Below are 72,089 nucleotides of genomic sequence, written 5' to 3'. Positions count from 1 at the left end.
TGATATAAAGTGGAAAACAAAAAAAAATAATTACATTGTAAATGTTCCGTTCATTCATTCGACAGATCTGGAAAATTTATTAAACATATAATTAAAAGATCTAGCGAAATAGACTTCTGAACTTACCTTAACATCTACTAAATCCTCTATTTTCTTTTCCAGCCTGAAGTGTAAATTAGTCTTCTCGCCAAAACATGGATGACTACGTCACGACTGTTACAACACAAACTGCAGACTTAAAATACCGCTTTCTCGGAAAGTCTGATCTTTTTCAAGTATACAGAAGAATTAAATTAAAAACCAACTATAGAAGTAAAAAGTCGTTTTTCACACATTACGTCACGAATCATTTAAAATTTTCAATATAGCAATAACACACAAAATACGTAACTGGCCTGATGGCCACTTGCATTTCGTTCTTCATTTGTTAAGAAGTTGTTTTGAATGCAAAAGAAATGGGCTGATGTGGGAAGAGATTATCTTATTCCAGATCACACATATGAAAACCTTTCTTGCGATTACTCAGATTTAATTCAAGGGTGAGTCATGGAAAATCGGAATCCGCCTTTTCTAAAATATTTTTGACGTTTTGTGGTATCAATGAAATCATAGAATTGGCAAAGAAATAAACGAATGAAAATATTGCTGTACCGTCCTTTCATTTCAAAGATCCTTGTCAAAAGGTTAACAATAAGTATTCTTTACGTTGCAAATATTCTAGATTAATCAATAATAGAGGTATCTATCGCCGGTTGTAATCCTGGAGCAATGCAAATAAGTTTTAGTGTCCCGTTTTTTCATTAGGTTTCTTTAGGAATACACTTCAAAATAATTATTTGATAGGAGACGTCCACGTTTCTGAAATTCGAAAAATGTTATGAACTGTATTCCAATAGAGATGAATGACTTCATGCTAATATTATTCATTTCATTAACCTGAGATAAATTTATTAAAATATATTCGGTTATGATCATGCATATTTATCTAATATACGTGCGTTCGTAGGCGAATATCATTTTGTCATATTCATGAAATCAGTCTCACTTGATTAACTCCTGTAATAGTTATAAACTAATAATTGACATAGGAAAATCTGGGAGGTGGAATATCTTAAGATTATTACGTAGGGCCATTATAATATCTTCATCTTATGGAAATATCTAATCGAACTGCCATAATAACGAACACCTAGCTTTTTTTATACGAAGGTGGGTGGGAATCGTTTCTAAGGAATATATCACAGATGGCAAATCAATAAAATTTCATAAACAGATATTCAACAAATAACGTAATAAATCCTCTGGCCTTAATGTCACCATTCTTTTACATAACAGTGTACGGGACATACAAACGACCTTCTAGCTCACATAAGATTTTTTACACACATAATAATCTAAGCACTGAACACAAACAACTAAACTTACTTTGAAAACTATTAAATCTTCTATAGTCTTTTGCAGCATGATTTGTAATTTACTATTCTCGCTGAAAACATTGATCAACAGTCCACGACTGTTTAAACATAATCTGCACACTTCAAATTCGGCTTCATCGCACATTATCAAAGTTTTAGGCTACTCCGAATGATTTACTTTACAATCTTATCCAAAATAACTCTGCAATATGTCACAGTTAACTTGAAATAGAACTAAAATTTATTAAAACAGCCGAAACCTCAAGGTAAACAACTCAACAGCTGAACACTTGCATACCGTTCTTCATATGTCAAACTGTTTCTAGAATTTCTCTTGAAATTCAATGGAATTGAGTGATATGGAAAAACGGATCTTAATCCGATCAGATATATGTCTGGGTATTTCAATGTAATCTAGTAATTAAGGGGAGGAAAAATAATTCCGTTTTATATGATTTTATTAGTTAGAGAAGAATGACGGGCATTCTTTGGTATTATATACAAATCGAAAAAACTAAAAAGGTCTAATATGTTCCGATCATTTAAATGAAAGACCTGGATCAAAAGATTCAGATACGTTTTGCTAATGATTGCTAAATGTAAGAATAACCCAGTATTTATACAAGCGAAAGTTATTGTGCGTTGTAGACATATAGTGTATGAAAAATATTACAAGTTCAATGTTACCGGCTTTTCTTTCTGTTCCTATCTGAATAAACATCAAAATAATTCTTCGACCCGTGGGAACGGGACTTTGAGGAACTGAATCTTTTTCTGACGATATGAATCGATGTCAAGTTAACATTAAACATAGTTTGTTATGGTTAATCAGATAATTAAGACCAAAAAATAAGCTTCAGTTAATTTTAACTATCAATGTTACGTGATACGTGTAATAATTCCTAAAATATGTTCAACGTTCTGACCCAGATTAAGATCGACTCTTCCCGTATCAATCCATTGTTTACAAGAAATACTTCGGAAATAACAGGAGTAGATGAAGAACGTAACGAAAGTGCCCAACTGGGAAGATATTTTGTTTACTAAGGTTGTTTATATCAATTTTGAACATTAATTCAAGTAAATTGTGAACGATGCTAACATACATTTAGCGTTAGGTTCTTCAGAAAATACCTGTGACACTCCATCCTGCTCAAATATATTTAGAAAAACACTTATTCCGCCTTTTATTCACTCTCTTACTGGATTAGACGTGATTCACCGGGTGGGATTCGTCTACTTGTGTAATGTGCGGAATTGTGATCCACTCCCTCCAAAGAGTCGGTCATTTTTATCGACCCTTTTGCTCTTGCACATGAACTGCTGTGTTGAAGAAAAAATAAGAAGAATGAAATGCCAATCGCAAGTTGTCGTAGCACTTGTGATGTTGTATTGTGTGAATAATCGAACTATTTTACGTAATGTTTGACAGACATCGGTATATTTAACGTTTTATTGTCCGGTCAATCATCCGGCGTAATCTTAAACGTTCAAAATGTGTGATAAAATTGATTTTGTAGTATGCAGATTGTGTTTAAACAGTAGTGGGCTTCTGATAAACATTTTCGATATGAATAATAAATCGGAATTCATGTTGGAAAAGACTATAGAGGATTTGATAAATGCAAAAGTAAGTGAGTTGTATGTGTGATGTCTTTTCTAAAATATGTTTTCAAGATGTTCGGTGTAATTTATAAGCAATTCATAAAATGCGTAAGGTATTGGGGAAAGTATAGTGATAAGTAGACGAGGAGATTAGCAAATTCTGATGTTAATATCTGTTTTTGATATATTTAATTAGGTTGTGGAGGATGCAAATTATCCCTGGTTGGTTTGTTCGACCTGCATGGAGAAGCTTACGGAATTCCGGCTATTTAAGCATCGATGTGCAGAGTGTCTGTTTGTTTTCTACAATCGTATCCAAAAGGGGTTCAATCCTGTGACGGAAGACTGGTTAACAAATCGACAAGAGGTCAGTTGTATCCATTAATTTGAACGATGTGTAACAAAATCATATCTTGCCCAAAAAGAATATATTACGTTGCATCTGTGTTGATTTATATGCTGTACAATTCATTCCCGTATTTCATAACTTTGTTATCAATCATAGGTATCATGCTTTGTGACAAAAATGTGAACTGTTTGAGTATGTTAGCTTGGTAAAGTAATTTTATTTACATTACTGTTCATTTCTTCTTTCCCAAAATGCTTTCAATAATCTTGCGCCTTCAATGACAATGTTTCCGTGCCATACATAACTGCGCTCCACATCAAAGAAAATGCGAGCAGTTTCTAGACATCCTTTCTTTACGTCCGTGTCATATCTATTGATAAATTATTTCAAATCATTCAAGATCTATTCTTATTTGATATTTTCACCCTACTGAACAGTAGGGTTGGATTCCCTTGTGCTTCTTTATGGGGTCCACCTTAATGGGCGAATTTAACATAATGCCATAAAGGACTTAGTATTGGGTATGCTTATGCTACCATCACCTACCAAACTGACTGAGTTTGATTGCTGTTTTTATTGTTTATAAGGAGGTGAGTGATGTCCTGACCCAAGACAATAAGAGTCCTGGAGAGCATATGGTTGATGGTACATCTGACAAAGTGTGGGCATCGAGTATTACCAGTGAATCTGTTGTACATTCGGTGGGAACAGCATCAGTTGAGATGAAGAACCCATATTCACCAGTCCACGGAATGAATTTTATGGCCATTAATGATTGCAATGAAGTGAATATTCAGGTGAGTGAATTGAGCTGTTACCCATTGCAATCATAAGCAATTCTATTTTACAATTAATATTATAGTGTCTTGAAAGTTTAATTTTTTTTTTCTTAAGCATGTGGAAGAAGTGCAATAAGTTTCAATGGCTCTGGCCTTTCAAAAACCTATACTGAAATGTTGAACCATCATTTGATGATGTGTATTCCATTGAATTAATGGTAGATGCATGCAATTTAAGCTCCTGAAGTCATAATCTTTGATTGTTTTGCAAAATAATGGATACCAAAATTGTTTTCAAGCGATAATTACATGACCAAGTTTTGCCAAAAAGATTTTTTGCCCTGAATCACTTATTTTGAAATGGTTATCATATGCATTCATAAAATCATGTTGTTTATTCGCTTTGAATTAGTTTCCTGGTGAAATCAAGAAAGAGATTGAAGATGAGACCATCGCCAGAGATGCTGTCGACGGCAGTGACGTGGATATGCAAGATGACATGATCATTATCAAAGAAGAATTTGACACTACCAGTGGATGCCCTGTTCCTCTGAAAATTGACGCTGACTCATCAATACAGGAAGGTGATAATCATTGGTCGGAAAATGAAGATTCAAGTCATTTGGTGAGTGCATGTATTCATTTCAGGAGCATAATTATCAATCTATACTTTCGATCCAATTTTCTCTTCCGGGTCAAAGTAGTGTTATCATCGACAGATGTAATGAACACTTCAATTTTCTCCTACTGATTGGGCAAAGATCACTTAATATAAACCTTGTCTCCTAGATTTTGTATATGGGGTCAAATTTATGACAATAATGCCCTCGGTCGATAAGACGCAGGATGAGTCTGCTTTAAATGTTCTTCCATATATATACAGGGTGTATTCCAAAAGTGATGCAATCACATTTCCCATGCCACTCCTATTGAAAGGAGTAGAATTGAGTCACTGTTGGTAAGTAGGAGTGACTAAGCTATGCTTCAAACCAGTTTCAGTTCTCTCTAAGTTGTGGAAACAGCAGGATATCAGTTATTGTGCGCCAACCAGCAATCTGGTTCTACTGTAAATTTGCTGTAAAATCTTGCTATTTACTTAACGGTATTAGTGTATTTAAACAAGACTACTGCTTTTTGTTGTATAAGATGATTCCAATGGTCTGCATATGCAACTCTATTCAAATGATAATGACAAAAGCATTGAGTTACTGCTCATGATAAAGGTGGTGTATTCAAATAGGTAAATGTAGTGATTTGTCAGTTTTTTAAGAGGAGATAAGATATGCCCAGGATTCTATTGCAAATTAAAGTGTCAGGATAGATAATGGCTATTATGTAGCATGACATGTATTAGGTTTATGTGAAAATTAGGGCAGGATTTAATTTTCAGAACAGGAAATAGACAGCTTGGGCCAAGTAAGGTTTGTTCAGGTAAGTCAGAATTGTGGTGACTCTGGGTGTTTGCTGGGATGACCTCGTTTTTCCCTTCTTTATTCTTTTTAGCATCTCTACGTACAAATCATATTATTTGTTCTTTCCCTGAAACATGAATTTATTATTTGTAGCCGGGTATTAGATGCATTGGTTAGGCTGAAAGGCCTTTAATGACAGACAAGAGCACTCATATATGTGCGATCCCTCAGATCTATCTGTCTGTTGCTTGACAGTTTTTTAAGGTTTTTAATCACCCTAACATAGAAGTGGTCATCAAAAATTGGTAGTGGGAAGCAGGTTGATTAAGGATGGGATTGATAAAGATCATGATGGTTCTGGTAAAATTGTATTATTTATGTAGAAGAGGGAAAGGGTGATGTTTAATTGACTGACATACTGAGTAGGGAAGAAGTTACAGTAAAGGCTAAGTTAAATATTGTTTAATTTTATGGTATTTGGACAAAGAAGTGATGATAAGGTGAGGGCTTTTCAGGCAGTTTGGTTCAAAGAGAGAAGTGTATTAGGTTAAAGGTTTGAGAATTTTAGTATTCAGCAGTATTTCAGGGTAATCACTTTTTCTGAGACAGTAAAGTAGCTGGTTGGTGTATTTTTATTAAAGAGGAGTGTTCTTGTTGAAACAGAAGCTACAGAATGAGTCAGAAGGAGATGAAGGACTTTGCATGTGAACAGAGGCCACAGTTGAGATAAAGTTATTGTTGATAGTTGGTAAGGTTCATTCAGACTGAGTTGAAATTATTTTTCTACTGGTGAATGTTAATAGCTTTGAAAGTTATATTAGAGTCAGATATAGATGAATTGAAAGATACTGGAAAAGAAGAAGAAAAAGACATGACAGTACGGTTTGAGTGTTTCTTTGATGAGAAAAATTATGTTAAAATTTACCCTCAAATAGATTGGCATATGCATTCACTGCATTTTATAATGACCCTTCAAAAATTGAGGTTTTGCAATATTTTTCTATGCTTAATGGTAATGGTATTACTCTGCAAGAGCTTCCCGGCACTTTTCTTACCCTTTCACAAAGGTCAAGTCACAGTATGTAACATCAGAAGAGATTCCACTGTAAACTTGTGGGTGATTGAGTAAGTTTTGCTAGGGTTAAGGCATCTTTGCATAGCCAAGCAAGTGAGTGATTGGTGGGCCACTGGCGCAGAGGGAAACCTCTTGTAAGCCTCAATAGAGTATGATTGCTTGAGATTAGCAAGGATCAATGGTGCTTAATATATCCAAGCAAGAGAATTTGTAATTATTTGGTTTTTATTATTATATTACTTGTGACTTATGGGCCACTGGTACAGGGAGAACCTTTCGTAAGCCCTGATTGAGTGTGAGTGCTTGAGACAAGCAAGGATCAGTGCAATATAGTACATCTTAGCTAGAGGGGAGGTGATTATTTTTCATTTATTATAATTTTTAATTTTATTTCATTATATGTGAATAGAGAGCCACTGATGAAGAGGGAAATCTCTCGTAAGCCATGATAGAGTGTGAGTACATGCAACAAGCAAGGATCAATGCTGCTGAATGCATTCATTCTATAGAGTTTGTAATTATTTTGTTTTTATTTTTATATTACGTGTGACTGATGGGCCACTAGTGCAGAGGGAATCTCTCATTAGCCCTGATTGAATATGATTGCTGGAGTCTAGCAAGAATCAATGCTATATAGTTTATCTAAGCTAGAGGGTTCATAATTATTTTTCATTTGATGTAATTTTTAATTTTATGTCCCTATGTATAATAAGTGAGCCCATGATGCAGAGAGAAACCTCTAATAAGCCCTGATAGTGCGAGTGTATGTGACAAGCAAGGATCAATGCTGCTGAGTACATCCAAGCTAGACAGTTTGTATTTTTTTTTGTTTTTATTATTTGATTATTTGTTACTTATGGGCCACTGGTGCAGAGAGAACTTCTTGTAAGCCCCGATTGAATGTGATTGCTTTGGAGTAGCAAGGATCAATGCTGTATTGTCCAAGCTAGATACTACATGATTTATTTGCAGTTGCCATTTAATTGTTCTTATCATTTATGGTATCTAATTATTTCAATTATTTTTAATTTTTAAATGTTATTTCTTATTGGTTATATTCATTTATTTATAAATTTTTATAATTTTTAAAGATTTACTGCTTATATCTTCTATAATTTCCCTCATCCATCCTTTGCCCATTTATAAGAGTAAGGCTGGTATTGACTCTTCACATTATATTCAGAGGTTATTGGTGCTCTGAATTATTGGTAGCATATAAAATGAGGGTTCTCAGGATTATGCAAGTATATGATAATTCTTCAGAAGATGGGCCAAATTTGAGTACTATTCAGCAAGGTTAAATCATTATCGAAAAGTAAGAAGGACAGATCTATTCTAACAATCAGAGATAAATTGAGTATAAAAATAGCTGAAATAGAAAAGATCCAAGAGAATTGAAATGAATAATGTGAAAAACTGTCTGTTAAAGAACTTAGGCCAACCTCGTTGCACATTAAGAGAACTTGGGTCAGATAAAGAATGCTAAGACAGAAAATATCCGAGAAACTTGGAAAGAATATAAAAAAAAACTGAATGGTTAAGACCTAAGGTATCCAAGTTTATGCATGAAAAAGTAAGTATACAGGGAGGAAGATAGCTAAGGTCCAGGCATATCCGATGTTGGCATAGAAGGGGCATTAAAGCCAATTAAGTTGATAAGGTGGTAGGGATAGACAATGTTTGCAGAATTACCAAAAGGTTTTGGAAAATATGAGAGAAAGAGTATATAGACTGGTTAATAGTAGCTGTGAGGATGGAATCTGGCCAGAAAAATATGTGATAAGTTTTAGTTCCTTTCCAAATAAGGTCAAGTTCACATTCACATGTGAATGCTACAGAACAATAAGTGTGAAATACTGTACATCTACAGTGGTCTTCTTTGGATTATCAACAAAAGGATAGAATCGAGCAAATAATTACTTAGGGGATTTTTTTCATGAGCTATCAGCTAAAATATGTATTATGTTGCAAACAAGTTAACAATTTTTTTCTTCATTTCAAAAAAAACCATGTGTAACAAAAATATTTTTCATGATATCCTGAAAATCTGTGATATTTTTTCTTTGATCTTGCAGGATCCTTTGGAAAATGCAGAAATAAATATATCCCCTGAAGAAGAAGTTGATATTAAGGATGATTGTGATGCTGACATTCCTCAGATGGAAGTAAGACTGGGAGGGGAGGTGTTGCAGGAACAAGGTAAGGAGAGCTAAGGACTGTGCTGACACTTCACTTTTTCTACTGTCTGGTGTAATATAACCATTGGAGATTAACTCTTGCAGTACTACTAAGGTTTTTTGGAAAACCTGGGTTAATTTTTTAAAATTGTTTTTAAAATAACAGAAAGGCCATTTAAAATAGTTTGATAATTTGCAAAAAAGATGTTTATATTATCATTGCTTTTAGAATGATTTATAAATGTATATTATATTATTTATTTAGCAACTCAGACAAGATCTTTTATTAATCTTGCTCTGTTTTTAAGCTTTTTTCTTTTGTTTTGATAAAAGATTATTATTTTAGATTTTATCAGTAAAGAATGATATCTTAAAAAACCCAAAACAACCATTTCCCCATTTCAATATCTGGTTTTCACCTTTCACCAAATCATTTGTGAGAAATATTAAGCTTATTAAAAAATTGACATGCAAAATTTTTTGATGTATTTGTAATGTCTGCACAATTCTTTTAATGAAAAATTAAGATGGGATTAAGACTCCATCTCGGGATGTCCTCCTATAGGTTTTTTTTTCTGACAACAGTTTTGCCTGTGTTTCAATGAGCATCTTCATGGCAAAGTTACCTGATCTGGTTTACTTAAACCTGAAGTTGCTCATTGAAACACAGGCTAAACTGTTGTCAGAGAAATAACCTGCATGGTGATATCCTGACAATAGGAAGTCTTTCATCTGAATGCCACAAAAATCTATGATCCTAAGATGTGAGTTAGTTTAGTGCCTTCTAGTTCTACCCTAAGGTCCTCATGGGATATTTTGGTATGGCAAAATAGACAATTTGCTTAGATAACTTGATTAAATTTAGCCGAAAGTTGATATTTTTTATTTTAGCCAATAAAAGTATATACAATTCATTCAATGAAATCAAATCAAAAGTAAGGAAAATCGATTTTTTAAATTAATTTAATTTAAGAAGGTCATTACACAGCACTGCCTCACCATTGATCTTGTCAATAAGTTATCAAGATAGGCTAAGACATACAGGATACCTTTAGTGCTGCAAAAATTTAGTGTGAAAATTTGATTAATTAGTTTTTTCATGAATCTAAAAATAATTTTAATGAAATATCTTCTGAAAAATGCATATAGAGTTAATTATAATTCATCATAATAAGTTGCAAAAATAATTTGCCACTAAGTAATTCATTATATTTTAGCCAAGAAAGATACAATTTATGTTCCCAACGCAATCATTAAATAGTTGAAATCATCTAGAAACCCTAAGATATGTACGATAATTAAAACTAATTAATTGCACTATTTAATGTTATCTGCTGCATACTCACATTTTCCTAGTCCTAATCTTATTTTTTTCATAATTATGTCATATCCATTGTTATTGATTTATTTTCTTCATTATATTAAATGCAGCAATATGAAATTTCCCTGATTTTAAAAATTCTTTTCACAGAGAAAATTATATCATTCTTTAAATGATATATTTCCTTTCCTGTGTGCTATCAAATACTTCAGAAATATTTTTCTTGATCTTTCTTGAAGTCCTTGTATAAAAAAAATGGTTTTGGTATCAGGGTAACACTAAGTAAACCCATGTGGAACAGTGATGTGAGACAATTATGACCCCTTTTATTAGCTATTTTCCTTTACTGGTTGTTTATTTGCAATAAAAAACCTGAGTACATTTTACTTCAAGGCCATGCTATATTCCTTTTTTTGCTCAGCAATATCAGTTTAAATCTAATCAATAAAATATTACCAAGCAAAATAACCTAGTTTTTATGTCTCATTTATTGGGGAGATATTGAAGATATTGTGAGTGACTTTTAGTACATACTTTATATACTTACAAAGGATAAGGTGCTTATTGATTAAGCATGATGGATGAAATAAGCAATTGACATAACCACAGAAAAGGTAAAATTTTGCAAATACACAAACGAGGACCCAAAGGTATCAGAAAATTGGATGCAGTAGTCAATAAGAGCTGTTTCAGTGGAACAATTTTTTTTCATTTTGGCAGAAAACATGATGGTGGACCATTCAGAGTAAAATACTGCAGTATAATTTTATTTCCTGTTGGATGAATTACCAGTGCAATCATTAGTAATGCTCAAGACTTGTTATGCCAATCTCTTCTAAGGAAACCCAGCATCTATGAGTGATTTATACTTTTGAGAACCAATTCAATTCAAAAGACCAACCCCATTCAGACTACCCTTCAACATCAGCAGCTGATGAAAATATTGACAAAATCAATGCACTCATTGGTGAAGATCATCACAGAACCATTAATCAACTCTGTAAGATGTCTGGAATTTCCTTGCATTTCTTTTTGGTTGATTTTTGACTGAAGATTTGCATTTGAAAAGAAAGATTTTCATACCTTATTGCAGCCAAATTGGGCTCATACCCTTCTCTTTGTGATGCAATTTTTGAAAAAAAATAGCATGACATCATTTCTCCACTCCCCCAACTCTGAGAAAAACAAATTGACTCTGACGAAGGTAAAAAAAATGTGCTAGAAAGCATAATTCAGAATGATCTAAGGCTTTCTTGGCAAATACTGTGGATGAAGGCTTCTCGGGTTTTGCACCAGGTCAGGTTGGGCAGCACCAATGTTTCGACAGCTAACTTTGCCATCGTCTTCAGGGTGAATTGGCATTGCCAGGAATGTGCCCGGGATTTTTGTTTGCTCTTGAGTCTGCCGACTCGTGATTACTAATCTTGAATCCGTTGTCTCAATTTACCTGGTTCTTGTTCAATCTTATGTGGACTCCTTCATTGACAATCCGGTCCCAGTATCCATTGGCTGGACAAAGGACCTTTGTCTTAGAGAATTCTATTCTATGTTCCTTTTCGATGCAATTTTCTGCCACCGCCAATTTCTTGGTGTAGCAGAGTTGGATGCATCTCTTGTTTTCAATGAGTTGCTTTTTCACTGTTCTCCCCGTTTCCCCAATGTATGATCTCCCACACTCGCAGGGTATTTGGTAAACCCCAGCTCTTTTTAGATTCTGGTCGTCCTTCAAGGTGGATAAGAAGGATTTCAACTTGCTCTGAGGTTTATGTATTGTCTCCACCTTGTTTCTTAAGAATCCTGCCAATCTTTTTCAATATGGTGGACAAAAACAGGATGTAGGCTCTGGCAATCAGAAAACAGCTGACTCCAAGCCAAACATATAAATACTGGGCACAATCCCGGCAATGTCACTTCACCCTGAAGACAATGGTGGAATTATCTGTCGAAATGTTGGTGCTACCCAACCTGACCTGGTGCGAAACCAGAGAAGCCCTTATCCCCAGGCATAATTCAGGTCAGCTTTAGTTAATGACAGATGCTTTCTTCCTGGGATTTCAGCACAGCTGAACTTGCTAACATACATACATACATTGACAAATGACTTTTTACAGGAAAAGATGTGTACATGCATACCTATAATAATTTATTTAAAATAATACGTTTATCCAAACTGGTTTAAACAATTTTTTTCATTGCAGGAATATATTATTAAATGAATATCAACCTTACCTTATCCTTCAAATGTTTCAGATGATTACCAAAAACAAGATAATGCAGGAGAAAATGCTTTAGCCACTCAACTGAATGTGAATAAAATTTGCAACAAGGTATTTGAACAAAGGGACCTTCTCAAAGATGATGTAATTCATGTGCATCTTAACAAGGTGATGCAATTCAAATGTGATGTTTGTTCGGAGGTATTTAAGAGAAAAAAACACCTTGAAAGTCATATCAAATGGGTGCATGCTCTTAACAAGGAGCACCAATGTGAATTCTGCTCCAAAAACTTTCTAAATTTAAGTAAACTCAAAAGGCACATGTCAACACATACTGCGGAAAGGCCATTTCAATGTGCATTATGTTTAAAAGGTTTCGCTAAAAATATAAATTTACAGAGGCATATGTTAACACACACTGGAGAAAGGCCACACAGGTGTGAAATATGTAGCAAAGGATTTGCTCTTAGTAGTAGCTTAAAGAGGCACGTCTTGACACATACTGATGGAAAGAGGTACAAATGTGATGTGTGTTTAAAAGCATTTCCTTATAAATGTTTTCTAAAGGATCACATGTTGACACATACTGGTCAAAGGCCACACAAGTGCAACATCTGTTCAAAAGCATTCGCTCAGAGAAGTCATCTGAAGTCACACATGATTACACACACTGGTGAAACACCACACAAGTGTCATATTTGTTCTAAACCATTTGCAACAAAAGCTTCTTTAATAGGCCACATTACGACACACACTGGTGAAAAACCGCACAAGTGTGACATTTGTGCAAAGGCATTTGCTTTGAGAAGTCATTTAAAGACACACATAATGACCCACACTGGCGAAAGGCCACACAAGTGCAACATCTGCCCAAAAGCTTTTATCCAGAGCTGTGAACTAAAGGCACATATGCTGACACACACTGGTGAAAAGCCACACAAGTGTGTCATTTGTTTGAAAGCTTTTGCTGTGGTTAATCTCCTAAAGAGACACATGAAGACACACACTGGTGAAAGGCCATAAAAGTGCAATGTCTGTTCAAAAGCATTCATACAGCGTTGTCATCTAATCTCACACATGCTGACACACTCTGGTGAAAGGCCTCACAAGTGCAATGTCTGTTCAAAAGAATTCATTCTGCGTACTCACCTTATCACACACATGAAGACACACCCTGCAAAATGATCATAAAAATGTAAGATCCTAGAGCTTATTTCACTCAATAGAAACGATTGTAAAACTTTCATTAAAACTTTGTAACAAAGTGACATTATTATCCTGTTTTATGTAATTTCTTCAAATAAAAAAGAATTGATAAAATGACAAATCTCAGCATTATTATGTATATCATGATAACAATAATTAATCCTCTTAGTGCGGCGGGGATCTCAGGGGTACTAGTGAAAAGTGCGAAGGGTAATTTAAGAAAATGTATCACCTTAGAAAAAAAAATATGAAGTTATTTGTTTAGATATCCATGTTCAGTTTTTTTAATTTAAAATATAATATTATAGTTACTAATGCTGTAATATATTTACATCATCTGAAATATTAATGTAATTACTACAGTATCATAAATTTGAAGAATATTATTTTAGTAATAATAATTCGATTTTTAGACACAAAACTAATGTTTTTTAAAAAACATTTTTCAATTAAACAACAGTATTTAAAAATAATAAAGAATCAAGAAAACATGCAGAAAATACTATAAATAAATAAAGAAAAACCAGTGAATTTCAAATTTTTTTGTCAGCCTCTGCATAGTTTGATTTTGATGAAAAGGCTGATCTCACTGAGTCAAATTGGAACTTTTCCCCTTCCATGAGGCTGCGGCAATGTGCTTACAATAAAAGGCTGAAAAAAACCAATTTCTAACTCACAGAGAACTGCTGACAATGTAATCCATTACACAGGGCGCAATTGATTAGATAGGATGGACGGCAAGAGAAACAAAAATGATTACAAAGCAGTGTTCTCATTTTCATCGTCTCAACAAAGTCTGTACAACTCTGGGGATTGTATTGCTGACTTCATCTTAAAGAATGTGGGTTGGGATGTTTGGAGTTTGACGTATCAGGCTCTGCAGAAAAATAGGTTTGGATTGCTGTTACCTCTTGTGGAAGCAGCCTTCAGGATAAATTAGCATTGAAGTAATTCATTCATGAGGACCATCTCTTGATGGAAGAAAGGGCAATAGGGGAGACTACCTAGAAGGTTCACTTATCTAGACATTTACAACTTCGGATTCCGGATGGGTTTGCATATCAAGGCACTTTGCCAAATTAGATGGTTCTACTTGGGTATTTTTAGCACTAAGATTCTGGCTTTCAAGGAAGGCTTTGATGGATATTTTGTTTCTTGCTGGTAGTGTTAGGAGCCATGTCTCATTAATTCTGATAATTCATAGCAAAAAATGGATCAGTTTCCTCTTTAATTGTTTGAAACATTGCTAAAAATTTGTTGGAAGATTTGTTGGTAAATGGCTTTCAGCAAATGCAGGATTCACCTTGCCCAAATATTTCCTATCCCTAATTCCTTGTAGAAGTAATTTTGCCCCCCTTTGTTATAATAAATTCATGGCCATTTGATGTTTAATGTGTTGCTTCAATTTATGGCCATTCTTCAGGTGGATCATTTCCAAAGATCATGTTTTAATTAAGCTTCCTAGTTTTTAATGGTTGATATTGAAGAACTAGAGTCCCTGTACATTTAGTTAACTTTGGATTAATTTCCTCAGAGAATAATGCATCCATAATGAAGAATTCTGAGGCTGCAAGAAATTCAAGTTAATTTATTTCAACAGAACCAATATAAGAAGCCACTTGCCACTCCTTGCCTTCAAGAGAATCAATGATAAATGAAAGTGATAAACAGGAATTAGTGACAAGTACATAAAACACAGTGGGAGATAGTGGACTTGATATGGACCCATACCAAGAGATGAGTGTAAAGCAATTGCCACTGCAACTCCCTATACATGTATTGCATGACAATGAAAAAGGCTTTGTTTCTCAGAGCCAGACGAGGAACGGGAGCCAAAGGAACAGCCACTGTCACCAGGACCAGAAGAAGAGGGAGGCTCTTCTTCCTTACCACAGGCATATACCCATATAGATTTGCATCCCAGTTAGACCATTGGTTGGGGTGCCAATGTACTAAGACCAGAAAGGAGAACCCTTTACCTTCCTGCCCACGTGGTCGACACCGGTGATCAATGCATATATGACAATGCTGGTAAACAGTGGGATCCTGACAATGGAAAAGATGACGTGCACCTTTCCCTTTGTAGCAATCTTGAAAGCGGGAGGTGGCAAGAGGATCATTCAAGACCTGTCGCCATCTATCAAGTATATCTGAACTCTAAAGTTCACCCTCCACTCAGCTATGCAGGCACTGGAGGTAATTCCCATCAATTCCCAATTGATTAAATTGGATATAAAAGATGCCTTAACTTAGGAAAATTACTATCTTTGCTTTCTACAAAATAAACTTTATTGGTCGACTAGTTTCGTTACACTGTAACATCCTCAGGACTAGTGGTACAGTATAGATTTATCTGAGTTAAATACTCGGTTGAGTAGAGGTAACAGATGGAAGATGGGGGAGTGTAATTAAGGAAAGGAGAGGTGTAAGAGGGAGGGGGAGAAGGGTTGGTGGAGGGTTGGAGGAAGGAAGGAATGGAGCGTGGGTTTGCGTCATGGGGATTTTTTGGGATGTTGAATAGGAATGCTCTTGGATATCCAGCTGCGTCCCTGTCAGCACATTGCAATTGGTGAACCCCGCTCTGGAGAGTTGGTTTCATGGGGTCTTTGACTGCTGGTAGCAAACTCCTTAGGTTTTTATTATTGTAGAAGGCAGGTTTTATGTTCATATCACTGAGTACACGGCCTATTTTAAAGGAGGGTTTTACTACATATTTAATGTGTCGCCACAAAGCTAGGTCTCTGGGTGGGTGTCAGTAAATTTCTCTGAATAAAAGTTTTTTTCCTTTTGTTATCGAATAAGTCATCAATCAATTTTTCTGTGTGCCCATTGGCCAAAGCCATTTTTTAAAAATTTGTATATTTCCTATGTGAAGGCTGAGGGATCTAAAGGGATAGCTAATGCCCTGTGTATCATGCTTTGAAAGGCTGCAAGTTTTTGGTGAAATGCATGTTTTGATGATGCATGGATGACCTGGTCTGTACAAGTGAGCTTGTGAAAAATAGAAAATTTGTGTTTTTCCTCTTTAATGGAAATAGCTAGATCCAGGAAATTCAAATTATAACTCTCTTGGACCTCCTTGGTGAATTAAATCCTTGAGGTTAAAGAATTGATGAGCTTTAAAAAATTTACCAATTGTCTCTTTGTATCTGTCCACAAACATAATACATCATCTACGTAACGGAACCAATAGTGCATATTTTTGAGGAGAGGATTTTCACTTTTGAAAAGTTCCATTTCTAGGTTATTCAGAAATATTTCAGCCAGTAGAGGCGATAGGGGGGAGTCCATAGCTAGACCTTCCAATGGTTGATATAGGTTTCCATTAAACAAGAAATAATTCTAGGGTTGTGAAGTGCAAATATGTAGAACATTCCCAATTTCATGGAAAATATAGCATAAAGAGCTCCATAGAACTGACAAATTCCTTAACACATATAACTCCACCAACCAATTCCATATTAGTGTCATTTGATGTTGTAAACTTATTCACAAGTGTCCCAAGAGAAGAAGCAGTGCTCCTAGCAAAAGAAGTGCTACTCAATGCTAAAACACCAGAAATAATTTGCAATGAAGTCATATCTTTATTGACATTTTGCATAAATTGCATGTTGTCTGCAAATTTTATGCTGAAGAGAGTAAGGCTGTGAATGTCCGGAATGATGTGATCCCTGTCAAAGAGGAGGTTGACACTTCTAGTGGCTGCTCTGTTGCTCCTTTAAAGGATGTAGAATTGCCAATGCTCAAATCAATGCAAGCTAACTGGTCCAGCAATGATGAAGCAGAAAATTTGGTGAGTGTTCATATTCATGTTGCTTGCATAGTTAGCAATCTTTGCTTTGAAATCAGTTTTGTTCTTTGCTATGTGAATTTTAATTATCTTCCCTCTTTACATGAATTTGCACTTTCCATTTTGTTATCATATCACCTCACTTAAGTTATTGTGACCATCAATGACTGCAGTTTATGTTCCTCTGTTTGCAGTAGTGGTTAGGAGTATGTAAACAATTCTATCAGTCATTAAAACTTTGGAAGTATGAAAACATCTTTGCATCTCTAATGCTTTTCTTTGATCTTGCAAGATCCTTCAAATAATGAATGATTCTGCTTGTCTTTAAATTAAGAATTGGAAATTCAGGATGAGTGCGTAATTAAGATTCCTTGGGAGGAAGGGTGCCCGGGAAAATATCAGTTGATGGAACAAGATAAGATGGTCTCACCACTGTTGTGGGTATACTTTTTTATCAGCAAACGCCTTTTCACTGCCATCAGTGTTTCCCTTTTAGTTATTTTGAACCATGAGTTGAGATGTATCAAGTATATGTAAAATCAAAACACAAATAACTGTTTTCAGTTGGCAATTTGTAAATGCCATTTCAACATCATAGGCTAACATTTTATTCACTTTTTTGAGGGTTCATTTTGGTATAAAGGCAGTTTCTTTGTTAGAGTTTAGTCTGCAAACCATGCCATTTTATAGGTGCTTTGGGCTGAAACCATCAGATAGCCCAGAACTCTGACTTCATCATTTCTTCCTCCTTAAGGTATTTCCCAGTAGTTCCCTCTCAATCTACCAATAGCGATTACTCATTTGTTTTCCTTTCTGTCCACCCTACCTTCTCAAAAGCCACATTTCAAAAGTGTTTCAATAATCATGTTTCTGAGTTATGTGAAATTAAAGCTGAAAGATCCAGACACTAAAATTATTAAAGGCTTGTTATATGATGAGGTTCACTGTCTGAAGTGCCAACCTAGCCATACCTTCTATATTGGACATTATACCACAACCCTTCATATTAGAATCAATAACAACCTCAAGGCTCACTCTAGAATTATTCCAATTGGGATACTTCCAATGCCCAAAAAAGCCCCAGAAAACTATAGTTCCTTTGATAAATACTATAATATCTCGATTTTAATATCCTTCTCATCCCTAGACCCTCAACTTAAACATAAAATAACAGCTGACTCATTGATTCTTTAAATACCAAGGTGTAAATGTTTGTTTCCCTCTAATCTCAATTTTAAGTTATGTTCATCTTCCATCTGCAGAATGAAATAATGCAACTTTGGAAGGCTCATGTAATTGTAAATGGATATTAACTGAATACCAATTAATGCATATATGGCTACCATTGAACATTCACTTCCTTCTGGGACAAATAGTGCCTTGGCAGAATATTTATGGAAGATATTAGAATGCAGATGATTGATTGATGCCTGGGCTCATATCTGTTTGTATAACTCTACCATATCTACAGGTGAAATCATTATATTAATGTTAAAAATTTATTTATTTGTTATGATTTACCTGTCATTTTCAATGAAGACTTTTGTTAAATTTCGTGTAATAATGTCTTCACTGTATTATTTTACACAAGCCCAAACTCTAATTATGGATATCCATTGAATAAATATTTAATAGAAAATAAGTCAATTTTTATTAACATATTCTAAGAGAAGTCCTGTTACATTAATTTGTGAGGGTAAAAATATTAAACTGTACTGTTTGCATCCATAGCAAGTGTTTTCAACTTGCTTCCAAGTTGTAGTTGATGTGTCATTAAGCTTGTTTTTAGAGTGGAACTGTTGGAACCTAAATAATAAGTAAGAGAAATGTGTCATTTGAGTTTGATTTCATTATGGATTATTTTAAATATTCCCATCTCAGTTCACCTTTTTTTCTTCGATAAATGTTTTTTGTTTGAAAGTGGGAAATGTCCTTCCTTTTCCTCTTTCCTGTTCTTAGATGGCATCCTCCATCATTTATTAGAGAAGGAGGATGAAATTGCATGACCACTGGAAGACAACGGTAGAATATTGACAGAAATTGGAGGCTTTGAACAGTGCCTTTGCACACATTGCAGCTTTGCAACCTCGAGTGGAGGACCTGGAGGCTCAACTCCAGTGGAAGGTGGCCACAGAAAGGAAACTACAAGAGAGAGTGAAGTATTTTTCTGAGAATTTAGAAAGGGAATGCCATCAGAATGAGTAGCTTGTCCTGGAGAACAAAGTGTTGGAGTGGAAGATTAATGAGAACAGTTAGCCAATGGCATCCTACTCTGGGCAATTGGACATGTCATCACCTATGACTTGCTCTATGATGGCATCCTCCAGTCCTAGCAGCGATCCTCGTGGTATTTCCCCAATGGCAATTGTACTTGGAAGCCCTGATTGACCACCCAACTTTATGTTTCTAAGGTTTTCAACTCGACTATCACCAAAATCCTCATTTTCTGATATAAGCAGGACAATTAAGCTAGAGGAGGAAGAGGAAGATATGAAGGACGATGAAGAGGAAGAAGAGACAAAGGTGGGAAGAGGTAAGGCCATCTGCCATCTCCAGCACCATACCTCCCCCCTCAACCTCCTGGGAGCTGACTTCCCTGGCCAACTCTCCCTCTCTTACCTTGCCCACATCCTCCAACCGTAGCAGCTGGGTGTTCCACAAAGGGATCCTGCCTTTATCCCCATCAGAAGCCACCCCCAGATGAGCCTCTACTTCGGTCCTCCTTGCCAAGTAGACTCGTCCCAAGAGGGGTAAGCTGGCCGGGCATGGGATGGTCTAAACCTCATCCCCTTTCACCGGACACTGCCCCGTGGTGACCTTGTCAGGGGGTGACATCACTACTGTTATAATTACCAGCTGAGGTCCGTGACTTGCCCATCCAACTTACTTATCTCCTTCACCAGGTACACTGTGTCCACAGACTCAGTTTCTTGATGCAGAAGAGGCATCTGCTGCAGCTGGTGCCTGTCTGGCAAGCTTAAGATCTGGAGGGGTACCAGGGTGCCTGTTCCCCCCAAGGTGCCTTCCCAGGAGGAAGTGCCCCAGCCAGGAAGGTGGCTGATGGGGCTGAAAAGGGAGAGGGTGGAGGTAGGTCAGGATAGGGACATGGGCTGCTCTCACCTCTCTGAGGAGAATCCACCAGCACTGCTGTCCAAGCCACCCACGCCCTCAAAGAACAGGAGCCATTTACCTTTCTGTGAGTTCAGTGACCACTTTTCTGACCAATTGTCTTCCAAGTTCCAGATGAACAGAATGAGTCTCAACTGCTCTAGCATGGAGATCTTGCTGGAGATACTGAAAAAGACCCCTAGGGCAACCACTCCCGAACAGCCAGGGCCCGTCCAAGGGTGGACCAGGGGATGAAATGGCCCGCAATGTTAAGATTCACCACTACCACCTGAGGCATGTGCTGTCCTTCCTGTGCACCCACCCGCACCTCTCCATCAAGGAGTCAGCCAGAGAGATGATGATCTCTGATGAGACACAGGGCAAGTTGGAGGAGAGGAGGAGGAAAAGAGGGGAAATGAGAAGTTGCTAGAGGACTGTGTGAAAGTGATGAGAATCTTCTCATCAACTCCATACCAGTAGTACCAGCAGGATCCCCAGCAGTGCCAGGTCATCATCTGCTGAGGCGGCAGTCAGGTCAGAGGTCATTCATGTTGAGGAGCAAAGGTATAAAGGGAATAATGAGATATAGAGGTACACCAGGATGAACCCACCCCTGGCACCAACTTGCTCAAGTTGGGTCAGGAGCAGCTCCTGCCTTCTTCTACACTGGACTCTAGCCACTTGGCCCATATGGACTCCTCCAAACTTCAAGCTCCTCAGCTGGTCTGAGGAGTTAGAACTAATGCCTTCATAATCATAGGTGTGAAAGAGACGGGCAGAAGTATGTCCTACCGTTTGCTGGTAAATTGGTTTCTTAAAACAATAGGGCTGATTTTAAAGAGAAGACAAAATTACATACCATCCATTCAAAGAAGTTTCAAAATTGTGTTTAGAGTACAAGAGGGAGAGAGAGATGGAGGGGGTGATTTTCTTTCCCAAGGTATATCCCAGCATCTTCTCACACCCCTTCCTCTACCTTCCTCAATCCAAGGCTTCACAGTAAATAATCTTTTTTTTCTAGGTCAGTATATGCTACTTTTTTTCATTTGATTCACATGCATAAGGTGAATAAATATTCCATCTAAATAACATGTCATTAAAGCTTTAATCATTTATTTAAAAACCTGTGTGGCTATGTCTTAGATGGACCCTGGCATTACAAAATAATGAGCCCTGAAACCCTGATATTCGTGATATTATATTTAAGGATGAACAAAATGGTGAATGAAAATGTTTATAAAAGCATAGTTTTCATAGACCTATGAACTGATAAATTATTATCGGTAGAAGTGCATATATGATCGACACCCTTGATCATCATTCTGGCTAAATACCGAGTTCTCATAAGCAGAAACAAATTGATAGGATTTACCACCTTTACAGGACATAATAAATAATGAGTTCATGCAGGAAAATAAGAGAGTAACATTTGTAACATATGATAGTGACATAAGATTGGAATAAGATATAAGGCAGAGTAGACAGGGTGATTAGGTCCAAGACCACAGTTTATGGACAAGAAATCACCACATGAAGAAAGGCATTGAGTTCTGCAGGTTAAAGTTGAGGATTAGCTATTACTTATTCCTAATTATGACACAAAAAAACATAGGTATGCATGAAAATTGCCAGGTGACTCAGATAGGACTGAGTGAGATAATTATTACTGAGGTTTAAGAAGAATTAGGCATTAAAAATTAAATAATAAATTAACACAAATGAAACTAGTATAAAAACTATTGTATAAATGCTGACTGAGGCTATGGAAAGTCGACAGAGTAAGGGTGGAATTGATACACTATACAGTAATGCAGACTGATTGTCATTTGTCCAATGTCATTGGCTTCCTGCTCCTATTATACTTTCGGGGAGAGATTATTGGAAGGGAGAGGGGGTGAAGAATTGAATCAATTTGTACAAGTGCATTAAATAATAAATTTATTTTCCACAAGAATGTGTATTATTTTATGCTGGAATATGTATGATCAGTCACCATATTACCTGCCTCTTCATTGTCTGACCAATGACTGCTACCTTCCTGTATTGATGCAACAATTGATGAATGAAAATCCTCTACTGGAGAAATAGAGCATCTAATGGCAATGTCAACCTCCTCTTTAAAACTGATCATGTCATCTAGGATGCCACAGCCCTCTTGTCAATAACATCACTGTCAATCAAGTCGTCAGAATACTCTTTCTCAGTTTCACCAGGAATGTATCGCAAAGCATTAAAATGCCATAATTCATTAACATCCTTACTTCACAATTTCTAAATAGGAGTATCAAGGAAACAAACAAAGATTAAGAAGGGCTGACTACATTATTCACCAAAAAAGCCAATTTTTAGCTCACTGTGCAAGTGTTTATTTGTCATTCGTCAATGAAACATTGAATTTTCTTCTTGACTTTTGAAAAAATCAAAACCATCTATCTTGATTAATTGTCCATAAAATTAAACTCTAATTTCAATGTTAAAATTATTCCATCCTGAAAAAGTGGTATTTTCGATAACATTCAAATGACTGCGCTTGATCGCAGAGACGAGAAAATGCTTTCCCCACTTATTAATCGAGGAACATGTCAGGAAATATTAAATGTTCGCCAAATTTGTCTTTGTTATCAATATCGATCATATTATTAGATACAACTGACCTCTTCTCGATTGGTCATTACGTATTTCCTTGAAGGATAACTTCCCCTCCTGGATGCGATTTTAAAAAACAAACAAATCACTCGGCACATTGACGCTAAAGCAGCCGGAATTCCGTAACCTTCTCCATGCAGGGAGAACACACCAACCAGGGATAATATGCATCATCCACAACCTAATAGACTACGCTATAACCATGTATTAACACCAGACTGCACGTAACTCCTCTCGCCTAAACTTCAATTTACATTTAGAGAACAGTGTTCTGAGTATATAAACCTAATACCAATTCATTTAAGATATCTCACAAACAAAATTTTTGAAACACAAAAAGCAAACAACTGAACTTACTTTGGCATGTATTAAATCCTCTATCGTATGTTCCAACATTTTTTGGAATTTACTATTGTCGCCGAAAACATTGATCAACAGACTGCGACTGTTTAAGCAAAATCTGCAGACTTCATATTCGTGTTTATCGCACATTATGAAGGTTTTAGAGTGCGCCGAATGATTTACTGGACAATCTAACGCTAGAAAAATAATGCAATATGTCAACATTTATTGAACTAGTATTAAAATTTATTAAAACAGTCGATGAAAAGAAGTAAACAAGGTTATAGCAGGGAATTTGCATTTCGTTTGTCAACTGTTACACTAATTTTAGAACTGAGGTTATGCATTGATATGGAAATAAATTATCTTAATCCGATCCCAAATATTTTGGGCTATTTCAATGTAATCTAGTCACTGGGTAAATGAAAAAAAATCAACCCTTTTATACATGTTTATTAGGCGATGAAGCATGACAGGCATTCTTTGATATAAAGTTGAAAACAAAAAAGTAATTACGTCGTAAATGTTCCGTTCATTCATTCGACAGATCTGGGAAATTTCTTAAACACATGATTTAAAGCGAAAGCTAGCGAAATAGACTTATGAACTTACTTTAACATCTATTAAATCCTCTATTTTCTTTCCCAGCATGAATTGTAAATTAGTCTTCTCGCCGAAACATTAATGAGCACTTCACGACTGTTCAAACACTCTCTGCATAGTTAAAATTCGGCTTTATCGGAAATGCTGATCGTTTTCATGTATGCAGAAAAATTGACCTAAAAACAAACTATAGAAGTACAAAGCCATTTTTCAAACATTACTTCACACAGCATTTTAAGTCTTCAACATAGCAATAACACACAAAATACGTAACTCGTCTGCTGGCCACTGGCATTTCGTGCTTCATTTGTTACGAAGTTGTTTTGAATGGAAAGGGAATTGGTTGGTGTTAGAAGAGAGGATCTTATTCCAGATCACTCATGTGAAAACCTTTCTCGCGAATTCACAGATTTAATTCAAGATTGAGTAATGGAAAATCGGAATCCGCCTTTCTTAAGATATTTATGAGCTTTTGTAGTATCCATGAAATATCCATTTGAGTAGACATAGAGATAAATGAAGGAAAACATTTCTGTTCCGTTCTTTCATTTCAAAGATCCGTGTCAAATGATTTACAATAAGCATTGTTTACGATGCAAACATTCAAGATTAACCAATAAAACAGGCATCTAACAGCCGTCGTAAGCCTAGAGTAAAGAAATTATATTATAAGTTCTACTGTCCCGTATTTTTCATTAGGTTTCTTTAAGAATACTCGTCAAAATATAATATTCGATAGTTGGCGTCCCCGTTTCTGATATTCGAAAAATATTGCGACCTATATTCCAATATAGATTGACTTCATGCTAATAGAGAATGACTTCATGCTAATATTATTTATGCATTCATTAACCTAAGGTAAATTTTTTTTTAAATTCCTTCGGATATGATCATACATACTTGTCTAAAATATGTACGTTTTTAGGTGAATATCATATTGTCATAGTCATGAAATCAGTCTCACTTGATGAACTGCTGTAATAGTTATAAACTAGTAATGGGCATAGGAAAATCTGGGAGGTAGAGTATCTTAATATTATGTCATAGAGCCATTATACTATTATCTTGAGATTATGGAAAAATCTGATCGTATGAAATGCATAATAACGAACACCTACCTTTGATTATAGGAAAGTGGGTGGGAATAGTATCTTAGCATTATATCACAGATGAGAAAGAAAGCTATTCCACATACTCTCCATGTCTGCGACTACTATCAGGTGCGCATGGGGATAGAAGAGTCGGTATGAGTAGCTTTAGGAGTATGACTATGACATGCCGTCTCTTCTATTGTCACCTGTCCCGCTAAATGTATAATAGGTGTTCATTGGAGCCTTTTGTAATATGAGTATGGAGGAGGAAAATGCAGGAGGTTAGGCAGACAGGATTGAAAACGGACAGAAATGGGAGGAGTTTAAGAATTGTTTGGGATAAATCCAAAGGATGCATCAGAAATACTTTTTTATGATGGATGAAATCGTTAATTCACTATTATTCCAATGAAAATACATATATACGAACTTATTATTCATTATTAAATTAACACAGAACTGCAATAAAAACTTGGATTTTTAGCATATGTTTACTGATGTAAACAGGTTAGGAAACATCTTAATATTAATTTTTACCCTTTACTAAAAAGGTATAATTATAAATTCACACATGACATTGGATTAGCCTCTTTGTAGTTAACGAAAACCCGGAATTAATTAATTCACATTACTAACGTAATATATTTTGCATACTACTGGGCACAAGGAAAATACAAAAATCTTTGTTTTCAGGAGAAGAACTATCAATTTAAATGGTCTGATTAAAATCATTAAAAACAGATCAATTGAAACTTCCCTTTTTTAATTATATCAAATCCTTTGACTTTTGGCTAACAGTCGTTGTATGTTTAAGAATCCATGCCATGGTAATTTATTAACTCCAACTAAATATACCATATTAAGTAATTCGTGCTTGGTTCATCAACACATTAAAAGTAATTTATGCCATCAATGAGTTCATGAATAATTTTTTCACTATGAATAGGGACGCTTTAAGGAAAATGTTTTATCCGAAAACTCAGCAGTGTTATTAAAGCATCACTTTAATAGGATTAAACTTGTTGGTCAACGTATAAATAATGAATAAAGTATACTCTTATGCTTCGGACAATGAAATATTGCTTTTAAATTGTAATTTATAGGTAACCAAATACTATTTTATTCTCTTGCTATTTCGATAGTTTTATTTGCTGATAAGAATGATTCAACTCAATTAAGTGAGAGATGAAATAATTTTAAGAAGTGGAAATGTATTTGAATTTGGTGATCACATAGGCCAAAACAAAACCAGATCGATTCTCAAACTCCCACTTCGGAATCGATTCAGAACGAACGACTCATCGATACGTAGTCGGCCATTTAGGAATCTATTGCTTACGTGTTTTTAATGTTGACAGTTTCAAGTGTTACGAAGATGCCACGACAAGAAAGTTTAAAGTGTAGATTATGTCTTGGCCGTGGTGGTCGGTTGACAAATATTTTTAGTGAAAACGACGAAGCTGAGCAGTTGGTGCGGGAAGCAATAGAAGAGTTATTGGAATTGAAAGTAGGCCATCATTTACGTGTTTACATTTTCATCAAGACGCGTTTATCGTAATTTTGCCACGAAAGTTTCCCGGTTTTGGGTCAGAGTAGAGTAGTAGTACATGAATAGAGTTCCGTTGAGGGATGATGTGTGGGGTATATTACCTTTATAATCTTGTTTTCGTAGGTAGTGATGGATAGAATCAACCCGTGGTTTATTTGCTATCAGTGCTTTAAAATGCTGACCGATTTCTATATGTTCAAGCAGCAATGCTACGAAAACAATCTCTTATTGGAGAGACAAACGGAAAAGAAGCAGGAAGATAGAAATATCAGTCGCGCAAAGGTGAGTTTTGTGTTTTTATTTCATAATGTTCATAGTGAGCAATGTCCTTGATAACAGTATGGGATAGGGAAAGTAAGGAAAATTGATTGATTGATAAGTGTTCATATTAAATGTATTTCCTCCCTAATGTAGAAATGCCTAAAGGTCTAATGACCAAATGGCAAATACGGAAATGACTTAAAAATTGCGAATATTGTATACATAAGATATGTATGTAGGAAAAAATTGAATACTGAATTGTTTATTAAAGAGCATGCGTAAGATTACTGGCTTTCTTTGATGCGTTTTATTCTGATTACAATTATGGTGTTTTTCATCATTATATCTTAGCATTCATTTTTTATGGTTTGTATAGATAATTAGATATAGATGCATTTCCAATGCATTGCCAAAGTAATTCCTCTGTATTTGGGTATGTTTATTCCTCTCTCAGATTCATTAATGTATTAGTTTTTAAAAGGTGAATTTTTGTACGGAAATATTTCATTTACGTAAACATTGTCCCAAGGGTAGTTTTTTTATTTAATCTTGGGTAAACATACAAAATGCCAAGAAAATTACTAGCATAGAATCCTTATAAAGTTATAGGGTCATTTGTTCAAAACATATTATTTTGAATGATTCCTGATAAAAGAAGAATTCGCATTTAGTCATTGTGGAATCTCTGAGATTTACATTTTCACTTCATATATGACCAATGATAACCTAATATAAATTATCTTTGTTACTTAATATCTTTTCAAAATTCTCGTACCTAATTGTTGAAACTAGCAACAGTCTAGTCATATTTTTTTATTACTGTTCAACTTTTTTAACAAATATTTGTAGATCACAGTGAAAAAGGAGGAGATTGATGTCGAAGAGTCGGAGGTCATTGAAATTCCAGCTAGCAAGGAGGAAGTGGACCACCATATTGAAATTCAGGAAAGGACTTCTCTTGAGGTAAGAGAAAAATTAGAGCTTTTCTGCTATAATGACTTATGCTTAATTTTTCAAATCATGATAACCATGAGAGGAACAAATGTTTATTTTTAATGCTGTAAATGTAATGCTATATATTTAATTAAACTATATTAGTGTCTCTGAACCAGACTTATGTTTTTGGTTGTATAGCTTCATTGTAATTCCTCACCAATGAAAAAGACAATAGCATTGAATTACTGCTCATGATATAGGTGGTGCATTCAAACAGGTGAATGTAGTGATTTGTCAGTTTTGAAGAGGATATAAGGTATGTCCAGGATTCTAATATCAAATTAAAGTGTTAGGATAGATAATGGCCATTATGAAGCATGACATGTATTAGGTTTGTGTGAAAATTGTGGCGGTATTTAATTTTAAGAACAGTAAATAGACAGTTTGTGCCCGGTGAAGACTGTAAGGGTGAATCAGAATTGTGAAGATGCTGTTTAGGTGTTCTGTTAATCTGCAGCTGATAGACTTGGATGCAATGTTCTGATACAATTTCAAATTCCTGGTGTTTACTGGGATGAGTTAGTATCCTTCTCTTTATTCTTTTTAGCACCCCTACGACCAAATCATTTTATTTGTTCTTTCCCTGACACACGAATTTATTATTTGTAGTCACCTATTTGCATATTTTATTTGCTATATTCATTCAGTGGGCTTTGTGAGGCTTGGATGCCTTCTCATTTCTTACCTGTCTGCTATCTTCTTTTTAAAAGGTTTTGAAAGGTTTTCAATCACTTTAACAGAGAAGTGGTCTCATCAAAAGATTGGTATTGCAAAGCAGGGTGATTAAGGATGGGATAGTTAAGGATCATGGTTGTTTTGGTGGAGTAGTATTGGTTATGATGAAAAGGGAAAGGGTGGTGTTTCATTGACTGATGTACTAGGCAGGCCATAAATTACAGTAAGGGCTCAGTTAATGTTTTTGTGGTGCAGGTGGTGTCAAGTTATAGCATTTTTGCGATGGTCCATATAAGTAATTCCTTTCCGATGAAAAAGGCAAAAGCTTTGAATCGTTGCTCATGATATGAGTCATGTGTTCATATGAGTGAAAATAGAGATTTATTTCTTAGGATGAGATAAGGCATGCCCAGGATTATAAAGCAAAGTAAACTGTTAGAATAGGTAATGGCTATTGTATAGCATGGCAGGTACAAGGTTTGTGAAAAAAATTGTTCGGATTAATTTTATAAAATTAAATTTTTGTAATGCATGATAAAATGCCTTGAAATAGAAAAAAATTCCATTTCAGATAAAAAAAACTTCTAAGCAGGTGTTCTACGGTTTGAAGGTGCCCTGGTAGATGGATTTAGGGAGGTCGTTGGGAGTTTGAATGAAAACTATTTTGATGTAACTTAAAGATCACTATAATGGTGTCCTTTTAAGCAGGTTTTAATTTCAAGAACAGGAAATGCATAGCTTTTGCCAAGTAAGGACTTAAATGAGATGTCAGAATCATTGAAATTATTCAAATAAGTTGGGGTGTATTCAAATAGATTAATGTAGTGATTATTCAGTTTTTTAAGACGAGATAAGGTATGACCAGGATTCTATAGCAAATTAAGGTGCTGGGTAGATAATGGCTATTATGTGGCATGACATGTATTAGAATTGAGCAAAAGGCAGGATTTCATTTTAAGAACAAGAAATGCACAGTTTGTGCCATGTAAAGACTGAAAGGGTGAATCAGAATTGTGGAGATGCTGTTTTTAATATGATGTTCTGTTACTCTGCAGCTGATAGGCCTGGATGAAATGTTCTGATACAATTTCCAATTCTGGGTTTTTTCTGGGATGACTAAGATTCTCTTCTCTTTATTCTGTTTAGCATCTCTGTGTACAAATCATATTATTTATTCTTTTTCTTACACACAAATGTATTATATATAGTCACCTATTTGCATATTATATTTGCTACATACATTCAGGGGGCTTTGTGAGGCTTGGATGCTTTTAATGACTGGAGCACTAAGATATGCACCATCTCTCAGTTCTTACCTGTCTTGTACCTGCTGGTTTTAAAAGGTTTTCAATCACTTTTATGGAGAAATGGTCATCAAAAGATTGGTTGTGTGATGCAGGTTGATTAAGGATGAGATATTTAAGGATTGTAATGGTTTTGGTAGAATAGTATTGGTTATAATGAAAGGGAAAGGGTGGTGTTTCATTGAGTGATGTACTAGGGTAGACAGAAGTTACAGAAGAGTCAAATTTAATGTTTTTGTGCTGCAGGTGATATCAGGTTGCAATTTGGTAGTAATGAAGTCAAAGGGTTTGAAAAAGTGGCAGCATTTGCAGCATCTGTTGTTAGATTTGCCAACAGGGGCTTGGGAGAAACTGCTTGTGGGTGGACTTGAAGATGCTAATGTCCAGCAAATATCATGGGCATTTAGAATAGAAGGAAAATGTGGTAATAAAACATATGTGCACTGAATATTATTTATAATGGAGAAAAGTTCGTAGATTGTTTCATTTTATGGTTTTTGGATAAAGAAATTATGATAAGGTTAGGGCTTTTCAGGCAGTTTGGTTTAGGAAGAGGAATGTGTAAGGTTGAAGGTTTGAGAATTTTACTACTCAGCAGTTTTTCAGGTTGCCCACTTTTTCTGAGACAATCACGTAACTGGTCGGTGTATTTTTATTACGGGGGAGTGTTCTTGTAGAAACAGAAGCCACAGAGTGAGAAGGGGAAGAAGGATTTTGTATGGCATGCGTGGCTGCAGTTGAAGTAAATTTATTTTTTATAGTAAGTTTCATTGAGACTGTTAAAATTATTTTTCTAGGTGTATATGTGGATAGCTTGGAAAGTTATATTCGAGTCAGATGTAGATTAATTGAAAGATACTGTGGAAAGGATGAAGAAAAAGACATGTCAGTACCGTTTGAGTGTTTCTTTGATGAGAGAACTTATTTTCAAGTTTATCCATTAATAGATTGGCATATGCAGAAGCTATAGTCATGCGCATTAACTGCATTTTACATAGTCCCTTCAAAAAGTAAGGTCTTGCATTATTTTTAATGGAAAAGCAAATTTATTCTCAACTTTGTAAAAACCTTAGGAAAGCCTGAGGATTTCAAGTTGCCTTGATGATAAATCATGTTTTTTTATCCTTGTAAGCACCTTTATAATACTGGAGTCATACCTTTCTCATGCTGCATCAAAGCCAACTGGCTACTGCATCTTGCACTTCCTTATCTGACTTGAATATCTGTCCTCCAAGGTCTTACTATGCAAGAACTTCTGGGCACTCCCCTTACCCTTCCACAAATTGCAAGTCAAAGGTCTAACATCAGAAGAGATTCAATGGTACACCTGTGAGTGAGTTTTGCAAGGATTAAGGCAGCTTTGCATGCCCAAGCAAGTGAGTATTTGGCGGGCTACTGGCGTGGGTAGAAACCTCTTGTATGCCCTGATAAAGTATGAGTGTATGCCTCTAGCAGGGATCATTGCTGCTTAGTACATCCAAGCTAGAGCGTGTGTGATTATTTTGCTTTTATTATATTATGTGTGACCAATAGGCCACTGGCATAGAGGGAACCTCTCGTAAGCCATGATTGAATATTAGTGCTTGAGACTAGCAAGGATCAAGGTTAGATAGTACATCCAAACTAGAGGGTACATGAATATTTTTCATTTATAATAATTTTATTTCATTATGTGAGATTGGTTGGCCCCTGAGCAGGAAGGAATCCTCTTGTAAGCCCTGGTAGCATGGGAGTGCATGTGACTAGCAAGGATCGATGCTGCTTAGTATATCCAAGCTTATATATTTATATATATATATATATATATAAGCTATACTTATTTTGTTTTTATTTTTTTATTATGTATGACTGACGAGTCACTGGCACAGAGGGAATCTTTTGTAAGCCCTGATATAATGTGATTGGTTGAGAATAGCAAGGATGCTTTCTATATAGTACATCCGAGGCATGATTATTTTTCATTTTTTTATAATTTTAAATTTTAATTCATTATGTGTGATTAGTTGGCCCCTGATGCAGTAGGAAACCTCTCATAAGCCCTGGGAGAGTGGGAGTGCAAGCGACAAGGATGGATTAATTCTGGATAGTACATCCAAGCTAGAGAGTGCATGATTGATTTTCATTTATTGTTATAATAATTTTTATTTTATTACTTGTGTTTGAGTGCTTGAGACCAGCAAGGATCAATGTTATATAGTCCAAGCTAGATGGGACATCATTTATTTGCAGTCTTCATTATTTCAATTATTATTGTTTTTTTATCATATTAATTATTGGTTTTATTGTCAGGTATTTATTTATTTTTATAATTTTTATTGATTTACTGCTACTTCTAATTTCCCTCATCCATCCTTTGCCCATTTATAAGAGTATGGCTGGGGTTGACTCTTCTTATTATATTTGTAGGTAATTGGTGCTCTGAATTATTGGTAGCATATGAAATGAGGGTTCTCAGGATTATGCAAGAATATAATAAGTCCACAGAAGGAAGGCCAAGTTAGAGTACTATTTAAGAAGGTTAAATCATTATCAGAAAGTAAGAAGGAAAGATCTATTGTAGCAATTAAAGATAAGTTGTGTGAGATTATAGCTGACATAGAAAAGATCCAAGAGAATTGAAAGGAATAATGTGAAAAACTGTCTGTTAAAGAACTTAGGCCAACATGGTATCTGTTTTTGATTTCAATAGCTCATATGATAGAGTGAAATGGGATGAACTAATGAGTAAATGTGGAAAATAAGAAAAGATAGAATGAACAGGAGGCTAATCATTAACCTGCATATATCTCAGACTTGGAAGGTGTAAGTGAAGAACGGATGGTCTTGTTGGCCAGTGCTAGGAAGAGATGTAAGGCAGGTTTGTCAATTTTATGATAGCTATGGAATAAGAATCAAAATTAATGAAAAAATATTGTACAATTTTGAAGAAAAGAAAAAAAGGAGGGCGAAAACTAGTGTTTAAAGATCTCAATTATGTTCAGTACCAATACTGTCAATGCAGCAGTGAGGTAAGGAAAAAACCTGCACTAGGAAATGAGGAAATAACAAGGAAGGAGTTAATGACAGGGATGTGGAGTAAGGATGTAAAGAAAAGACTTGTTCAAATTTGGTATGGGACATTTAGAGAAGTAGATTGAAGGCTTTTGAAATGAGGGTATGTAAAAAGATAGAGAAAATGTAATTGTCCAAAAAGAAAACAAATCAGGAAGTGCTAGACATTGTGTACAAGGGTATAAGTTTGTCCAAGAAATCATATAGAGGCAGGAGGAGTTGAGGAAAGCCATGTTGACTGGCAATAGGAGGCTAAAAACTGTAATAGAAGGGAGAATGCTAGTTAAATGAGGAAAGGGCAGGAACAATATAAGAATTTTGGATTGGGTGAAGGGAAGAAGTACTCAGAGATAAAGACTGAGATAATGTAGTTTGTCACTGGATTTTGTTTTGTTAGCAGTTGAAAAAATATCTATATGGTAGCTATGTCCATCCATAATCTAACTTAACCGCTCATTACCTAGACAAAATTATAATGCATATGAAGTTAGCACTAGTTGGCAAACTGCACAGCCTCAGTTGATGGGTTCTTCATATCTGTTCAATAGGGCTGAGGCCAAGTCTCAGGAGGCATTTCTGTTCCTCCCATTTTATTTTTTTAAAGGAAGAGGGTTGAAGTTTTTTACTGTGTAGAGTTGTAAGCGGTTACTTCTTTTGTATTTCTTAACAGAACAGGCTGACACAACTTCCCAGCAAGTCTTTCATAATCTCTGCATATATCAATCGTATCTTCCTAACCTATGCAAGTCAATTGTTAGAAGAAAAATATTTTTTTTGAAGAGGTTTCAGCAAAAATACTATTTTATTATACAAATATAATGTATACAAGTTAACAATTTTTTAATTTTAATTTTTAAAATAACATGTTTTATAACATATTGTTCATGCATATCCTGAAAATCTGTAATATTTTTTCCTTGATCTTGCAGGATCATTTGGCAGATGCAGAAGTAAATATGCCCTCTGAGGAGGAAGTGAAGATTAAGGATGATTGTGATGCTGATATACCTCAGATGAAAGTAAGACTGGGAGGGAAGGTGTTGCAGGAACAAGGTAAGGAAAGCTAAGGACTGTGCTATCACTTCATCTTAGCTTATTTCTGGTGTAATACAACTATTGGTGATTAACCCTTGCAGTACTTATAATGTATTGTGAAAAACTGCATTACCTTTTAAAAATTGTTTTAAAAATAACTGAAAGGCCATTTAAAATATTATAATAAACTGCAAAAAAGATGATAATGTTATCATCATTTTTGCAATTATTTAATAATGTATTTAATATTATTTATATAGCTACTCAGACTAGATCTTTAATTAATCTTGTTATGTTTTCAAGCCATTTCTAAATTTTGCTTGATTATTCTGAATTTAGATGTTATCAGTTAAGAATTATAAATGATATAACCAAACACAACCGTTTTCCCTTTCAATATCTTATGTTTCATTCTAAGTAAGATCTAAATATCATGTGAAAGGTGTCAATGCCATTCATTTGTTGTTTTTACATTTCCATTATTTACAGTTAAACTATTTTCTTTGGTTTATCATGTCTATTATTTCTTAGTAAAGTATTTGTTGCTTTTGTTTGAAACAACAGGATAGGAATAATTTAATTTTTTCTAGTTGCCCCATAGTTTCATTCTTAATATTAGTTTCCTGCTGTTCTAATTCATTCAGTTTCCATCAGAATTGGAGAAACCTTCAATTTCTTATGAAAGCACTTGTTAGAAGTATGTACCTTTTTGAAAATTAACATGCCAAGAATTATACTGTAATTGTGATGTCTGCGCAATGGAAATAAATGAAACATTAAGATGAGAGTTAAATTCCATACTCAGGATGTCACCATATAGGTTGTTTTCCTGACAACAGTTTTGTCTGTTTCAATGAGCTCCTTCAGGTCAAAGTGATCTTACCTGGTTTACTTCAACCTGAAGATGCTCATTGAAACATGGGCAAAACTATTGTCAGAAAAACAACCTACATGGTGTCATCCTGAAAATGGGGAATCTTTCATCTGAATGCCAGGAAAATATCTACAAACCCCAGATAAGAGTAAGTTTTGTGCCTTCTAATTTTACATTTACCCTAAGGTCCTAATGAGATATGTTGGTATGGCAAAATAGACAATTGGCTTGGTCAACTTGATACAACTTTGCCGAAATGTGGTATTTTTTTATTTTCAGTCGTTAAAAGTTAGTAAAAAAAGGCATTAAATGAAACCAAATCAAAAGTAAAGAAAATTGATTTTTTGGAATAATTGAATTTAACAAGGTCATTACACAGCACTGCCTCAATTGATCTTGTCAATATATTATCAAGATAAGCTAAGACATATGCAGAACACCTTTTTATGCAGCAAAAATTTGGTTTTGAAGTTTGACCTATGAATTTTTAAAAGAAATTAAAATAAATTTTCATTAAATTTCTTCTGAAAAATGCATGAAGAGTTAATTATATTATGTTAAAATTAGTTGCAAAAATAATTTGCTACTAAATAATTCAGTGATTCATATAATTTAGCCAAGAAAAATGTAGACTTTATGTTACAAAATAAGCAAAAAAACATAATATAGCAAAATGACATAATTTTTATCTCTTATTTATTGGTCAGAATTTGAAGATGCTGTGAGTGACTTTTAATACATACTTGATGTACTTATAAAGGATTAGGTGCTCATTGGTTAAGCATACTTGGTGAAATAAGCAATTGACATAATAACAAAAAGGGTAAAATTTTGCAGATACCCAAAGGAGGACACGAAAGTAACAGGAAAAAAATGGCTGCAGTAGTCAAAACCAGCCGTGTCATTGGAACAATTTTTTTTTGATTTTGGCAATGAAACATGATGGTAAAATTTCCAGACCAAAACACTACAATAAATTTTTATTTCCTGTTAGATAAATTAGCAGCCGAAACATTTGTATTGCTCAAGACATGATATGCAAATTTATGGATTTCTTCTGAAGATTTGCATATGAAAAAAAAGATTTGCATACCTGATCACTGCCAAATTGTCATACTGCCCTCTTTGTGATGCAGTTTTTGAAAAATAAGAGCATGACATCATATGTTCACTCCATCTTCACTCACTGGATCTAGCTTCATGTAACTTCATTACGTTTCCAAGGCTCAAAAGAGAAGCACTTTGACTCTGATGAAGGTAAAACAAAAAGTGCTAGAAGGCCTAATTCAGGTCAGCAGTAGGTGATGACAGATGCTTTGTTCCTGAGATTTTATTGCAACTGACATTGCTAACATACATATTTAGACTGATGAGTATTTACAGGCAAGAGTAGATGTATGATTGTATAAATGTATGCACCTTTTTAATGAATATCTACTTATACTTCAAATCTTTCAGATAAACACCAAAAACAGGATGATGCAGGAGAAGATGCTTCATCCACTCAACTCCATGTGTGTGAAATTTGCTCCAAGGTATTTGAACAAAGGGACCTTCTCAAAGATCATGTAATGCATGTGCACCTTAGCAAGGTGATGCTATTCAGATGTGATGTTTGTGTGGAAGTATTTAAGAGAAAAGATGACCTTGCAAGTCATATCCAATTAGTGCATGCTGTTAAGAAGAAGCATCAATGTGATTTCTGCTCTAAAAACTTTCTGAATTTCAGTAAACTCAAAATTCACATGTCAACGCACACTGGGGAAAAACCATTCCAATGTGCATTGTGTTTAAAAGGTTTTGCTAAAAATATACTTTTACAGAGGCACATGTTGACACACACTGCTGAAAAACAACACAAGTGTAATATTTGTTCTAAACCATTTGCTACGAGTAGTTGTCTAAAGCATCATATGTTGACACATACTGGTGAAAAGCCACACACATGCAACATCTGTTCAAAATCATTCACTCAGAAAAGTCATCTAAAGTCACACATGATGATACATACTGGCGAAGAGCCACACAAGTGCCGGGTGTGTTCAAAATCATTCAAAAGGCATAGTCATCTTAAGTCACACATGATGATACACACTGGCGAAAAGCCACACAAGTGCCAAGTCTGTTCAAAAGCATTCACTTACAGAGGTAATTTAAAGTTACACATGATTACACACACAGGTGAAAAGCCATACAATTGTGACTTTTGTTCAAAAGCCTTTGCTTGTAGAAGTAGTCAAAAGAGGCACATACTGACACACACTGATGAAAGGCCACACAAGTGCAACATCTGTTCAAAAGCATTCATCCGGAGAAGTGACCTTAAGACACACATAAAGACACATACTGGTGAAAAGCCACACATGTGCAGCCTGTGTTCAAAAGCATTCATTCTGAGTAATTATCTAAAGAGGCACATGTTGACACATACAGGTGAAAAGCCACACACATGCAACGTGTGCTCAAAGGCATACGTTCAGCGTAGTCATCTAATATCGCACATGATGACACACTCTGCAAAATGATCATAAAAATGTAAGATATGTCAATAATCATTCATTACCTGGAGCATTGTGAACAGAAGAGTGCTTAGGCTACATAAAATTGAAGTGCATTAGACTGCTTAGGATTATTTGTTATTCCTTAACTCTTCCCAAATATTCCCATACACTCTGAAAAAACCAATTGTAAAACATAAATTATAACTCTTTAACAGTGACATTGTCCTGTTTTATATAATTTTTCAAATAAAATATAATTGATAAAGCTGAAAATCTCTGGATGATTATGTACATCTTGATAACATTAATCTAAGAAGAAACGATCTCAACCTGTAAGAATAAAAATTTCACATTACATGTTAATCTTCAAATTCATCATTAACTCAAACATACCTATCATTTTTTCAATTTTTGGATCTTCTAAACGTTAAATCAACTTTAAGGCTTATATATATATATATATATATATATATATATATATATATATATATATATATATATATATATATATATATATATATATATATGTTATAACTATTTCACCCTTTTGTCCATCAATCATGCTAGGATTGTTATTAATAAGTTCATTTCTCTACTATCTACTAAGTTCAGTTTATACAAGGCAAAACACTGGCCTCATGCCTTTTTGCCTGGAAATATACCTGCTTTTACTTTCCCTGAGGAATAAAATGATGAGATAAAGATAATGCAAATTGGGGGGGTCTATGGGAAATTTTACCTATCCAGACATTTTGAGCTAAATAACCTCACATTTCTCCTGAAACTTCTGCTGCTTAATGAAGAAAAGTTTTCCATGGAGAATATTTTAGAAATTATTCATTATAAATTGTTTCAGATCAGTTGCAATGGCAGCCTGGAAGGCATATATTATACTCATTCTCATTAATACCGAAGTCTTGATTAAATGAACTAAGTGTAAAAGAGAATCCTTATACATATCGTACTATCTATTAGAATCTACTATCTCCTTATAGATATCGTATTATTATAATGTTTCAACATAACCAGGCATTAAATTATGGACTAAGGTTTATTTCAGTAATTCATCGTTACAATATAGCTGTAATATAAGCCAATTTTTCCAATGAAAATCAGCATTTTCTCTCAAATCTCTTAACTATCAAAGAGTTAGCAACATTGTCAACAGAATGATATACTTAAAAATTTCAGGATAGATGGAAAATACTAACATATAATTATTATCAAAAATACAGTGACAAATGCGATTATATACATATATATGCACAACAAAACACTATCAAAAACATTCACCTATGCAGAGAAAAACACACTTACTGTAATACTAGCACACATATACAATAATGCACACTCAAGCAGACATACTAACACATGCATAAACCTACAAGCATGAGATGCCACATAATTAGATGCTCCAGTCATTTAAACCTCCAAGATTGTATCATGTCCATTTTAAGTCATCACTTAAATATCCTGCTGTGGTAGCAGCAGGATATTTAAGCCGCTTGTCAATTTCCAATTCCACACATAAGTAGATCTTCTCCTCTCATTACACCCCTACCCAAACTCTTCATTCTTTCCCCAATAACTACTTTCTCATATATATATATATATATATATATATATATATATATATATATATATATATATATATATATATATATGTGTATGTTGCTGTAGTCCAGTTGGTAGAGCATTGGACTGCTGACGGGAGGGTCCCGGGTTCAAGTCCCAGCCAAGGCGCGTGCATTTCCATTAAAGGTTAAGTGATTTTTGGGTACCAGGTCTTCCTTGAAAACCGTAACTGGAGCAGAGAAAGGAACTAGCCCCCAATAGCCTCCAAATACCAAGATAAGGCCTGAAATTAAGTTTGCAGGGCTAAAGTCCATGCGGGTGGCTCCTGCTCCCTGACGCTCAGTGATTATGATGGGGGATACTAAATCTGGTATACTTAGCCTCAGATTTGGGAGCCAGGTGGATATATAGGTGAGACAAGGCCTGAGTTGGTTTGTCAGTCAAAAAGGTTCACAAAAAAAGAGTGCCTTCAGATCTCTCTATTGTTAGTGGTGGTTACCCCACCATGCACATGTCAAACCAATTGACCTCACCCATCTTCAGTCCAAGACAAACCCGGGGACAAGCAAAGCATCCAGAAGTTAGACAGACATCCCATCCACAGCCAAGCATGTCTTCACCATCTCCTGAACCTAGGAACAAGTCACCAAAGCTGAGCATGGGGGAGCAGGATCCACCCCCATTGGCTCCAGCCCTGCAGACACAATTTCAGGCCTTATCTCAAGAGATGCAGACCATTAGGCAATTGCAAATCCAGCCCGGTAAGTCAGCAAAACCTGTAAAGCCACTACCACCAGCACCAATGATGGCACGGAGAAGAAGTTTGCGGCACTGTTCAGCAAGCCCGGCCACATGGATCACCCTACCAGAGGACAACAATGAGGTCCACACCCTGTGGCATCTGTTAATCATATGCATCAAATTACAGCATTTGGGATAAATGACAGTTATAAAGTGGCCACATGAAGAAATTTCATGGTCGCTATTGGTGATAACAAAGTCAAGATTTAGTTCAAAGAATTCAGCAACAATGCATTGCAGTTTTAAAAAAATATTGTTTCCTAAAGTTAATTATTGAAGTCTCTGATATTAATTAGATTTTCTACAGCTGCTCAGTTTTCAAAAAGCTCAAAAGATATGTCGGTGTGATAATCTTTTTTTTTGAAATTTTTATCATCTGCCATTATTAAAGTGCTAAATGTCTGCCATTTTTATGCTGTCCCAGTTTTCTGGTTGAAAATAGATATCTGATGATGAAATTGCCAGTGATGCTGAAAAGAATAAGACTGAATGTCTGTTATGATGTGATCCTTGTCAAAGAGGAGGTTGACACTCAAAGTGGTTGCTCTGTTGCTCCTGTAAAGGATGAAGAATTGCCAATGCTCAAATCAATGCAAGGTGACTGGTCCAGCAATGATGAAGCAGAGAATTTGGTGAGTTTTCATATTCAAGTTGCTTGCATAATGAGCAATCTGTGCTTTGAAATCAGTATTGTTCTCAGTTGAACTTAGCCATTTGAATTTTTATTATCTTCCCTCTTAAAATGTATTTGCACTTTCTATTTTGTTATCCTATCACCTCACTTGAGTTATTGTGACCATTAATGACTGCAGTTTATATACCTCAGTTTGCAGTAGTGATTAGGAGAAAGTAAACAATTCTATCAGTCGTTATAACTATGGAGTTATGAAACCATCTTTGCAGATGTAATGCTTTTCTTTGATCTTGCAGGACCCTTCGAATAATGGAGAATTCTGCTTGTCTTTAAATTAAGAATTGGAAATTAAGGATAAGTGTATAACTAAGATTCGGATGGGATGAAGGATGCCCGGGAAAGGATCAGTTGCTGGAACAAGATAAGATGGTCTCATCACTGTTGTAGATACACTTTCTCATCAGCAAAAGCCTTTTCACTGCCCTCAGTGTTTCCTTTTGAGTAATTATGAACTATCAGTTGATATGCATCAAGAATATGTAAAATCAAAATGCAAATAACTTTTTTCAGTTGGCAATTTGTAAATGCCATTTGCAACATGTGTTGGTGTAGGTCTGGATCTACTCTAGTGACAAAACACTTCCCTGGTAGAAATTGGTATGCTAACTTTTGCAAATGGAAACTGTTTTTCACTAATCCTCAATAGATGGCTGATTTGAATATTTGAAACATTCAACAAATTTGGTTTTTCTCCTGCTATCAAGTGTAAATGCCTTTTTAATTCATGTCACTAAGTTCATTAAATAATTTGGAATTAACCCTATTATTATAAGTTTGCATTAATTTGCAGAGATAATCAACATAGTTCTTGGTTCAGTATTTTATTTAATTTTAGCATTTGAGGATAGTCATTGCAATGTTGTTTTAAATACAAGTGCTGATGTTATTCCTCTATCAGTAAGAAATTTACTAAATTTGCCAATTAAAAATTCATCACCCATACCACTTTGAATTTTCAATGGTTGCTGCTGACAAAAATATTTTTAAATGCTTTAGTTACCTCCTCTGGCCACTTCTGTATCGTAAAGTTCCGGCTAAAGAACACCCCAAAATAAATTAATAGCCATTCATATGCAAGCATTACCATGATTGAATTCTTTCAAACACCACATATGAATCAAGTTGCATTGCCTGCCTTCATGAATGTTAGACTTCTCACAGCTATTTCTCTGAAATTTTCTTCTCAAAGTTTTACCAGGTATATATGCCTCTTGACCTTCAAACTATCCCTGCATAGGTGAAAGTTCCATTCCCACAGCTTCCCAAAACGGTTTATTAAAGGGCTACATAATAAAAACATGGCCATGGAAGCCTCATGGTTGATATATTGTTAAGTACACCAAAAACATGAAAATTCATTTTTCAAAAACAATGTAATTAAATTGAAAATATGCTAAATTGATGATTATGGTATTTTAATTTAAATGGATGAAAGAGTTCTTTAATAAATCGATGTAATCATAAAAGAAAAGTATAAAGTGATGTATTCTATCATATTTTATTAAGAAAATCACAACACAACATGATAATATCTAAGAACAATAATTTTTTAATTATAATTTTGGTGTTTTACAATAAAAAATATACTCAATGTGAGGGAATTGAAGCGAGCAGCTTTACAAATTTCATACAGAAGTGTCTTCTTTTGCACTTCAAATATTAGTCATTTGTTTCTCTTTGAGTGATAGATGTGAGTGTGATATTAGGGCACTTTAGTCAGTGTTTACTTCTTCATGCAACTTCATATGCTTCCTAAGGTTACTTTTATTAATAAATATTTTCAAACATATTGCACACTTATAAGGCTTTTCAGCAGCATGAGTCAGAAGATGATTATCCAGGTAATCTTTGCGATTGAATGATTTCGGACAAAACTCACACTTGTGAGATCTCTCGTCAGCATGTGACAACAAGTGCTTCTTCAGATTACTGTTTAGAGCAAATGATTTCGAGCACATATTACACTTGTATTTCCTCTCGCCAGTGTCTGTCAATATGTGTCTCCTTAGATCTCTATTTTCAGGAAATGCCTTTGAGCAAATTTTGCATCCGTGGAGTCTTTCATTAGTGTGTCTCAACATGTGACTCTTTAGATTTCTAAGGTGAGTAAATTCCTTTGAGCATATATCACACTTGTATGGTCTTACACTGACATGCGTCTTCATATGCACCTTCAGATTACCCTTGAGAGAAAATTCTTTTGAACATATATTACATTTGTGCCTCATTTCAGCAGCGTGTGTCAGGATGTGTTGTCTTAGGGATCCTTTGATTGAGAATACTCTTGAACATATATCACACTTATGCTACCTTTCATCTGAATGTGTCAGCACATGATTCCCAAGGAGACGTTTCTCCTTAAAAGATTTCGCACAGACCTTACATTTCTGTGGTCTCTCCTTAGAATGTGTGAACAGGTGTCTCTTTAAGATCCACCTTTGAGAAAAACTTTTCAAACATGTTCCACATTTAAATAGCCTTTCTTCAGGATGTGTTAACATGTGGCTTTTGAGTTGACTCAATCTTAAGAAGTTTCTGGTGCACTGTTGGCATTGATGATATTTCTCCAGAGAGTGCATCAGTTTGATATGTCTTGCAATGTCATTTTTACACTTAAATACTTCCAAGCAAATATCACATATGAATTTTATCCTTTTCTTAAGCTGCACGACAAATTGACAAGAGTGCAGTAGGTTACTTTCAGCATTTTTCCCAGTACCATCCTGCTTCTGGCCTCTCTAAATATTTTAAGAAAAAGATTATAATCAATGACTAGTTATAAACTAGTTTTTCATCACAAGTGGGGATATTCACGTTTCTATACATAAATAATAATATTTAAACATATTTGTTTACATTCTTTTTGTATTAATGCATGTAGGTTTACAATCAAATGCCTAAGTCTGCCATCATACAAATTCATCAGCCTGTCTGTGTATCTTATCAACTGCAATAATGCTAAAGTCTCAGGAAAAAGGCAGCTGTCATCACATAATGATGACCTTAATAGTTACTTCAATGAGATTTTCCCAGAATGTCCACTGAAATTACTTGTACTCACAACGAAAAGATAGACTCATTACTTGTTAGCCTCTATATATACATTTTTTTAAGAAGTATATTGTCAGGAAATGGAATGACATTTATGACAATTTATGTGAACAGATACTTTTTGCTCAATTCTATGGTTTTATAAAATCATATCAAAGAGTAATTTTTAAATACTTTAGAAATTATTTCCTCTCGTTGATAATTTAAACTTTAACTGCCATTGAATGAAAACTATGACCCTTGTGCAAAATTTCACCCTATTGTTGACTATGTCAATAGACTTTTTAACCCTACATACACCTTTTTGTTCACTTAAAACAAGTAGGTATTAAAAGTCAAGAAGGGATAGGGTTGATTAATGTTCAGAAGGGATAATTATATTTACTATGCTTTAAAAGAAAAGCAAGCAGGAAAAGAAAATAGCACATAGAGAAGGAAATTCTTTAACATAAAGAACAGAAAATTAAATTAAAAACATAACATTCTACTTCTTTCAACAAATGGAACAAAGTAAAACAACAGTCACTGAAAAGGCTAAACTAAAAAAAGTAAAATGGGATCTATGAAAATGACAATACTTAGCGATGAATAATATCATGAGTTCAATCATGACCAATTAATTAATGAAAAAAATGGTCAATTTAGTTAGTGATGGTTTAATTCTCCTAACAACCAAGCCTTATATATAATTATGTGAAACCAATTATAAGCGCAGTATTATTAAGAGGTCATATCCTTATCCTGTGCTACATGATTTCCCAATTAAACATATGGGACACTTATTATATTGATTACTTTTTGTTTAGCAAAAAATGATAAAAAGGAATTATTTAAAAAAAGGGGTTTCCATGTTGTCTTGCAAAACTTTTTCAGAAGTGTTAATTTAGGATATTTATTTTTTAAGAAAATATATTTTTGACAGGAACTTTGAGAAGAAAAAAAGAACCTTCCCTGAACCTGAATCATTAAGGAAAGAAATTCTTTAAAAGGTCAAAATACAACTTTCATGCTTCTGCTATTGATCAAAAGTAAAAAATAAATCAATAACCATTGATATGGCAATGAACATGTCAGTGAACTTAGGGTTATGTTATGCACTAGTTTTGGCTATGGCATATTATATGGAGCATACAGATTGTTTTTTCTGTTAAATAACTGTAATTTTGTCTTGGCTTGCCAAGTCTTTTCTCTGGAACAGGGAAAGGGACTGGCTCCCATTCCCTGATGTGTGAATTTCAGTCAGGCTTAGTACTGGGTGAGCCCTACTGCTACCTAGCGAACCAACTTTCATGTTCATTACAGTTAACAAATTAACCTCTTAACCACTTACCTGCATGTTTATATATGTTATATATATGTATGTATACTGTATATATATATATATATATATATATATATATATATATATATATATATATATATATATATATATATATATACAGTATGCATACATATATATAACATATATAAACATGCAGGTAACATATGTATGTATTTCATGATTAACCACATACATATAGGTACACATCTATATCTATCCTGAATGAGGGCAGTTCAATAAGTACCGGTGTTTAATAACAAAGGGCCTTTCTGAAGGAAGTATATGTCTTCATTATGTGCTGCCATCTTTCAAATGATGGGAAAATGAATTTCAGACTGATTTAAAGGTTAGTTTGAATTTGGCAGCTATTTGAAAAAGACTTGTTTTGTGATTTTTGCTGAGATGGGAAAGGAGCAGTATTATTCAGTAATTCACTTTGTGTATTTGAATGGATAGAAATGCAAGGAGATAAAAGCAAAGTTGGTTGCTGTTTATGGGGAAATTTAGCCAACCATGATCACAGTTAAATATTGGTTGAATGAATTTTAATGTGGACAAACATCTGTTTTGATGAAGAGTGACTAGGACACCCAGCAGACATGGCTACCCAGAAAATTATTCAAAAAGTCCTCACCATGGCTCTTCATAGTGCACAAAATAGCAGCGGCCATGGGAGTGTCGACCAGAATGGCAATATTTCACATGATAAGTATGGGATGAAAAAATTGTCAGCACAATGGTTGCCACAATTGCCTATTGTGGACAACTAGCTGATCTAAAGATGTCGACCAAACTGCATGAGCTACATTACGAACTCCTGGCCCATCCCTCTTATTCACCTGAGCTACCTGTGCCTTTCTTATATTTCCTAACATGAAGATATGAAAAATTCAGCTCAAATGATAAAGTTATCGCTGAGACATAGGCATATTTTGGAGATGTTGACAAATCCTATTTTTGGAGGGGTTAAAAAATTGCCACAATGTTGGGAGATGTGTATATTTCTAAAGGACTATGTTGAAAAATAAAAAAATATTTTTGAAATGTGGTGGCTTCATTTCTAACATGGATACTTATTGAACTGCCCTTATACGTGAAGAGAAGTTGCAAGAAACTTTTTTAAGGAAGGGACAGAAGGAACTAAGGAAATCATTTTTTAAGAAGGGTCTGAGGATGCTGGATGGAAGGGATAGGTATGGTGAGATATGCTAAAGTAAAAATTGGATGATGGATTTCAAGAAGGGTGAGAATAACATGTAAGGTGTTGGGAGTGGAGGGGATTATCATGTGTGAAGGATCTGCGAAATTGAAAAAAATCACCATTAAACATTTGTCTCCAGAAGTAATGATTATATATGCCTTATTTATTATTCTGTATAAATCTGAGGATTTGGTTGAAGAGAGGTCCTTTTGAAAGGGGCATAGCGTAGATTTGAAAGGAAACTATCTCAATGGTCTGGGTAATTACAGATTCTATCTTTTTATGGATAGGTAATAAGAAAGGACCATTTAGTTTGATATGGATAGCAACTGTTACAATGTAAGTATGGTTCTTTGTTATTCAGCTGTATATGTAGAGAAGAATTAAATCTGGGTTCGGGAACATCCCAATCATTGTAAATACCTTGCATGAGGCCGGACATGATTATTAAGTCTAATATTGAGGGATGTGACACACTGTCCAAAATTAGAGGGAATGGCAAAGTTGGTGATTCAGAAGATAAACTACATTATTGGAGGTCATGATGAGAAGGTAATTGGTGAGAGAGTTAAAAACTGTATGGGATATGGGTGAGATTCTGGTTTTTAAAACAAATATTTTACATATAATTTTACTGCAAGGAATGCGAGTTATTAATGGAAAAGTTGAGATGTTAACGATGGGATTGTTGGATTTGAGGTGTGATAAGTTGGTAGGGCATTTGAAAGTTAACAAGGAGCAATTAGGAAAAAGATTGAAGAGGGAACTATCAAGTTTGAGGATAAGCTAGAGATCTTTAAGGATAGATCCATCTCCCTGATTCATGAAATCCCCTGGTACCAACCTAGGGTATGTGCTGAGGAATGGATGTATTAGGGAATTGAAACCATTAATATTTTGTTGAATGGATCATTAAGCTCTGGCTCTGTGTGGCTTTGTATCATAGTCATTGGAAAGAAAGAAAAACATAATAGAAAGTGTTATTTTTAGAGAGAAGGTGGACTGTTAGGATAAACCCAAGGGAAGCAGGATTAGGGGATTCACAGTGCTGCTCATCCAATGGCATTAGTCCACAACACTTGCAAATTGGCATGCATGCAGACTACATCTTGAAAAATAAACTTCACTATGATTGCAAAAAATGTTAAAAAAGAGAATAAACAGTTATCAAAGGCATTGGCTTTTACAAATAAGGAAGATTAACAAGTTCCTTGAAGTTTGGTTTTAACATATACTGTTGGTATACACAATAACAGTTCTATCTCATTGAATAGGAAACACTGAGGGCAATGAAAGGGTCTTGCCTAAAGCAAAGTGAAAAACTAATAGGCATGAGACCTTACCTTGTTCCTGCAACAGATTCGTTCCCAGGAATTTATCCTCCTGAGGAATGTCAAAATGACAGTCTTCCTTAAAATCCACTTCCTCATTTATGAATAATGAAACATCTCCATCTTCCAATGGGTCCTGAGGAATGTCGAAATGAAAGTCTTCCTTAACATCCACTTCCTTATTAAAGGATAATGAAACACCTCCATCTTCCAATGGGTCCTGAGGAATGTCAAAATGACAGTCTTCTTTAATATCTACTTCCTTATTAAAGGATAATGAAACATCTCTATCTTTCAATGGGTCCTGAAAGACGAACATTACAGATAAAGTGAGATCTCATTACAGAGAGAGATGTGTTTTCAGAGAACAAAAATGACTAATGGAAGTATTAATATTCTCCTAATAACTTCTGCAAAAAGAAGAATGGGAATTGAATTGCCTAATGGTCAAAAAACATACAGAGGAATGAAAGGATAACAAACAACCAAGTGCAACCATCAAGATAAAAGAGGGTTTTCAAGAAAATAAACAGGATAGTTTTATTCCAAAGAAACTGAAGGAGATGCCGCAAAAGTAACTTTTAACAGAGTCATCTGTTAATTTGCATTTCAATGCAACAATTTCAGCGGCATCTCACCCAGTGTCGTTGAAATTTGTCAATGTATTAACACCATAAGTGTTTAAAGTTGGCTTTAACCTTGTGGGATGTGGCACATTGTGCACAAATATCAATGCCTGTGACATTGTATGCACCATAATTCAAAACAACATCTTGTTCCTTTAAAAGCCTAAAAATTTCAGAGTTTAAGAGGATGCCTCAGTAGCTTAAGTGGCTAAAGAACTCTACCAGATATTGAGGGATCTGGGTTTGAATCCCAATCAATGCAAATGATTTTTACATTCTGAAATTGTTGCAAGGAAAGTTTTACCTTAAATAGGCTAGATTTAATATGCAGATTGTTAATTGTGTACACATTATTATACATACACACAACATTATATATAGACACTCACCAAATTCTTTGCTTCCACATTACTGCACCAATGATTTTCACTTTCTTGAATTGATGCAACCATTGGCAGTTCTACATCCTTTTCTGGAGCAAAAGAGCATCCACTAAAAGTCTCAGCCTCTTCTTTCACAATAAGAAAGTCATCTCGGACATTCGTGGCACTACTGCCAACAGTGTCAAAGGCGAATGCATCCTTCTCGAAGTCTTTCTGATTCTCAGTGGGCAACTAATGGAAAGCATAAACAGGTTATAATATCATAATGGCAGATGATACACATTTACAAATAAAAGCATCTGGACAATACATCTTTCCAGTTAAGCAAATACTAGAAACAGCAGTAAAACACTTAATCACTTTAAGATAATTTGGTAATAAACTTTGTGAAACAAAATTTATTTTCACTGCATTGCATAATAGCTCAATTCTTTAACCTTGATCAATACTTTGTTGTAATTATTAGTGGTAATCCAATTTTTGCAAGTGCTCACGAAATAATTGACATCTCTATCAATTATTTCTGTTCAAGGCGAATGATATGAGATGCTACAGCACTACTGAATGTCAACAATTTGCATGACGTACCACAAACCATATCCTCTCCTAGCCTCTATGCACCTTTGTTGTCATTGCTCAGGACATCACCCTCTTCATTATAAACCATTAACACTGCAATCAATGGGAACCTTCATTCGGCAGTTAATGTTATAGTTCACCCAACTTTAACCCCTACATGTCATTATGTGAAATTCAGCCATTACAAGTGTATTAATAATTAGGAGTAGATAAATTCATTCCCTGTGCCACCAATGATTTTTCAGGGTTACATCTGGTAACAAAATAAGATTGAAAATGCTGAAGTCCGTGATATAGAGTGACCATAGCGGTGTGTGTACAAATCCAATTGAAGTCTCCCAGTTGGCGATTCAATATCTATCACCTGAGGATCACACCTCAATCTACCACTTATATTTCTTCTTAATCCCATTTAAAAAGCAAAGAAACATCCTGCCTTGATAACATTTAATAAAACCCTTCTCAATTCATTGGAAAAACCTATAGTATGAGGGAATGTCATTGATGGACATTGACACCACCAAATATGCAAAATTAAATATCAGGGTGGCCAAATTATGAAATGAAAAAGTAAATATAAGCCTAATCAACATAGACCTAGCAAAAGATAGAATACCATTGGTAGAAGTACACAGAACTGACAGACTTGATTATTGATCAGGTCTTAATGCCTCTGAGCAATCATGAGGAATAAATTGACATAATATACCATCACATAGAAGACATAATAGGGTATGTTTCACTCAGGGAAACCCTTGATAGTGACTGCAGAGAGATATGCAATACTGTGCAATGGAAGAGATGGTGATGACGAGGGAGACTATGGTTTATGCGCAACTAATGCCTGTAGGGAGAAAGAAATTGAGTTCTGCAGGAGAGAGAAAGCGGATAGTCATCAACAAACTTGGCTATGACTAACCAAAACCAAAAAATGTATTTGAATACAAGGAAAAGTTATTCCAGGTGACTCAGAAGATTATCAGTAAGATTACTTATTATATTCAAGAAAACATTTCCAAATCCATTCCAGAGAATATGCAATAAAAGATTCCCTCTAGCTCAAAGCTGTATTCGTTTTTGATATTGTTCAATTTAATGCATTAATTTTATAGAATACATTTCCGTTTTTTTTAACTTTTTAAAACGAGGAAAGTTATCTCTTGTTACAAATTTTCCTAGAATATAAAATTTAGAAACTTTAATTTACCCCTTTTTAGGATTGGTATCTTCGCAACACTTAACAATAACTGGCATTGATCATGACCTTGGTGATGACAAAATTCCTTTCCCGCAGATTCGTTTTCGCAGAGGAATATATTATTCGTTGTTGATACAGTTCAATTTAATAAATACAACTGACCTCCTCTCGATTGGTTATCCCCTCCTTCGTCTTAAAATTGCACCCCTTTTTCATGCGATCATAGAAAACAGACAAACACTCCCCACATCGACGCTTAAATAGCCGGTATTCAGTCAGTAACTCCATGCAGAAAGAACACACCAACCAGGGATGAATTTCATCCTGCACAACCTGATTAAATATTTCATAAACAGATATTTACCAAATAACGCACTAAATCTTCTGGTCTTAATATCACCATTATTTTACGAAAGAGTGTGCGCGACATACAAACGAACTTCTATCTCGTATAAGATTTTTTACGCACATAACATTCTAAGCACTGAACACAGACAACTAAACTTACTTTGAAATCTATTAAATCTTCTATAGTCTTTTGCAGCATGATTTGTAATTTAATATTCTCGCCGAAAACATTGATCAACAGTCCACGACTGTTTCAACACAATCTGCACACTTCAAATTTGGCTTTATCGCACATTATGAAAGTTTTAGACTACTACGAATGATTTTCTTTGCAATCTTACCCAAAATAATTCTGCAATATGTCACAGTTTAGTTGAAATAGAACTAAAGTTTATTAAAACAGCCGAAAACTCAAAGTAAACAACTCAACAGCTGGACACTTGCATTCCGTTCTTCATCTGTCACACTCTTCAATGGAATTGAGTGATATGGAAAAACGGATCTTAATCCGATCAGATATATGTCTGGGTATTTCAATGTAATCTAGTAATTAAGGGGAGGAAAAATAATTCCGTTTTATATAATTTTATTAGTTAGGGAAGAATGACCGGCATTCTTTGGTATTATATACAAATCGAAAAAACTAAAAAGGTCTAATATGTTCCGATCATTCATTTGAAAGACCTGGATCAAAAGATTCAGGTACGTTTTGCTGATGATAGCTAAATGTAAGAATTACCCAGCATTTATACATGCGAAAGTTATTGTGCGTTGTAGACATATAGTGTATTAAGAATATTACAAGTTCCATGTAACCGTCTCTTCATTCTGTTCCTTCCTGAATAAACATCAAAATAAATCTTCGACCCGTAGGAACGGGACTTTGACGAACTGAATCTTTTTCTGACGATCTGAATCGATGTCAAGTTAACGTTGAACGTTGTTTGTCATGGTTAATCAGATAATTAAGATCTCAAAAGAATCTTAAGGTAATTTTAACTGTCAATGTTTCATGATACGTCTAATAATTCCCAAATATGTTCATATGTTCTGACCCAGATTCAGATCGACTGTACTCCTATCATTCCTTTGATTTACAAGAAATACCGCAGAAATAAAATGAACAGATGAAGAACCAAACGCAAGTACCCAGCTGGGAAGTTTTTTTTGTTTACTAAGGTTTTTTTATCAATTTTGAACAGTAATTCAAGTAAATTGGGAACGATATTATCATATATTTACCGTAAGGTTCTTCAGTAAATCCCTGTCCGATACCTGTGACACTCCATCCTGCTCAAATCTATTTAGAAAAAAACCTATTCCGCCTTTTATTCACTCTCTTACTGGATTAGACGTGATTCACCGGTTGGGATTCGTCAACTTGTGTAATGTGAGGAATTGTGATCCTCTTCCTCCAAAGAGTCGGTCATTTTTATCGACCCTTTTGCTCTCGCACATGAACTGCTGTGTTTAAGAAAAAATAAGAAGAATGAAATGCCAATCGCAAGTTGTCGAAGCATTTCTGATGTTGTATTGTGTGAATAATCGAACTATTTCTCGTCATTTTTGACAGATGTTTATATATTTAACGTTATATTGTCCGGTCAATCATCCGACGTAATCTTAAACGTTCATAATGTGTGATAAAATTGATTTTGTAGTATGCAGATTGTGTTTAAACAGTGGTGGGGTTCTGATAAACATTTTCGACAGGAATAATAAATCGGAATTTATGTTGGAAAACACTATAGAGGATTTGATAAATGTAAAAGTAAGTGAATTGTATGTGTGATGTCCTTTCTAAAATATTTTTTGAAGATCTTCGTGGTACTTAAAAGCAATTAGTTCATGGAATGCGTAAGGTATTGGGGAAAACTATAGTGATTAGTAGACAAGAGTAGATTTCAGCATTATAATGTCAATATATTGTTTGGATGTATTTTATCAGGTTGTGGAGGATGCAAATTATCCCTGGTTGGTTTGTTCGACCTGCATGAAGAAGCTTACGGAATTCCGGCTATTTAAGAATCGATGTGCAGAGTGTCTGTTTGTTTTCTACAATCGTATCCAAAAGGGGTTCAATCCTGTGACGGAAGACTGGTTAACTAATCGACAAGAGGTTAGTTGCATCCATTAATTTGAACGATGTATGCAACAAAATCATATCTTGCCCCAAAAGAATATATTTCGTTGCATCTGTGTTAATTTATATGCTGCACAATTCATTCCCGTATCTCATAATGCCTGTGATTGATAACTTTGTTATCAATCACAGGCGTTATGATTTGTGGCAAAAATGTGCACTATTTGAGCACGTAAGCTTGGTAAAGTAATTTTGTTTAAATTACTGTTCATTTCACCACTCCCAAACCGACATATGCAAAGGCATCCTATCTTTTATTTCAATCATCTTGCATCTTCAATGACCATGTTCCCGCACTGTTCATAACTGCGCTCCATGTCAAAGTAAATGCGATCATTTTTTTGAACATCCTTTCATTACGCCCTGTCATATCTATGTATAAAATAATTCAAATCATTCAAGAACCATTCTTATTTGACATTTTCACACTACCGAACAGTGGGGTTGGGTTCGATTCCCTTATACTTCTTAATGGGGTCCACGGTAATAGGTGAATTTAACATAATGCCATGAAGGACTTAGTATTGGGTGAATGCTACCATCCCCTACCAAACCGACTAAGTTTGATTACTGTTTTAATTATTTTTAAGGAGGTGAGTGACGTCCTGACCCAAGACAATAAGAATCCTGAAGAGCATATGGTTGATGGTACATCAGACAAAGTGTGGGCTTTAAGTAGTACCGTGGAATCTGCTGTACATTCCGTGGGAACAGCATCAGTTGAGATGAAGAACCCATATTCACCAGTCCATGGAATGAATTTTATGGCCATGAATGATTGCAATGAAGTGAATATTCAGGTGAGTGAATTGAGCTGTTATCCATTGCAATCATAACCAATTCTATTTTGCAAATTAATATTGTAGTGTCTTGAAAGTTTAAATTTTTTTTTCTTAAGCATGGAGAAGAAGTGCAATAGGTATCAATGGCTCTGGCCTTTCAAACACCTACACTGAAATGTTGAACCATCATTTGATAATGTTTATTCCATTGAATGAAGGTAGATGCATGCAATTTAAGGACCTAAAGTCATAATCATTATCTGTTTAATGAAATAATGGATTCCAAAATTATTTTCGAGCAAGACTTAAATAACAAAGTTTGACCAAAAAGATTTTTTGCTCTGAATCACTTATTTTGAAATGTTAATAAAATACCATTATTGAATAATGATGTTTAATAATGTGCTTTGAATTAGTTTCCTGGTGAGATCAAGAAAGAGATTGAAGATGAGACCATTGCCAGTAATGCTGTTGACGGTAGTGAGGTAGATGTCCAAGATGACATGATCATTGTCAAAGAAGAAATTGATACTACCAGTGGATGCTCTGTTCATCTGAAAATTGATACTGGCTCATCAATGCAGGAAGGTTACAGTCATTGGTTGGACAATGAAGATTCAAGCCATTTGGTGAGTGCATCTATTCATTTCAGGAGCATAATTATCAATCTACACTTTAGATCAAATTTTCCCTTCCGGCTCAAAGTGGTGTTATCATCGACAGATGTAATGAACACTTCAATTTTCTCAGACTGATTGGGCAAAGATCACGTAAGATAAATTTTGTCTCCCAGATCTTGTATATGGGGTCAAATTTATAGCCATAATACCCTCGGTCGATAAGACGTAGGATGAGTCTGCTTTAAACGTTCTTCCATATATATACAGGGTGTATTCCAAAAGTGATGCAATCACATTTCCCATGCCACTCCTATTGAAAGGAGTAGAATTGAGTCACTGTTGGTAAGTAGGAAGGACTCTAAGCTATGCTTCGAACCAGTTTCAGTGCTCTCTAAGTTGTGGAAAAAGCAGGACATCGGTTTTGTGCGGCAACCAGCAATCTGTATCTACTGTAAATTTGCTGTAAATATCATGCTATTTACTTAATGGTATTAGTGTATATAAACAAGACTACTGCTTTTTGTTGTATAAGATGATTGCAATGGTCTGCATATGCAATTCCATTTAAATGAAAATGGCAAAAGCATTGAATTAGTGCTCATGATAGAGGTGATGTATTCAAATAGGTAAAAGTAGTGATTTGTCAGTTTTTTAAGAGATGATAAGATATGCCCAGGATTCTATTGCAAATTAAAGTGTCAGGATAGATAATGGCTATTATGTAGCATGACATGTATTAGGTTTATGTGAAAATTAGGGCAGGATTTAATTTTCAGAACAGGAAATAGAAAGCTTGTGCCAAGTAAGGACTGTTCAGGTAAGTCAGAGTTGTGGTGATGCTAGGTGTTTGCTGGGATGACTTAGTTATTCCCTTCTTTATTCTCTTTAGCATCTCTACGTAGAAATCATATTATTTGTTCTTTCTATGAAACAATAATTTATTATTTATAGCCAGATATTCAATGTATTCAGTGGACTTGGTTAGGCTGGAAGGCCTTTAAAGACAGGAGCACTCAGATATGTGCAATCTCTCAGATCTCTCTGTCTGTTGCTTGACAGTTTTTTAAGGTTTTTAATCACCCTAACATAGAAGTGGTCATCAAAAATTGGTAGTGGGAAGCAGGTTGATTAAGGATGGGATTGATAAAGATCATGATGGTTTTGGTAAAATAGTATTGGTTATGTAGAAGAGGGAAAGGGTGATGTTTAATTGACTGACGTACTGAGCAGGGCAGAAGTTACAGTAATGGCTAAGTTCAAAGATTGTTTAATTTTATGGTATTTGGACAAAGAAGTGATGATAAGGTGAGGGCTTTTCAGGCAGTTTGGTTCAAAGAGAGGATTCAATTGGGTTGAAGGTTTGAGAATTTTACTATTCAGCAGTTTTTCAGGGTAATCACTTTTTCTGAGACAGTAAAGTAGCTGGTTGGTGTATTTTTATTGGAGGGGAGTGTTCCTGTAAAAACAGAAGCCACAGACAGAGTCAGAAGGAGATGAAGGACTTTGCATGTGAACAGAGGCCACAGTTGAGATAAAGTTATGGTTGATAGTTGGTAAGTTTCATTCAGACTGAGTGAAAATTATTTATTATTTATTTCTTTACGTGTGAATGTTGATAGCTTGGAAAGTTATATTAGAGTCAGATATAGATGAATTGAAAGATTCTGGAAAAGAAGAAGAAGAAAAAGATATGACAGTACAGTGGAGATCAAGATGGTGCGGGGGCTAATGTACTGGCTTCCCACCCTGAGGGCGGGGGTTCAAATCCCGGCGGTGTTGAATATTTTTCAGAGGTATCTCGATCCCTACTTGAGGTGCTTCGTGGAGGGCACTTTGAGTGAGTACGCTGTCCGTCGGATGGGACGTTAAACTGCGGACCCCTTGGCGCCTTTTGTAAAGAGTTGGCTAATGCTGACGCCGGGTTTCTGTCCACCCTTCATCCTTTCCTGCCTATCCCCTATGGCGCAAATGACCTTAGTTGTCGGTCGCCTCCCCTCAAAACTACTACTACTACGACAGTACAGTTTGAGTGTTTCTTTGATGAGAAAACTTATGTTAATGTTAACCCATAAATAGATTGGCATATGCATTCACTGCATTTTACAAAGTCCCTTCAAAAATTGAGGTCTTGCAACATTTTTCTATGCTTAATGGTTATGGTATTACTCTGCAAGAGCTTCCCGGCACTTTTCTTACCCTTTCACAAAGGTCAAGTCACATTACGTTACATCAGAAGAGATTCCACTATAGACCTGTGGGTGATTGAGTAAGTTTTGCTAGGGTTAAGGCATCTTCGCATACCCAAGCAAGTGAGTGATTGGTGAGCCACTGGTGCAGAGAGAAACCTCTTGTAAGCCCTGATCTAATGTGAGTGCTTGAGACAAGCAAGGATCACTGCAATATAGTACATCCAAGCTAGAGGGGAGGTAATTATTTTTCATTTTTTATAATTTTTAATTTCATTTCATTATATGTCATTAGTGAGTACATGTGACAAGCAACGATCAATGCTGATTAATACATTCATGCTATAGAGTTTGTAATTATTTTGCCTTTATAATTATATTATGTGTGACTGATGAGCCACTGGTGCAGAGGGAACCTCTTTGAAGCCCTGATTGAATGTGAGTGCTTAAGACTAGCAAGGATCAATGTGATATAGTACATCTAAGGTACAGAGTGCATGATTATTTTTCATTTATTATGTTTTTTAATTTTATTTCAAGATGAGTGATTAGTATACCCCGGATGCATAGGAAAACCTCTTGTAAGCCCTGATAGTATAAGTATATGTGGCAAGCAAGGATCAATGCTGCTAAGTACATCCAAGCTAGACAGTTTGTATTTTTTTGTTTTTATTATTTGATTGTAAAAGACTTATAGGTCACTGGTGTAGAGGGAACTTCTTGAAAGCCCTAATTGAATGTGATTGCTTGGGAGTAGCAAGGATCAATGCTATATAGTCTAAGCTAGATGGTACATGATTAATTTGCAGTATGCCATTTAATTGTACTAAAAAATTATGGTATCGATTTATTTCAATTATTTTTAGTTTTTTATTTTTTTTTCTTATTGGTTATATATTTAGTTATTTGTATATTTTTAAAGATTTACTGCTTATATCTTCTTTAATTTCCCTCATCCAACCTTTGCCCATTTATAAGAGTACGGCTGGTGTTGACTCTTCACATTATATTTGGAGGTTATTGGTTTTCTGAATTTTTGGTAGCATATAAAATGAGGGTTCTTAGGATTATGCAAGTATATGATAATTCTTCAGAAGATGGTGATGGAAGTTTACAGAAGATGGGCCAAATTTGAGTACTATTCAGCATGGTTAAATCATTATCGAAAAGTAAGAAGGACAGATCTATTCTAACAATCAGAGATATATTGAGTATGAAAATAGCTGAAATAGAAAAGATCCAAGAGAATTGAAAGGAATAATGTGAAAAAGTGTCTGTTAAAGAACTTAGGCCAACATCGTTACACAGTAAGAGAACTTGGGTCAGATAAAGAATGCTAAGACAGAAAATATCCAAGAAACTTGTAAAGAATATAAAAAAAACTGAATGGTTAAGACCTAAGGTAACCAAGTTTATGCATGAAAAAGTAAGTATACAGGGAGGAAGATAGCTTAGCTCCAGGCATATCCGATATTAGCATAGAAGGGGCTTTAAAGCTGATTAAGTTGAATAAGGTGGTAGGGGTAGACAGTGTTTGCAGAATTACCAAAAGGTTTTGGAAAATATGAGAGAAAGAGTGTATAGACTGGTTAATAAATGTAAGGATGGAATCTGGCCAGAAAATTTTTTTTGATAAGTTTTAGTTCCTTTCCAAATAAGGTAAAGTTCACATTCACATGTGAATGCTACAGAACTATAAGTGTGAAATACTGTACATCTACAGTGGTCTTCTTTGGATTATCAACAAAAGGATAGAATCGAGCAAATAATTACTTAGGGGATTTTTTTAATGAGCTATCAGCTAAAATATTTATTATTTTGCAAACAAGTGAACAATTTTTTTCTTCATTTCAAAAAAAACCATGTTTAGCAAAAATATTTTTCATGATATCCTGAAAATCTGTGATATTTTTTCTTTGATATTGCAGGATCCTTTGGAAAATGCAGAAATAAATATACCCCCTGAAGAAGAAGTTCATAATAAGGAAGATTGTGATGCTGACATTCCTCAGATGGAAGTAAGACTGGGAGGGAAGATGTTGCAGGAACAAGGTAAGGAAAGCTAAGGACTTTGCTGACCCTTCACCATTTCTACTTTCTGGTGTTATAAAGCTGTTTGAGATTAATCCTTGTAGTACTACACTGGGAAAAACTGGGTTTATTTTTTAAATTGTTTTTAAAATAACAGAAAGGCCATTTAAAATAGTATGATAAATTGCAAAAAAAATGGTAATATTATCATTGTTTTTAGAATTATTTATTAATATATTTAATATTATTTATCTAGCTACTCATACTAGATCTTTTATTAATCTTGCTGTTTTTTTAAGCCTTTTCTTTTGTTTTGATTGAATCTTCTTATTTTAGATTTTATCAGTTAGTAATGATAACTGAAATAACCCAAAACAACCATTCCCCATTTCAATATCTGGTTTTCACCTTTCACCAAAGCATTTGTGAGAAATATTAAGCTTTTTAAAAAATTAACATGCATAATTTCATTATGTATTTGTAAAGTCTACACAATGGATTTAATGAAACATTAAGATGGGAGTAAGACTCTCCATCATGGGATGTCCACATATAAGTTTTTTTTCTGACAATTGTTTTGCCTGTGGTTCAATGAGCATCTTAATGGGTAAGTAACCTGTTCTGGTTTACTTAAATCTGCATTTGCTTGTTGAAACACAGGCAGAACTGTTGTCAGAGAAATAACCTGCATGGTGATATCCTGAGAATTAAAAGTCTTTCATCTGAATGCCACAAAAATCTATGATCCTAAGATTTGAGTTAGTTTAGTGTCTTCTAGCTCTACCCTAAGGTCCTCATGGGATATTTTGGTATGGCAAAATAGACAATTGGCTTGGTTAGCTTGATTAAATTTTGCCGAAAGTTGATATTTTTTATTTTAGCCAATAAAAGTATATACAATTCATTCAATGAAACCAAATCAAAAGAAGGGAAAATTAATTTTTTAAAATAATTGAATTTAAGAAGGTCATTACATAGCACTGCCTCACCATCTTGTCAATAAGTTATCAAGATAAGCTATATACAGGATACCTTTAGTGCTGCAAAAATTTAGTGTGAAAATTTGATTAATTAGTTTTTTCATGAAACTAAAAATAATTTTAATGAAATATCTTCTGAAAATGCATATAGAGTTAATTATAATTCATCATAATAAGTTGCAAAAATAATTTGCCACTAAGTAATTCATTATATTTTAGCCAAGAAAGGTACAATTTATGTTCCCAATGCAATCATTAAATAGTTCAAATCATCTGGAAACCCTAAGATATGTACGATAATTAAAACTAATTAATTGCACAACTTAATGTTAACTGCTGCATACTCACATTTTCCTAGTCCTAATCTTACTTTTTTCTTAATTATGTCATATCCATTGTTATTGATTTATTTTCTTTCTTGAAGTCCCTGTTTAAAAAAAAATGGTTTTGGTATCAGGGTAACACTAAGTAAACCCATGCAGAACAGTTATGTGAGGCAATTATGACCCCTTTTATTAGCTATTTTCCTTTATTGGTTGTGTGTTTGCAAAAAAAAACCTGAGTTCATTTTACTTCAAGGCCATGCTATATTCCTTTTTTGCTCAGTGATTTTTAAATCTAATCAATAAAATATTACCAAGCAAAATAACCTAGTTTGTATCTCTCATTTATTGGGTAGATATTGAAGATATTGTGAGTGACTTTTAGTACATACTTTATGTACTTACAAAGGATAAGGTGCTTATTGATTAAGCATGATGGATGAAATAAGTAATTGACATAACAACAGAAAAGGTAAAAATTTGCAGATACACAAACGAGGACCCTAAGGTATCAGAAATTAGGATGAAGTAGTCAATAAGAGCTGTTTCAGTGGAACAATTTTTTTTCATTTTGGCAGAAAACATGGTGGACTATTCAGAGTAAAATACTGCAGTATAATTTTATTTCCTGTTGGATGAATTACCAGTGCAACCATTAGTAATGCTCAACACTTGTTATGCCAATCTCTTCTAAGGAAACCCAGAGTCTTTGAATGATTTATACTTTTGAGAACCAATTCAATTCAAAAGACCAACCCCATTCAGGTTACCCTTCAACATCAGCAACTGATCAAAATATTGACAAAATCAATGCACTCATTGGTGAAGATCATCACAGAACCATTGATCAACTCTGTAAGATGTCTGGAATTTCTTGCATTTCTTTTTGGTTGATTTTTTCTGAAGATTTGCATATGAAAAGAAAGATTTTCATACCTTATTGCAGCCAAATTAGGCTCATACCCTTCTCTTTGTGATGCAATTTTTGAAAAAAAATAGCATGACATCATTTCTCCACTCCCCCTACCCTGAGAAAAACATATTGACTCTGACGAAGTTAAAACATAATGTGCTAGATGGCATAATTCAACATGATCTGAGGCTTTCCTGGCAAATACTGTGGATGAAGGCTTCTCCGGTTTTGCACCAGGTTAGGTAGGGTAGCACCAACGTTTCGACAGCTAACTTTGCCACCGTCTTCAGGGTGAATTGGCATTGCCAGGAATGTGCCCGGGATTTATGTTTGCTCTTGAGTCTGCCGACTCGTGATTGCTTAAGATGCTTGTTCTATCGATTCCGTGATCTTTTTGAGTACAGATTTCAATGCATTACTAATCTGGAATCCGTTGTCTCAATTTACCTGGTTCTTGTTCAATCTTATGTGGACTCCTTCATTGACAATCCGGTCCCAGTATCCATTGGCTGGACAAAGGACCTTTGTCTTAGAGAATTCTATTCTATGTTCCTTTTCGATGCAATTTTCTGCCACCGCCAATTTCTTGGTGTAGCAGAGTTGGATACATCTCTTGTTTTCAATGAGTTGCTTTTCCACTGTTCTCCCCGTTTCCCCAATGTATGATCTCCTACACTCGCAGGGTATTTTATAAACCCCAGCTCTTTTTAGATTCTGGTCGTCCTTCAAGGTGGATAAGAAGGATTTCAACTTGCTCTGAGTTTTATGTATTGTCTCCACCTTATGTTTCTTAAGAATCCTGCCAATCTTTTTCAATATGGTGGACAAAAACAGGATGTAGGCTCTGGCAATTAGAAAACAGCGGACTCCAAGCCAAACATATTAATACTGGGCACAATCCCGGCAATGTCACTTCACCCTGAAGACAATGGTGGAATTATCTGTCGAAATGTTGGTGCTACCTAACCTGACCTGGTGCAAAACCAGAGAAGCCCTTATCCCCAGGCATAATTCAGGTCAGCTTTAGTTAATGACAGATGCTTTGTTCCTGGGATTTCAGCACAGCTGAACTTGCTAACATACATACATACAGAGACAAATGACTTTTTACAGGAAAAGATGTGTACATGCATACCTTTAATAATTTATTTAAAATAATACGTTTATCCAAACTGGTTTAAACAATTTTTTTCATTGCAGGAATATATTATTAAATGAATATCAACCTTACCTTATCCTTCAAATGTTTCAGATGATTACCAAAAACAAGATAATGCAGGAGAAAATGCTTCAGCCACTCAACTGAATGTGAATAAAATTTGCAACAAGGTATTTGAACAAAGGGACCTTCTCAAAGATCATGTAATGCATGTGCACCATAACAAGGTGATGCAATTCAAATGTGATGTTTGTTTGGAGGTATTTAAGAGAATGAAACACCTTGAAAGTCATATGAAATTGGTGCATGCTCTTAAGAAGAAGCACCAATGTGAATTCTGCTCCAAAAACTTTCTAAATTTAAGTAAACTCAAAAGGCACATGTCAACACATACTTGGGAAAGGCCATTTCAATGTGCATTATGTTTAAAAGGTTTTGCTAAAAATATAAATTTACAGATGCACATGTTGACACACACTGGAGAAAGGCCACACAGGTGTGAAATATGTAGCAAAGGATTTGCTCTTAATAGTAGCTTAAAGAGGCATGTCTTGACACATACTGATGGAAAGAGGTATAAATGTGATGTGTGTTTAAAAGCATTTCCTTATAAATGTTTTCTTAAGGATCATATATTGACACATACTGGTGAAAGGCCACACAAGTGCAACATCTGTTCAAAAGCATTCACTCAGAGAAGTCATCTGAAGTCACACATGATTACACACACTGGTGAAACACCACACAAGTGTCATATTTGTTCTAAACCATTTGCAACAAAAGGTTCTCTAAGGGGCCACATGCTGACACACACTGGTGAAAGGCCTCACAAATGCAACATCTGTTCAAAAGCTTTTACCCAGAGCAATAAACTAAAGTCACACATGATGACTCACTCTGGTGAAAGGTCTCACAGGTGTGACATTTGTTTTAAAGCTTTCGCTATGAGTAATCATCTCAAGAGACACATGAAGACACACACTGGTGAAAGGCCTCACAAGTGCAACATCTGTTCAAAAGCATTCATTCAGCGTTGTCATCTAATCTCACACATGATGACCCACTCTGCAAAATGAACATAAAAATGTAAGATCCTAGAGCTTATTTCACTCTAAGGAAACGATTGTAAAACTAAAAATTACAACTTTGTAACAGAGTGACATTATTATCCTGTTTTATGTAATAAATTCTTGAAATAAAAAATGATTGATAAAGTGAAAAATCTCAGCATAATTATGTATATCATGATAACAATATTTAACCCTCTTAGTGCGGCAGGGATCTCAGGGGTACTAGTGAGAAGTGCGAAGGGTAATTTAAGAAAATGTTTCACCTTAGAAAAAAAAATATTATGAAGTTATTTGTTTGGATATCCATATGCAGTTTTTTTATTTTAAAATATAATATTGTAGTTAATAATGATGTAATATATTTACATCATCTGAAAAATTAATGTAATTACTTCAGTATCATAAATTTGAAGAATATTTTTTAGCAATTATATTTCGATTGTTAGACACAAAACTAATGTTTTTTAAAAATATTTTTCAATTAAACTACGATTTTTAAACATAATAAAAAATCAAAAAGACATGCAGAAAATATTATAAATAAATAAAGAAAAACCAGTGAATTGCAAATTTTTTTGCCAGCCTCTGCATAGTTCGATTTTGTTGAAAAGGCTGATCTCACTGAGTCAAATAGGGACTTTCCCCTTTCCTTGGGGCTGTGGCAATGTGCTTACAATCAACCGGCAGAAAAAAACCAAGTTCTGACTCACAGAGAACTGCTGACAATATAATCCATTACACAGGGCGTAATTGATTAGATAGGATGGACGGCAAGAGAAACAAAAATGATTACAAAGCGGTGTTCTCATTTTCATCGTCTCAACAAAGTCTGTACAACTCTGGGGATTATTTTCCTGACTTCATCTTAAAGAAAGTGGGTTGGATGTTTGGAGTTTGAAGTATCAGGCTCTGCACAAAAATAGGTTTGGATTGCTGTTACCTCTTGTGGAGGCAGCCTTCAGGATAAATTAGCATTGAAGTAATTCATTCATGAGGACCATCTCTTGATGGAAGAAAGGGAAATAGGGGAGACTACCTAGAAGATTCACTTATCTAGACATTTAGAACTTTGGGTTCCGGATGGGTTTGCATATCAAGGCACTTTGCCAAAATAGATGTTTCTACTTGTGTATTTTTGGCACTAAGATTCTGGCTTTCAATCAAGGCTTTGATGGATATTTTGTTTCTTGTTGGTAGTGTTAGGTGCCATGTCTCATTAATTCTGATAATTCATAGCAAAAAATGGATCAGTTTCCTCTTGAATTGTTTGAAACATTGCTAAAAATTTGTTGGAAGATTTGTTGGTAAATGGCTTTCAGCAAATGCGGGATTCACCTTGCCCAGATATTTCCTATCCCTAATCCCTTGTAAAAGTAATTTTGCTCCTTATTCTTGTAATAATCTTGTGGCCATTCGATGTTTAATGTGTTGCTTCAATTTATGGCCATTCTTCAGGTGGATCATTTCCAAGGGATGTAAGATCATGTTTTCATTAATTGCCTTAGTTTTTAATGGTTGATATTGAAGAACTAGAGTCCCTGCACTGTAAGATAACTTTGGATTAATTTCCTCAGAGAATTATGCATCCATAATGAATAATTCTGAGGCAGCAAGAAATTCAAGTGAATTTATTTCAACAGAAGCAATATAAGGAGCCACCTGCATGGGCTCCAGCCCTGCAGACACAATTTGAGTCCTTGTCCCAAGAGATGCAGACCATTAAGCAATCGCAAATCTAACCTGGTCAGTCAGCAAGACCTATAATACTGCTACCACCAGCACCAAGGATGGCACTGGAGAAGATGTTTGTGGCACTATGCTCCGCAAGCCCAGCCACATGGATCACCCCACCAGAGGACAACAATGAGGTCTTCACCATGTGCCATCAAGTTAAGGATGGCAGTAATTCATCTAAGCTGGCCTGGCATGACCTCCACGAGTTTCATGTAATGGTAGCCAATTGGCCAATTCATTGTAATGGTAGCCAAATTGTGGCCAATTGAATGATGCTCCTGGGCCTGGTAAAACATGTAGTATAAAAAAGAATCCGGGTACTTGCTATCCTCCAGGCACATGGCTTGGAAACAGCCACGCGATTGCAAGAAACAATGGGTAACACTCTGCAGGGGCTGCCTTGGAATACTATCCAGCTGCAGCTCACTGTTATAGTACAAGCTCTACCACAACAACTATACCAGCCAGCAAGATAGCCCAGCAGAGAAGCAGGAGCCAAGAATGCCTATACTCAGCCATCCCGGCAGCCCTTCCAGGGCAGAGGACGGTTTAGGGACATGCATTCCTGTGCCAAATGCCTATGCCCATGCCATCACACCCTGTGGCACCAAGCGATCTGAACAAGATGGCTAATGAACCTGGGGTCCTTGTCGAGTTTCTCAAATTCCAGAGCCCCAAGACGCCAAGGAGTGGAGGACAGACTCCTTGTCTTCAAGAGAATCAATGGTAAATGAAAGTGATAAACAGGAAATGGTGACAAGTACATCAAACATAGTGAGAGATAGTGGACTTGATATGGACCCATACCAAGAGATGAATGTGTAGCCATTGCCACTGCAACTCCCTATGCATGAAATGCATGACAATGACGAAGGCCAGATTTGAAACTCGGAGCCAGATGCGGAACAGGAGCCAACGGAGAAGCCACTGTCACCAGGACCAAAAGAAGAGGGAGGCTCTTCTTCCTTACCACAGGCATATACCCATATAGATTTGCATCCCCCAGTTGGACCATTGGTTGGAGTGCCAACAAACTAAGACCAGAAAGGACCAACCTATATCTTCCTGCCCACGTGGTTGACACTGATGATCAATGCATATGTGACGATGCTGGTAAACAGTGGGATCCAGACAATGGAAAAGACGACGTGCACCTTTCCCTTTGTAGCAATCTTGAAAGTGGGAGGTGGCAAGAGGATCATTCAAGACATATGACCATCTATCTGAAGTATATCTGAACTCCAAAGTTCACCCTCCACTCAGTCACACATGTGCTGGAGGTAATTCCCATCAATACCCAATTGATTAAATTGGATATGAAATATGCCTTTTAACTTAGGAAAATTACTTGCTTGAAAAATCTTTGCTTTCTACAAAATAAATTATTGGTCGACTAGTTTCGTTACACTGTAACATCCTCAGGACTAGTGGTACAATATAGATTTATCTGAGTTACATACTCGGTTAGGTAGAGGTAACAGATGGGAGATGGGGGAGTGTAATTAAGGAAAGGAGAGGTGTAAGAGGGAGGGGGGAAGGGTTGAGAAGGGAGCGTGGGTTTGCATTATGGGGATTTTTTGGGGTGTAGAATAGAAATGTCCAGGAGGGGTGAGTGGAAAGAGAAGAGGTGGTCATTAGTTATCTTTTCCTTCTTAACCATTTTTTAGAATTTCTAACTGCTCTTGGATATCCAGCTTTATCCCTTTCTTCACTCCATGCAGTAATTCATGGGTGAAATCTGCTTGTTGGCCTTCCTTCGAGAGATGAGTTGCGAATTGGGACATCCAAGTGTTCTTTATAAAAACCCTCCGGTGTTCTTCCGCTCAAACCATTATGCTCCTCCCCGTCTGACCAATGTATTTCGCATCACAGTCGCCACATTGCAATTGGTAAACCCTGCTCTGGAGAGTTGGTTTCATGGGGTCTTTGACTGCCAGTAGCAAACTCCTTAGGTTTTTATTATTTTAGAAGGTAGTTTTTATGTTCATCATCACTGAGTACACGGTCTTTTTTAAAGGAGGGTTTTCCTACATATTTAATGTGTCGTCACAAAGCTAGGTCTCTGGGTGGGGGTCAGTAAATTTCTCTGAATAATTTTTTTTTCCTTTTGTTATCTAACAAGTCATCAATCAATTTTTCTGTGTGCCCATTGGCCAAAGCCATTCCTTTAATATTGGTTATTTCCAACTTGAAGGCTGAGGGGTCTTAAGGGATAACTAATGCCCTGTGTATCATGCTTTGAAAGGCTGCAAGTTTTTGGTGAAATGCATGTTTTGATGATGCATGGATGACCTGGTCTGTACAAGTGAGCTTGTGGAAAATAGAAAATTTGTGTTTTTCCTCTTTAATGGAAATAGCTAGATCCAGGAAATTCAAATTAAAACCCTCTTGGGCCTCCTTGGTGAATTAAATTCTTGAGGTTAAAGAATTGATGAGCTTTAAAAAATTTACCAATTGTCTCTTTGTATCTGTCTACAAACATAATACATCATCTACGTAACGGAACCAGTAGTGCACATTTTTGAGAAGAGGATTTTCACTTTTGAAAAATTCCATTTCTAGGTTATTCAGAAATATTTCAGCCAGTAGAGGCGATAGGAGGGAGCCAATAGCTAGACCTTCCAATGGTTGATATAGGTTTCCATTAAACAAGAAATAATTCTAGGGTTGTGAAGTGCAAATTTGTAGAACATTCCCAGTTTCATGGAAAATATAGCATAAAGAGCTCCAAAGAACTGACAAACTCCTTAACACATATAACTCCACCAGCGAATTCCATATTAGTGTCATTTGATGTTGTAAACTTATTCACAAGTATCCCAAGAGAAGAAGCAGTGCTCCTAGCAAAGGAAGTGCTACTCAAGGCTAAAACACCAGAAATTATTTGCAATGAAGTCATATCTTTACTGACATTTTGCATAAATTGCATGTTGTCTGCAAATTTTATGCTGAAGAGAGTAAGGCTGTGAATGTCCGGAATGATGTGATCCCTGTCAAAGAGGAGGTTGACACTTCTAGTGGTTGCTCTGTTGCTCCTGTAAAAGATGTAGAATTGCCAATGCTCAAATCAATGCAAGGTGACTGGTCCAGCAATGATGAAGCAGAAAATTTGGTGAGTGTTCATATTCATGTTGCTTGCATAGTAAGCAATCTTTGCTTTGAAATCAGTTTTGTTCTTTGCTATGTGAGTTTTAATTATCTTCCCTCTTTACATGAATTTGCACTTTCCATTTTGTTATCATATCACCTCACTTAAGTTATTGTGACCATCAATGACTGTAGTTTATGTACCTCTTTTTGCAGTAGTGGTTAGGAGTATGTAAACAATTCTATGAGTCATTAAAACTATGGAAGTATGAAAACATCTTTGCATCTCTAATGCTTTTCTTTGATCTTGCAAGATCCTTCAAATAATGAATGATTCTGCTCATCTTTAAATTAAGAATTGGAAATTAAGGATGAGTGCGTAATTAGGATTCCTTGGGAGGAAGGATGCCTGGGAAAGGATCAGTTGCTGGAACAAGATAAGAAGGTCTCACCACTGTTGTGGGTATACTTTTTCATCAGGAAAAGCCATTTCACTGCCCTCAGTGTTTTGTTTTTAGTTATTATGTACCATCAGTTGATATGTATCTAGTATATGTAAAATCAAAATGCAAATAACTTTTTTCAGTTGGCAATTTGTAAATGCCATTTCAATATCTTTGGCTAACATTTACTCCCTTTTTTGAGGGTTCATTTTGATATTAAGGCAGTTTATTTGTTAGAGTTTAGTCTGCAAACCATGCCATTTTATAGGTGCTTTGGGCTGAAACCATCAGATAGCCCAAAACTCTGACTTCATCATATCTTTTCCTTAAGGTGTTTCCCAGTAGTTCCCTCTCAATCTACCAATAGCAATTACTCATTTGTTTTCCTTTCTGTCTACCCTACCTTCTCAAAAGCCACATTTCAAAAGTGTTTCAATAATCATGTTTCTGAGTTATGTGAAATTAAAGCTGAAAGATCCAGACACTAAAATTATTAAAAGCTTGTTATATGATGAGGTTCACTGTCTGAAGTGCCAACCTAGCCATACCTTCTATATTGGACATTATACCACAACCCTTCATATTATAATCAATAACAACCTCAAGGCTCACTCTAGAATTCTTCCAATTGGGATACCTCCAATTGCCCAAAAAAGCCCCAGAACACTATAATTCCTTAGATAAATACTATAATATCACCATTTTAATATCCCTCTTATCCTTAGACCCTCAACTAAAACATAAAATAACAGCTGTCTCATTGATTCTTCAAATACAAAGGTGTTAATGTTAGTTTCTCTCTAATCTCAATCTTAAGTTATGTTCATCTTCCATCTGCAGAATGAAATAATGCTACTTTGGAAGGCTCATGTAATTGTAAATAGATATTAACTAAATACCAATTAATGCGTATATGGCTACCATTGAACATTCACTTCCTTCTGGGACAAATAGTGCATTGGCAGAATATTTATGGAAGATATTAGAATGCAGATGATTGATTGATGCCTGGGCTAATATCTGTTTGAATAACTCTACCATATCTACAGGTGAAATCATTAAATTAATGTTAAAAATTTATTCATTTGTTATTATTTACCTGTCATTTTCAATGAAGACTTCTCTTAAATTTCGTGTAATAATGTCTTCACTGTGTGAAGACATTATTACACGAAACATTACATTACATTATTGACTTCATTATTTTACACAAGCACAAACTCTAATTATGGATATCCATTGAATAAATATTTAATAGAAAATAAGTCAATTTTTATTAACATATTCTAGGAGATGTCCTGTTACATTAATTTGTGAGGATAAGAATATTAAACTGTACTGTATGCTTCCATAGCAAGTGTTTTCAACTTGCTTCCAAAGTCGTAGTTGATGCGTCATTAAGTTTGTTTTTAGAGAGAAACTGTTAGAACCTAAATGATAAGTAAGAGAAATGTGTCATTTGAGTTTGATTTCATTACGGATTATTTTAAATATTCTCATCTCAGTTCCCTTTTTTTTCTTCGATAAATGTTTTTCGTTTGAAAGTGGGAAATGTCCTTCATTTTCCTTTTTCCTGTTTTTAGATGGCATCCTCCATCATTTATTAGAGATGGAGGATGAAATTGCATGACCACTGGAAGACAACGGTAGAATATTGACAGAAATCGGAGGTTTTGAACAGTGCCTTTGCACACATTGCAGCTTTGCAACCCCGAGTAAAGGACCTGGAGGCTCAACTCCAGTGGAAGGTGGCAACAAAAAGAAAACTACAAGTGAGAGTGAAGTATTTGTCTGAGAATTAGGAAAGGGAATGCCATCAGAATGAGTAGCTTGCCCTGGAGAACGAAGTGTTGAAGTGGAAAATTAATGAGAACAGTAAGCTAATGGCATCCTACTCTGGGCAATTGGACAATGTCATCACCTATGACTTGCTCTATGATGGCATCCTCTAGTCCTAGCATCGATCCTCGTGGTATTTCCCCAATGGCACCCAACTTGATTTTTAAAAATGAAGTTGGGTGGTCAAGATTGACCACCCAACTTCATTTTTATAAGGTTTTCAACTTGACTATCACCAAAATCCTCATTTTCTGATATAAGGAAGACAATTAAGCCCAGAGGAGGAAGGGGAAGATATGGAGGAAGATGAAGAGGAGGGGACAAAGGTGGGAAGAGGTAAGGCCATCTGCCATCTCCAGCACCATACCTCCCCCCTCAACCTCCTGGGAGCTGACTTCCCTGGCCAACTCTCCCTTTCCTACCTTGCCCACATCCTTCAATCCCAGCAGCAGTATGTTCCACAAAGGGATCCTGCCTTTATCCCCATCAGAAGCCACCCCCAGATGGGCCTCTACTGCGGTCCTCTTTGCCAAGAAGACTTGCCTCAAGAGGGGTAAGCTTGCCAGCCATGGGATGGTCTATACCTCAACCCCTTTCACCAGACACATGCCACCTGGTGACCTTGTCAGGGAGGTTACATCACTACTTTCATAAATACCAGCTGAGGTCCGTGACTTGCCCATCCAACTTACTTATCTGCTTCCCCAGGTACACTATGTCCACAGACTCAGTTGCTTGATGCAGAAGAGACATCTGCTGCAGCTGGTGCCTGTCTGGCAAGCTTAAGGCCTGGAAGGGTACCAGGGTGCCGGTTTTCCCCAAGGTGTCTGCCCAGGAGGAAGCACCCCTGCCAAGGAAGGTGGCTGATGGGGGTTTAAGGGGAGAGGTTGAGGAAGGTCAGGATAGGGCTGCTCTCACCTCTCTGAGGAGGACCCACTGGCACTGTTGTCGAAGCCACCCATGCCCTCCAAGAACAGGAGCCATTCACCTTTCTGTGAGTACAATGACAAATTTTCTGACCAATTGCCTTTCACAGCCAGTTCAAGAAGAATGAAATGAGCCCCAACTGCTTTAGCATGGAGATCTTGTTAGAGATACTCAGAAAGACCCCAAGGACACCGCTCCTGACCGGCCAGGGCCCATCCAAGGGTGTGCCAGGTGATGGAATGGAACCATCAGCACTGCTAAGATTCAACACTATCAGCTGAGGCATGAGCTGTCCTTCCTGTGATCCCACCTGCAACCTCTCCATCAAGGAGCAAGCCAGAGAGATAATGATCTCTGAGGGAGAGGAGGAGGGAGAGGAGGAGGAAAAGAGGTGAAATGGGAATTTGCTAGAGGACAGTGCGGAGGTGTTGGGAATCTTCTCATCAACTCCATACCAGTAGTGCCAGCAGGATCCCTAGCAGATCCAGGGCATCATCTGCTGAGGCGGCAGTAAGGTCAGAGGTCATTCATGTTAGGAGCCAAGGTATAAAGGGAATAATAAGATGGCACCCCAGGATTAACCGACCCCTGGCACCAACTTGCTCAAGTTGGGTCAGCAGCCACTCTTGTCTATCCACGCTGCTTACTTAGTGACTTAAACCACTTGGCCAGAGCTACTCCTCTGTGATGGAACTCGGCTGTTCTGAGGAGCTTGATCTCAAGCCTTCAGAGTCAGAGGTGTAATGGAGACAGGCAGAAGTATGTCTTATCCTTTGAAGGTGAAGTGGATTCTTAAAACAATAGGGCTGAAATCAAAGAGGAGAAATGAAACACAATCCATTTGAAGACGTTGTATTTTAAAATTGTGTTTGGGGGACAATGGGGAGAGAGAGATGGAGGGGGTGATTTTCTCTTCTTCTTACACCCCTTCTTTTACCTTCCTCAAATCCAGGCTTCCCAGTAAATAATCTTTTTTTCTAGTTCAATTTTTCTACTTTCTCTTCCTTTGAATCACATGCATAAGGTGAATAAATATTCCATCTCATTAACATGTCATTAAACTTCTAATCATTTATTTCAAAACCTGTGTGGCTTTGTCTTAGATGGACCCTGGCATTACAAAGTAATGACCCCTGAAACCCAGATATTCGTGATATTATATTTAAGGATGGACAATATGGTGAATGAAAATGTTGATAAAAGTCGAGTTATCCTATCAACTGATAAATTATTACTGGTATAAGTGCACATATGAACAACACCCTTGACCATCATTCTGGTCTACATGCCAAGAATCATTAGCAGAAATTAATTGATAGGATTTATCACCTTTACAGGACATAATAAATAATGAGTTCATGCA

General features: G+C 35.6%; 4 protein-coding genes across 5 annotated transcripts; 3 read left to right on the top strand and 1 right to left on the bottom strand.

The window, feature by feature from the left end:
- The first annotated feature begins 2,846 nt into the window (after positions 1–2,846).
- On the top strand, positions 2,847–6,237 carry LOC139701280 (uncharacterized). The gene is made up of 5 exons (XM_071599756.1): positions 2,847–3,045; positions 3,217–3,387; positions 3,957–4,166; positions 4,561–4,773; positions 6,202–6,237. Exons 1-5 carry the CDS (start codon positions 2,911–2,913, stop codon positions 6,235–6,237), a joined length of 765 nt encoding a protein of 254 aa, XP_071455857.1. The 5' UTR covers positions 2,847–2,910.
- A 24,970-nt stretch (positions 6,238–31,207) lies between these two features.
- Positions 31,208–41,330, top strand: LOC139701273 (uncharacterized). 2 transcript variants are annotated; one of them, XM_071599750.1, is made up of 5 exons: positions 31,208–31,296; positions 33,901–34,024; positions 36,339–36,415; positions 40,321–40,389; positions 40,688–41,330. In XM_071599750.1, the coding sequence occupies exons 1-5, from the start codon at positions 31,285–31,287 to the stop codon at positions 40,727–40,729; spliced, it is 324 nt and encodes a 107-aa protein (XP_071455851.1). In that variant the 5' UTR covers positions 31,208–31,284; the 3' UTR covers positions 40,730–41,330. The 2 variants fall into 2 exon arrangements, with proteins under 2 accessions (XP_071455851.1, XP_071455850.1); XM_071599749.1 differs by lacking the exon at positions 40,688–41,330 and having other exon boundaries at positions 40,321–40,483.
- Positions 36,522–39,922, top strand: LOC139701276 (zinc finger protein 431-like). The gene is made up of 3 exons (XM_071599753.1): positions 36,522–36,529; positions 36,610–37,106; positions 39,885–39,922. Exons 1-3 carry the CDS (start codon positions 36,522–36,524, stop codon positions 39,920–39,922), a joined length of 543 nt encoding a protein of 180 aa, XP_071455854.1.
- A 1,525-nt stretch (positions 41,331–42,855) lies between the features above and the next one.
- Positions 42,856–50,546, bottom strand: LOC139701275 (uncharacterized). The gene is made up of 4 exons (XM_071599752.1): positions 50,304–50,546; positions 48,371–48,595; positions 47,368–47,575; positions 42,856–43,189 (listed from the first exon to the last, which is right to left on the bottom strand). The coding sequence occupies exons 1-4, from the start codon at positions 50,427–50,429 to the stop codon at positions 43,152–43,154; spliced, it is 597 nt and encodes a 198-aa protein (XP_071455853.1). The 5' UTR covers positions 50,430–50,546; the 3' UTR covers positions 42,856–43,151.
- Between the last annotated feature and the right edge of the window lie 21,543 nt (positions 50,547–72,089).

Source organism: Hetaerina americana, unplaced genomic scaffold, assembly GCF_022747635.1.
Source record: "Hetaerina americana unplaced genomic scaffold, ioHetAmer1.1.p SCAF_111, whole genome shotgun sequence".
Classification (NCBI taxonomy): domain Eukaryota; kingdom Metazoa; phylum Arthropoda; class Insecta; order Odonata; family Calopterygidae; genus Hetaerina; species Hetaerina americana.
Note: the sequence above shows the minus strand (reverse complement) of the source record. Positions and strands in the feature narration are given on the sequence as shown.

Excerpts from the sequence above, each read along its gene's own strand:
- LOC139701280 (XM_071599756.1), top strand. The coding sequence starts at position 2,911 with ATGTGTGATAAAATTGATTTTGTAGTATGCAGATTGTGTTTAAACAGT. Across the intron at positions 3,046-3,216 it reads AGGATTTGATAAATGCAAAA|GTTGTGGAGGATGCAAATTA; the intron begins GTAAGTGAGTTG and ends ATATTTAATTAG. Across the intron at positions 4,774-6,201 it reads ATGAAGATTCAAGTCATTTG|AGGAGTGTTCTTGTTGAAAC; the intron begins GTGAGTGCATGT and ends TTTTTATTAAAG.
- LOC139701273 (XM_071599749.1), top strand. Across the intron at positions 34,025-36,338 it reads GAAGGTGTTGCAGGAACAAG|ATAAACACCAAAAACAGGAT; the intron begins GTAAGGAAAGCT and ends CAAATCTTTCAG. Across the intron at positions 36,416-40,320 it reads TGTGTGAAATTTGCTCCAAG|GATGAAGAATTGCCAATGCT; the intron begins GTATTTGAACAA and ends GCTCCTGTAAAG.
- LOC139701276 (XM_071599753.1), top strand. Across the intron at positions 37,107-39,884 it reads TTGTTCAAAAGCCTTTGCTT|CATTTGGGATAAATGACAGT; the intron begins GTAGAAGTAGTC and ends ATCAAATTACAG.
- LOC139701275 (XM_071599752.1), bottom strand. The coding sequence starts at position 50,429 with ATGGAGTTACTGACTGAATACCGGCTATTTAAGCGTCGATGTGGGGAG. Across the intron at positions 48,596-50,303 it reads GGATAACCAATCGAGAGGAG|TTGCCCACTGAGAATCAGAA; the intron begins GTCAGTTGTATT and ends GCTTTCCATTAG. Across the intron at positions 43,190-47,367 it reads GAATCTGTTGCAGGAACAAG|AGAGGCCAGAAGCAGGATGG; the intron begins GTAAGGTCTCAT and ends TAAAATATTTAG.